Source organism: Pinus tabuliformis, chromosome 7, assembly GCF_031772625.1.
Source record: "Pinus tabuliformis cultivar Carrire ecotype Pingquan chromosome 7, CPIR1, whole genome shotgun sequence".
Classification (NCBI taxonomy): Eukaryota; Viridiplantae; Streptophyta; class Pinopsida; order Pinales; family Pinaceae; genus Pinus; species Pinus tabuliformis.
Window position 1 is genome coordinate 1,962,320,770 of NC_142293.1, and position 72,089 is coordinate 1,962,392,858.

Genomic DNA, 72,089 nt, shown 5'->3' on the forward strand with positions numbered 1-72,089 from the left:
TAGAGTCAATAAAGCCCATATTAATAATTGTAAGTGGTTAACCCGCAGTTAATGACGGGACCACAGTTAGTTGCAAATGGGCGGTAGTATTAGATAGATATTGCATGTATGAGTCATATATAAAGGATAGAGACTCCCTGCGAGGAGCATTGTGTCTTGTTTTGTAATCGAGCTCTGCTCTATTGGAGGTTGCCCCCTCGAAGAGGCCTATGAACATTTCTCTCTGGATAATAAAATCTTTGCTATTCTGTGCTCTGGGTATATTTTCTTCGCATATTTTGTGTCTCGGTATCTTTTCTTCGCTATTTCTATGTCTGGGTCTCGCTTTGCAGGTTAAGAAGCATAACACCTAGCCAAAACCTCTTACCACCTTCGATCCTTCCGAAATCCTGCTTGTTTCCTTTGCATTAAAAAAATACATCAGACACTAAAAAACCACGTAAAATGGCTTTAAACAGACTTGAAATATTATGCATATGCATTCATAAAGCCTTTTGGGTTCGGTTGCATCGCATCGGCGCTTTTCCTTCATATTTCGTTTATTTAATGCAAAACGCAAATACAAGGGAAAACCATGTTTTCCATATCTCAAATTATATCAAACATCACCTATATTTCCATCAGGTCCAGCCATCGCATCGCATATATGAAATGGCCCTACTCTTTATATTTGCCAATTGCGATATCGCGATTCAACTTGGGCCGTTGATCTGCATGCTTGATCGATGGTCCTCATTGACCCCACTGATCACTATCGCATATACCATGTGGTCTCTGTTGATAGCCTATGCTTGCCACCACCGATTGAAATTTTCTGATTGGATCTAGGCCGTTGATCAGCCAGGTCCGATGGCTCTCATGCAACATAGTTTTAAACCATCGATACTCTATTTTTCAATGCTTTCTCTATGTTTTTGCCTCCTGATAGTGTAATCCGACTTTTTAAAAGGCTCTTCCTTTGTGATAGTCTTGAATGTTTAGAAGATTTTTAAGACTTAGAGGGTTTTCTAGGATCCATTTGGATCACCCTGTCGGCTATCATATAGGCAATGTTTCCTCTTTGTTTAGTAACTAGGGCTTAGCATGGTTAAGAGCTATGAATCAAGAAGATAATCTGGCTACACACGCAACACCATTGATGACCTCTGTTTGACCATCATCAATATGGTGGTGAAATGCAGTCGACTTGGTTACCTTGGTGTCCAACAATGACCAAAGGCTTGACCAAGACGCACTTAGGAACTTGCTATCCCGATTCAATATAATGGTCTCTAGGATCAAAAAATGTACCCACACTCATTCAAAGAAGAGTTTGGCAGTGGCCTCTGTCATGATACTCTTCTTACAGATAGACAGTATGGCCATATTAGAAAATTTGTTGAAGACCACAAATCCATAGTCATTTCCATGCTTGGTAGAAGGAAGGCCAGACATATAGTCCATGGAGATGGATTCCCAGGGTTGTATAGGAGTAGGAAGAGGAGTATATAGGCCTTGCTTCTTAATAGTTGTCTTGGCGATGACATTGGTAGTGCAAGATCTGATGTATTTTCCAACATCCTATCGGATATTTGGACGATAAAATACTTCTATAGGATGGCCATAGTTTTCTCCACACCAAAGTGTCCTACGATCGAACTGTAGTGCACCTCCCAAATCAGCATGCACATTCACTTAAAGGAACACAAAGGTGGCCCAGGTAGTATAATAATGCATCCTCGAGCTGGAAATCTTGAACTTGCTTTCCATCCACTAGCAAATAGTATGTGGTGGAAAATTCTTGATCATTTTTATATAGTTGTGGTCATTGAGAGGTCTCCTAGCCATAAAAGATGAGAACGGTGGTCAATGATGTAATCGGTAGCTCACTGAGGAAATCTCAAACATAATTGGTGTTTCCCTTCTTGTATTTGATATTCAAATGGAATTTTTGCATATATTTGGACCACTTCTGATGGCAATAGTTCTAGAACTTCCCTTGGGTCTGTATAAATTGTAGGGGTCAGTGATATATGTGGATGACTATCTCATTCCCCACAATGTAATGTTTCCATTTTCAGTAAGCCTACAGGATTGAATACATCTCCTTATCATAGGTGGGGTATTTTGGAATTGTGTAGGAAAGTGTTTCACCATGATAGGCCACCGGATGTCCTTACTAGGTGAGAACTACACCAATAACATAATCAGATGTGTTTGTCTCAATATAAAATGGCTTTTTAAGGTCTAGTAATGTGAGTACTAGTGTAGAGAAGAAGGTAATGCTTTAGCTCAAAAAATTCCTTCTATTGGGACTCAGACCATAGAATATTTTATTTCCCTCCACCCTTGTGATCAAGTGATCAATTTTAAGCTAAAAAATTAAAGTGCAAAGAAATTATTGAAACTAGTGCCAAATTGAAGTGTTCGTTGTTCTAAATTCAACAACATCCATTTCACCTCAATCCAACACCTTATGATCAAGTTATCGTGTACTGACAATTTGGAAAAACGACTAAAACTTGAGAAAAGTAGTTAACTGGGAAGTTAATTGGGATCCCGTACTACTGGGTTAGCAGGGTGACTGTGCAAGGTATGACCCAATGATAGGATGACACTTGGAAGGTTCTAGTTCATTGGTTTTTGGGCGCATTTGATTGGTTTGTGTTGGACCAGTAATATGGTGGCACGCGACCTAGTCATGGGCTTCCACCTGGCACCCTGGGGTGAACTAAAATTTTTGAATGGGTTAGGTAAGGGCCCGACTAGGATTCGAACATGTGATCTCTATTGCAACAATGGAGCACTCCACCAATACACTACATGGTGGTTCTTAATATCAAATGGACAAAAAATCTATTTAAAGTTTTATTTCACCGCCTTTTTGGAGGAAGGGGTTGAGTTTCCAGCCTCAACGCCCGGTCGCATCCACTACCCACAGGCCCTTGGCTCTAGGAAGAAGGCGAAGGTGCAATGAAGTGGGGGCTAGCTCCAGGTCCTTTGGACTGCAACGTGACCACACACAAAAGTTAAGGGGCTCGGGGGGGAGGGAAAATGGTTAGCCCAACCCTTGGACCTGTGGCACCCCATATGACCATGTGCTTGAGATTTAATGGCTTAATCAATGGGGGTATGGGTTAAGGCCCAACCCTTGCCCCTATGTGGCTAATATCACTGCAATTTTTGGACTTATGTGGCCAAGATGACTGCAATTTTCAGACTTCTGGTGTCATTGGAAGATTTAATCATCCAAAAAAATGCACCCACAGAGAGGGAAATTGTCGCTCAATTAGGGAATTTCACAGTGGAATTGTAGAACTGTTAGACAGAAGGTCTGATTTGTAGGATGATTAATAGTCAAGTTCATGGGCGAGCATATGAGTTCATAGATTTTGGAGTTTTTAACCAAATTGAGCTTAAAAAGAATCCACTTACGTGTTTTTGGATGTTCTGAATCCATTGGTGACCTCTAATTTCTGATTTGAGAACATATAAGTTGTATTTTTGCAGGTTTGAGACAAAAAGTGTATGGATCAATCAGGGTTTGGAAGTAGTTCTGGAAGGTGTTGAGCTTTGAGAATGCCTTGTAGGGGTATTCTCACCTTCGGAACTCTACTGCAGTGGTTGTAACTTGTAGGGTTCAACACCAGTTCACTTTTTCTCATTATTTTATGTTGTGTAAAGTTTTTTATGTGCTTCATTTTGGAATTGAAGTGCTCACATGCTCATTTTATCTCATTACAATTGGAGTATGACATCTTTTTAGGAGATGATTTGTGTTGCTGCTACTTGTGAGAGTTCTTTGCAGGAGAACATTACCTTGTAGGGGTAATAGCCACATATTTATCATTAGCTATTTGTTTATGTACTTCAATTTTTCTAAGGAATATATGAGTGGTCTAGCTATGTTGGCAGACCCAAATATGTAGCCCATGATGGGTGAACTCTCCCAACAAATCTTTTGTTATGCTCTTCATTATGCTTGCATGGATTATGTGTTGTTATGTTCATTATGTTAAGTTACATATGAAGACTAATTCATGACTTGAAGATACATTGGAAAAACCTATTGTTTCAAGACCCATTTGTACCTTCCAAAGCATCGACATGGTCCTAATTTTATTTTTTATTTTATTTTTGAAAAGGGGAAGATATCACCTACAACAATTTTATATCAGTTTGTTATCAGAGCACCAGTTGACCAAGTTGGAAGAATGGGCAGCAAATAGAGTCTCTAAGAGCTAGAGGAGAAGAATTTGGCTCTTCGAATGGAGAACATAGAATTGAGATGGATGTTAGAGATAGTTTAAGAGGAGAAGAGGAACATGCATTTGGTATTGTAGCAAGTGCTTGATGAACAAGTTGCAAGAATTTCTACTCTTGTACAAGCAAGAGAAACCTCCAAAATGAAGCCAGTATGTCGTCATGGTTCAAATAATGGTTTGTGACCATATGTGGAAGATGATGAATGTGAATTTTGCAAACATCTTCAAGAAGCACACCAATGTCAGTGGACAAGAGTGGGTGGCTAGAGTCATCTACAAGTTGGCCATCATCATCATCGTCAAAGGTTGAAAAGATGAATGACACATTTAAGGAGGTAATTAGCATCGCAAGTACCACTCCTTTTGTTTATGTGCATAACACTTCTTTTGCAACATTTGAGCGACATACCAAAGGCATAGGTATGAAGTTGATTTCTAGGATGGGTTATGAATATGGATGCCTCGAAATAAATGCTCAAGGTATTAACAATCCAATTATGGTTGAGGAGAGACCAATGTATCAGGGATTGGGATATGGCTGAAGGGAGTTTGGAGAATGCTCCAAACGACATGAGGCACATCAACCATTTGAGGATGAGATGTCACCACCTTGTGACAATGTTCATTCATATCCCAAGTGAGATGCATGCTTGAAGGGACCTTGCATGGCATCGTCCACTCCACTCCGTTGAAGATGCAACCCTAAAGACATGTATGACTCTCAAGATTGTTTTCCAATGCATGGAAATTTTGAATACTTGCAGAATAAGTAGCATTATACATTTTGTGATGCATTTTCCAATTGTGTGGTTGTATGCGAGAAACATATGATAATGTTTAAAAGAATGAACCAAATTTTAGGCATCAAGCATAATGAATCTCCTTCATATGATAGAACTTCTATGTCGGCAAACAAGAGTAAGTTCTTCTGTACTCATTGCAAGCTGCATGGACATGACACTGAATGATGTTGGAAATTACATCCAGAGCTTCGTTCAAAGAAATGTAAAGAGTTTGTGCTACATAATGCAAGGGAAATGAAAGGTGGTAAAGAGGACTTGCAAAAATCCTAAGCAACCTTAAAGACAAAGAGGATGAAAGAACAAAACCCATAAGCCTAGGCAAGGAAAAATTTGGGTGGACTTATTGTAAACTTGTTTTGTAAATTTTGTAATTACTTGTTATCATTTCCTGTTTAGGTAATTTTGTAAAGTGAACAATAATTGTCACTATGTTAGCCCCAAGGGTTAGCTCAGTTGGTCAAAGCCGTGCCTCGCCATCGGGAGGTCACAGGGTCGAATCCACCCGAAGCCCTTGGGGTTAGGTCTTGCAGTAGGCCGAGGGGGGATTTAGCCTAACTATCGCCCAGATTTTTCCGTGGACGTAGTGATCACTCACTGACCAGGGTGCTCGTGAACCACAGCGAAAAAAAAAAAATAAAAAAAAATTGTCACTATGTTAAACAAGTATATGTTTTTCATTGATGTATGGATTGGCTCGTTATAGTACACATGTTTAAAGTACTTTTCTGAATGTGCAATATGGTCGTTCAAAGTTGTCTACAAGTTTGTAATATGTTCACTGATACAAGTATTCAATTTGAAACTTGTGTGAATAGAATGTTTATTTTCAAGAATGTATAAGATGAATATGGTTTGAAGCAAAGGCCAATCATATCATGGAAAATTTTGCAGAAGTGTACCTTTTATGTACAAGCTTAGCTTGAAGATATTAAAGCAAGCTTATTTTTCTTATGAATTTCTAGATGGAGTCAAGTTTGTCTTCGACATCTTAACTTCAATATGAAGTGTTTTTGAGTTGTGTAAAGACGAGAGTAAAGAGAATGTTTAGATTCCACTCATCAGTATTTTGTTCTTGCGACAACGATAAGAATGTTGGCTCAATTCTTTAAAGGACAACAAGTCTTCACAAAGAAGATAGGTGAAGTGCCTTGATTTGGGATTGAAGGGAACCAAATGAAAATTTTGCATTTTAGATTGATTTTTTGGGTGTTTTTGAGTTCCAACCTCTTTATATTGACTAGGAAAGTAAATGTTTGGAGTCCAAAAGTTCCCAGTGGGGAGGTGTGATCAGGTGATTAATTGTAAGCTCAAAAATGAAAGTTCCCATAAATTATTCAAACCACCACCAAATTGAAGTGCTCATCTTTTTGAATCCAATGATGTTTATTTCACCTCAATCTGACACCGTACACTCAAGTTATTGTGTGCTGACCGTTTAGAGAAATAATTAAAATTTCAGTAGAGCACATGACTGGCTAGTTGATTGGGATTCTGTACTATTGAGTCAGCAAGGTGACTATGCAAGGTACAACCCAATGACAAGCTAACACTCGGTAGGTTTCAGTTCGTTGGTTTTTGGGCACATTTGATTGGTTTTTGGTGGACAAGTAATATGGTGCCATGTGGCACCCCGGGGTTAACTAAATGCTTGCATGGGTTGGTCGGTGGCCCGACTTGGATTTAAACTTGTTCCCTCTATTCCAACAACAGAGCACTCTACCAATACACTACATGTTGGTTCTTAATATCAAATGGACCAAAATTCTATTTAAAGTTTTATTTCAGTGCCTTTTTCGAGGAACAGGTTGGGCTACCGGCCCCGACCCTTGGTCGTACCCAATACCCACAGGACCGTGGCTCCGTGCAAAAGGCAGAGATACTACAAAGTGGGGGCCATCCCCAGGTCCTTTGGATCCTAATATGATGGCACACCAAAGTTTAAGGGGCTCGACTAGAAAGGTGGGTGGTTAGCCCAACCCTTGGACCCATGGCATCCCATATGACCACGTGCCCAAGATTTAAGGGCTTAATCGATGAGGACGAGCATTCAGGCCCAACCCTTGGCCCTATGTGGTCAATATGATTGCAATTTTTGGACTTATGGGGTCATTAGAAAATTTAATCATCCAAAAGAATGCACAGGTGGAGAGAGAAATTGTCGCTCAAATAGCGAATTTTAGGGTAGAATTGTAGGACCATTAAACAAAAGGTCTAATTTGTAGGATAATTAACAGTCAAGTTCATGGGAGAGCTTAGGAGCTCATAGATTTTGGAGATTTTGGCCAAATTGAGCGAAAAAAGAGTCCAATTAGGGGTTTTTGGATGTTTTGAATCCATTAGTAACATCTAATTTCTGATTTGATGACATATAAGTAGTAATTTTGTAGGTTTGAGACAAAAGGTGTATGGATCAATCAGGGTTTGGAAGCAATTCTAAAAGATGTTGAGCTTGGAGAAGGTCTTGTAGGGGTATTATCACCCTCAAAAGTCTACTGCAACAGATGTAACTTGCAACGTTCATCTCAGGTTCACTTTTCCCATTATGTTATGTTGAGGGAGGTTTTGTTTATGTGCTTCAATGTGGAATTAAAGTGCTCACATGCTCATTTTAGTTCATTGTAGTTGGAGTATGACATATTTGTAGGATATGCTTTTTGTTGTTGTTGGTTATGAGAGTTATTTGTGGGAGAACATTACCTTGTAGGGGTAATAGCCACATACTTATGATCAGATAACTGTTTATGTGCTTCACTTTCTTTTGCAGAATATATCAGTGGTCTAGCTATGTTGGCAGGCCCAGAGATGCAGGCAAGGAGGGGTGAACTCCGTAAACAATATTTTGTTATTCTCTTCATTATGCCTGCATGGATTATGTGTTCTTATGTTGATTATGTTAAGTTACATAGGAATATTAATTCATGACTTGAAGTGGCATTGGAAAAACATGTTGTTTCAAGGCACATTTTTACCTTGCAAAGCATTGACACAGTCCTATTTTTATTTTTTATTTGACTTTGGAAAAGAGGAAGAAATAACCTACTCAAATTTTAGATCACCTTTGTAACTTGACTCAAAGGCCAAGTGATATGAGAGAATCCTAGCATGAACCTCCTATAAAAATTGGCAAGGCCAAAAATGTTGTGAAGCTCTGTTAGAGTGGTCGGGAATAGCCAATACTGAGTGACTTGGTTCTTAGTTGGATCCACATGCACTCCTTGCTCATCAATTATGTAACCTAGATATTTGATCTATCTCATGCTAAAGGTGCATTTGTCCAAGTTGGAACATAGTTTGCGTTGTCGCAGGGTTTGAAGGACCTATCAAATGTGTTGCAAGTGCTCTTCCCAACTCTTGTTGAAGATGAGGATGTCGTCCTGATATAAAACCATGAATGATTTTTTAAAGGGACGCAATATGGAATTCATCAGCATCATAAAAGTTGTAGGGTAATTTTTTAACTTGAAAGGTATGTCCGACCACTTAAAAAGGCCCTTCTCATATTTGAAGGCGGTCTTCCATACATTCCTGGGTTCTATTGGAACCTAGTGATAACTAGACTTTAAATCAATTTTGATAAAATAATTGGCCACTTTGAGTTGGTTAATAAGGTCATCAATCCATGGGATTAGATACATGTTCCTGACAATGATTTTATTTAGTGCCCTATAATCAATGTAGAGTCTCTAGGTCCCATCATTCTTTTGTACAAGTACAATGGGGCTCACACAAGCTGAGGAACATGGTTCGATGTTCCATTTTTACATCAACTCCTGGATCTGCCGCTTGATTTCTTCATTTTCCATAATAGAGTAGTGATGTATCATCCCATTGGGTAAAGGTTCTTCGGGATTCATATCGATTAGATGCTTGACCTGACAATGCAAAGGTACCCCTGTGGGCGAGAAGAAGATGTCCCCGTATTCTTCCATGACCTTATCCACCTACTTCTGTTGTGCAGTGGAACCCTTTGCGGGGGCCATGGATATGGCCACAATCTTCCCCTTACTTTGAGAACAAATAAAAAAGAAAAAAAACTCCCGGTCTGGGAGATGATCTTATTGCACTTCTTTGTAGATATCAAAGAGATGATGGTAGGAGGGGCTACCTTTAGTATTTTGTATATCTTACTTCCAAAAGTAATAATAACAGTGCAGGGCCTCAACTCATACACAACATGCTGCTTCCACATGTATGGTTGGCCTAATAATACATTAGAAAATTGAAGAGGAGAAACGTCACAAAGTACCTCATGTGCGAAGGGTTTGATGTTGTCGGGAAGACAACGCTACTGGTTGATGCGAAGATCTCATCCTTAGTGAAGCCATCTGATGTTGTTTGGATGTGAGTGTGATATGGTTAGTAGGCCCAAATATTTAATGAAATTTGCTAATATGAGGTTATTTTTGGCTCCCATTATCGATAATGAACTGCAGTGATGACCCATTTGCCCACATTTGTGAGTGGAAGAGACACTCCCCTTCCTCTGGATCTTCAGGCTCAATATTCTAGATCTTGGTGGTGTTGGGCTCTGCATCAATAATCTACTTCCCTTAGTCATTTCCCTTGTCAGGTTCTGACCCAGAGTCAAAACATGCATCTAACTCTGAAGCCTTCAGCTCGGCCACTAGTGATTGCTTGACTCGGCACTCTCTTGTGTTGTGAGTGGGGATCTTATGGAACTCACACCACTTTCATGTGTCCTTCTTTGTCTTCATGGTGTTGTTATTGGATTGTGGCTTCAGAAGGTTGTCTTGGGTCACCTCACCTTGGATTTGTCCTTTGTTCTGCTATTTTGGGGCACCTTTCCTTAGATTTGGATTTGAATATCAATTGTCTCTCTTCTTCTGTTTAAATTTTTTCTCCATCTTTACATCATATTGATAGGTGGCACCAAGCGAGGATATTTCTAGGAACATTATCTCATCCTCGATGTAATTATTTAGACATTTGTGGTACCCAAGTACTAGATTCTAGTCATAATCCTTGATACCCAACTTTGTGTGAAGGTTAAGAAAAATATTTGTGAACTTCAGTGCATCTTAGTCCCTTCCCTGCCATAGTGTGGTCCATTATATATACTTATAGTCAGAGTTCCTGATAGGGTAACATTGTTCATTGATGGTGTTTGAGAAATAATTCTAAGTGGGAGCGAATGAAAACAATGAGGGTTCCCTCTCAATCATCTCCTCACAGTAGGATTCCCACTAGTCCTTGATGTAGGGGCCAACTTTGAGGAGTGAAAAGGTAATATTTTCCCTATTGGAAAAATCATGAACGAAAAAAATATCCTTCAAACAAACTTAACCATTTATCTAATACATTTGCATGTATCTAGCCTTCAAATATGGGAATGTCAAAGTTGACTTGTACCTTAAAGGGAGTGGCGCCTCCAGGGTGGTTGCTAGATAAATATGTGTCGCCTGTGGGTAGCTGTTGAAGGATCTGGGAAAAGTTTTCCATCATTGCATTCTTTTCTCACTTGAGGGCTTCTTCAAGAAATATTTTAAAAGGAACACCTGCTCCCTCATCTTTTGCTTTTTTCACCATGGGAAGATGTGAGGGTTAGTGAGGCCGGTCTTGCAAAGGTTAAAATAGTTTGAGCCCTAAATGCTTCTACCTAAACCTCATTGAGGACATGCACAAAAACACAAAGAAAGAGAAAACCTCTCTGATAACACTGATCAAGATTTATATAGGAGTGAAATGAAATACAAATTTAAATATAAACACAGAGCTACAATGAAAACTAAACATCAATTAATTGATAACAAAATACTAAAACTCTTTACATGAAGAACGGAAATAAACTAGCTCGGGTGATGGCAGCATATCTATGAGAAGAGAAGTGGCAGATACATGCCTCTAAACTGTGTTACAATGAGGCTCACAAACCTTTTTATTATTGAGAAACAACAAAAAACCCCAAACATCCAAAAACCTAACCCTAGGAGATGAAGCACCAAAGTTTTGTGGGCCTCGTTAGGCTTAGTTGGTACACCAACTTCCCGAGGTCGTAACTTTGGTATACGATTTCCATTTGACATGTATGATACCTCGTTAGAAATATCTGTCAGAGGACTACAACATTCAACTACAAACCCATGCAACAAGAAATTGGTTTTCCTTTTCTCCAAAAAGAAAAACATCGTTTAGGGCCTCAAAATGGCTTTAGAAGTTTAAGACCCCAAAAATGAAAAATTAGTAAACTATGCTATAATTAAGGAAACTGAAAGAAACAATAATGGGGATCCAAGTGGAATAGGTGGGTGACCACCAATATCTGCCTAGATCGTTGGTATTGGTGGACAAACATAATGGAAATATATTTGGGGTTATGATCTCAAGACATATGTTAGTCACTCATCTTGTTGACAACATTTTTCTACTTGGAAAAGGAGAATGGTTCAAATGGTTAAATTACTTGAGGGTAATTGAGAAATTAAACAACACATTGGGACTAGTGGCCAACAAAGTGAAGTCACGCTTCATTGATTCGGGGGTGGTTGATGATGTAAAAATGGATATTTTGGTACTTTTAAATATTAATTTCTAGCCATTATCTAGTGGCTAGACTTACCTAGGATTTTTTGTCAAAACCCCTTATTACCATATTGGGGATTGATTATGGATTTGAAGAAATTTGAACATAAATTTTTCAATTGTGTCACGTGAGGAGGTAACTCCACAATGTGAATTATATTTTTCATTACGATTGCTCATGGATATATACATGGAGGGAGAAACTCTTGGGCTTCACCTCCCAATGTCTCTTCATATTCCTATTTTCCTTATTTATTATTTACATTATTTTATATATATTCACCGAGTCCCAATGATTAGGTGTCAACATTCCCCTGCTTAATCTGAAGGGATGTTGGTGAGTCCAAGCATCATTCTGAATCTTTTGAACTTTTCTCTTCCAAGCACTTTGGTGAAGATGTCTACAATTTTCTCATTTGTGGAACAATGGCGTAGATGGATTGTCTTGGCCTCAACATGATGTCAAATTAGATGATATTTTATATTGATGTGTCTTATTTGATCATGGAACTTTCGGTTCTTGGCAAACTTTATTGCAGAAGTGTTTTCAATCATGAGTGGAGTTGAATTCACCTATTTCACCTGCACATTTTCTAGAATTTTCCTGAGCCACACAATTTCCTTTGTTGCTTCTGTTGTTGCCACATATTTTTCCTCTGTTGTGGAATCTACTAGAACTAATTTTTTGCGTGACCTCCAAGAGAGAGCTCCTAATCCAAGACTCATAACATAACTTGAAGTAGATAACCCTGTTTCTTTATCTCCATCAAAGTCTGAATCAGAGTATTTAGTCAAGCTCAACTCACCCACTTGTGTATACTTGAGTCCAAAGTCTTAAGTTCCATTCAAGTTCTTTAGAACTCTTTTTGTAGCAGACTAATGTACCTCATAAGGCTTTTGCATAAACCTAGAGAGGATTCCAAAAAAAAATGAAATGTTTAGTCTGGTAGTAGTCAAGTAGTTGAGACTTCCTACAATATGTTTATACTTTGTTGCATCCTCAAATTCTTTTCCTTGAATGGATGTGAGCTTCAAGTTTTGTTCCATTAGAGTAGTCAAAGGATTGCACTCAGCCATAGAAAACTTGTTTAACATATATCCAATGTACTTCTTATCAGAGAGGAATATAAACTTTGGATGTTGAGTTACTTCAATACTAAGATAGTAGTAAACATAGCCCAAGTCAGTCATTTCATAACCTTTCCTCAATTCCTTCTTTATGGATGCAATGTAGCTCTCATTATTCCTTGTCATCAAAAGATCATCTACATACACCACAAGATATACAACTATTTTTCCCACTTTCTTGAAAAACAAAGTTGCCTCATCAAGATCATATTGTTTGAAGTTGAGTTTTAGAAGATTCTTAGTTAACTTTTCGTACCAGGTTTGCAGTGCTTTCTTGAGGCCATATAAGATTGAAAAATCTTGCATAATTTGTGTTCTTGTCCCTTCAAAACAAATCCTTCTAGCTGGGACATAAAAACATTCTCTTTCAAATCTCTATTCAAGAAAGAAGTTTTTACATCTATTTGATGGACTTTCCAACGATTTTGAGCTACCAACATAGACAGTAACTGGATGGTATCCCATTTTGTTTTGGGGGGAAAAGTATCCACATAATCGACCCCTTATTTCTCTGCAAAACCCTTTGCGAAAAGCTTGGATTTGTGCTTTTAAAGTGATCCATCTGCTCCATAATTGTTCTTGTAGACCCACTTGCAGCCAATTGGTTAGGTTCATAATGGAGAATCAACCAACTTCTAAGTGCCATTCTTTATCAATGCATCATATTCCTTCTTCATGGCTTCTCTCAATTCATCATGAGAAGAGGTTTCTTTAAAGGAAGTTGGTCAAATCTGTAGAAAAATCCAGTTCACAATCATAAGAAACATCCATATCAATACGTGAATCATAATCATCTACATCACCTCGATTTTGTCTAGTTGTACTTTGTGTTCCTATCTTTCCAACCTCATCAGGACGGACACTTTCAAGTGTCTTTGTCAACTATTTTGGAGGACCTTTTTGAGATGAATCAGGCTGCTTAGTTGATGAAGTTGGGGTTGAATTGAGATTGAGTCTCCGAATTTTGTCAATCACATCACTCAAATTATGATCAGTTGGTGGAGCTTCATGTGGGGGAGAGAGTGCTTTAGAAGAAGATTCCACATATTGATCCAATATAAGAATCCCCCCTTTAAAATGTGGAATTTGATTATCAAATTCTTGAAATGATTTTGCATGTCCGAATATATCCAAGTGATTGAGCTTCCACTCAATAACATTGTCAACTTTGGAAGATTCAATAAGGATTACATCTCTAGATACAAAAAACTTCTTATTAACTTCATCATAGAGATGGTATGCTTTGGATGTATTTGAATACCCCAAGAAGATATAGTAATGTCTCCTTGCACCAAGTTTGTTTCTTTGTTCCTTTAGTATCAAGGCATAACAGGTGGAACCAAATACCCTGAGATGCTTTACCAAAGGAATGCGGACATACCAAATTTTATGAGTCTTGTTTCTAATAGCATTAGATGGACATATATTATTTACATACACAACACATAGAGCTACATCAGCCCAAAACATCAATTTTACATTCTTGAAAAACATCATGGAACGTACCACATTTAAGATTGTCATGTTCATTATTTCAGCTACTCCGTTATGTTGGGTATTATAAGGCACAATTGTTTGATGCTTGATTCCATGTTGGTGAAGATAGTTTTCAAATTAATTTGAAGTGTATTAATTTCCATTATTAGTGAGAATAAAGCCAATATGAGATTATGCATCATTTTCAATCCATGCGTGAAAGCTCTTGAATGTTTGAAAAGCATCAGGTTTGTTCTTCAATAATTAAACCCAACACATTCTAGTGTAGTCATCAATAAATGTCATCCTATATTTATTTCAATTTGCAGAAGGAATATGCATTGGACCACATAAATCTGAATGAATGAGTTCAAGTTTTCTATTCTCTATGTAATGTGAATCATGAAAAGACTATCTTCTATGCTTTCCTAGAATCTAAGCATCCCATTGCTTAAGTTCGCTAGGAATTGTAGGCAAACCAGTAACACCATTTTTCTTCAACATACAAAGGCTGTCATAGTTCAAGTGCCCAAATCTAGCATGCCATAAAATACTTGATGGAAATGTGCCATCATGTTATCGGGAAAACTAGTGTCCATTCAAAGCTTCTAGTCCCACTAAGACAGGTAGCTATCTTAGAAACAAAAAAACTAAAGTTACTTATGTTTTCCTTTATGAGAGATAGATGAGAAAGAAGCAGAGAGTACCAACCTCAGTCTTTCGCTTGGCCCTTTGCTTGTTTCCTTTCCACTTTGACAGAAATCCACCACTCTTTCCTCACTTGTCCCGCTTCAAAGAACACCTGTGGAGTCAAAGCAGCATGATACCATCAAAGCATAGAGATCTATAACTATAAACAATATATGATTAGATATATATTAACCATAGAAATGCATATATCAAGACAAGATTCAGAGATACACAAACATATGGAGGAAAACTCAAATAGCTTTATTGATAGAAGTAGTAAAAGAGAGGATTACAACCCATTGGTATGACCCAGCGCCATCCTCCCAGCATGAAAGCCCTATTCACCTCATGAAAAGCTTAGATCACCCAACAATATAATGTTAGATAGAGAAACCAACAACACTTCCTTACAAAATACCAGATTCCACTCTTTTGGATCTCTAGGATGAGGTATCCATATATAGATGTTTGCATGTGGGTGAGTCAACTTCTGGAATTTTGATTAGTGTCCTCTCTCTGATAGTTCTTGGTTCCACTTGGAGATTCATGATCTCTTACTCATCCCTGGGCGAATTGAGAGAGACAAGTGTCAAATGGGCAGTTTCTAGAAGATTCTCTGGGTTTCCACCTAGCCAACTGCCTCTGCCATTTGTCTGCTCTCACTCATCACACCCTACAAAAGGGATTTTCAGTATGCATCACACTTTTTGCATGTCGCAGATGCATCGCAACCTTATCACTGAGCAGTCTGTATGGTCCAGTTTTGACCAGTTCTGAGTAGTTTTTCGGGGAGAACTTCTGGGAGATGATTTAATCAGTTGACCTTGCTCCTTTAGGGTATGAAACAACACTTTTAGGGAATTAGAAGCCCTTGGTTAATGGACATATGTGATTGGGGTTGCAATGCCCAAATATGTCTATAACAGTTTCCCCCTAAAGCATGAGGTCGTAAATCTTCAGATGTCGGGTGAAATGCTTTACCATGAGGATCCGAGGTCTTTCAAACTGGAAGGTGACCTGTAATAAGATACAATACAAGACATTATCTTCATAATATTTTCACGGTCTAGCTGAGGCGGGAATTCCCATGCTCAGCTTTATAAATTCATTCTCATGTACAGAGGACAGACAACCATCTATGTGGTAGACTGATGATTCTGGTAGAGTCATCATCCTTTGCTTGGATGATTATCTATGCAGCAATGATGTACATTTAATGTTTTTATTTTCCTGAATATATCGTAGCCTAGATGGATGAAACTAGATCCGCCGTCTTCAAAACTTGTTCAATCTTTGCCCGAAGTACAAGCCGATCCATGTGAAAAGATGTTCTGGCATCGAACATGGAAAGACATCGCCTGATTAGCAGCCAATGATGTAAGTTGTTAACAAGCACGAGAGGAATCACCGATAACGATAATGACCCTCAAGGTATTGTAGTACAATTCATGTGGTGTGAATACATGAGTCAATGTCGAACACCACAAAAAATATTTTGGTCGAAGGCCATTAATGTAAACCTGTCGCCGGAAGTGAGAAACTTGCCATTGAGGCATGCAAGCTTCAATGTACTAAAAGGGATGTTCCTACGTCGACTTCTTGGATAATGAGCTGATGTAGACAAGAAGTGACCCATCGTAGGAGGGCATTAATGAATCCCACATCTATGACACGGAATGGAGAAAATGATTTTGTGGAGGTGAAAACGATCTGATGATACAAGGTTCAGGGTGGCGGTCCTGAAAGAATGAAGCGTGAAGGCATTGCAGCAGATGAGACACAAGCTGGGTTGGTGAATTCTCTTAGCGACTTCTCTTGAACATATCGGCGACACTGAAATGGATTGGTAGCGTTAACCCCAAAAAATGGATGGTATGGTGGACCAATGGTAATATGACCAGTGAACGGAATAACCCAACCCGACTCAATCATGGTGATGGAGTGAAAGTGTCATGTTCAAGAGCGACCTGCTACCAATAAAGTTTCTTCAAGTTTTCTTCCCAAGTTTTCCCCATTCATTTCTGACCATTACCTCTTTATTTTTGTCAAGCTTGAGGAGGATAACATATGCTTGTTGTATAATTTTCCCTTCGAGGAAACCTGTCGCTATGTTTTAACGAGCCTAGCGACAGTGAAACTCGCCCTTGCCTGCACGGACAAGTTTGTCGCTATTGTTTTAATGAGTTTAACAACAAAGATAACTCGGTCCTTTTCAATTTTAGAGATTCTGAAAAGGGACAGAAAGGAAATTCCAGTATTCATTTTTCGTAATGTAATCCCTTAAGTTCGAAGAAGTGTAAAATAATATGAAAGGGATGAATTTTCGATAGTTTTAACAAGCTGAACAAGACAAGCGCTCGATATTTTTGTGTAATGATCCCTCAGGAACAAAAATATTAAAATCTAGAGGAGGGATAGCACTTCTGCTCACTTTAACGAGCTGGAGAGGCTAATTGCTTGGCAATCTTTTCATATTTTACGAGTTAGTTGAAAAGAGCTTAAAGGAGACTCGTTTTTTTAGGAACGAGTGATGTTTTTGGATAGCAGCTACTTCCAAGTAAGGTTTGGAACTTTTTCAATCATGGCAGTGTAAAGAAGGAGGCTAATAGGATCATTCGTCGCAGCTGTTCCTCAAAAGGGGTAAACAATCAAATGGAGGCGTATGATCGGCTAAAAAAGAGTGGAGGTGATGGTAAGAACACGACCAAGGCTCAAAAGCTGGTAATAATGCGATTGCAATGGTTATTTACTGGAGGTGGGTTTATTTTTTAATGAGCTTAAACTATGGTGGAACATATGCTTATTGCTAGGTTTATTTTTTAACGAGCTTGAACTTCACGTAAAACTGCTCGTGCCAGTCGTATAATAAGGATGTCTCATCGATAGGTTCATTTTTTAGGGAGCTTGCCCTATTCGAAACTTTGCTCCGGAGCCTTTTGTTATGCAAGCTAGGAACAACCAATCCTATGACTTTAATGCGTTAAGAACCTACAAACTAAGAAAATAAATGGTCGCTTTTCTCTTTCATGCAAAAAGGTTTGCATGCCCCTAGGTATAACGAAGTAGAATTTCCAGGTTACCATTCAATTTGTAGACAAAACACTTCCACGGCTCTAATGGGAAAGGCATACCTTCTCACGGAGTAATCTTATTCTAGTCTATTCCCATTTTCCTAAACGGACGGGTGTGTCAAACTAGTCATATTATTACGCGGAAACCTACCTTATGACTGGGGTTTTCCTACCAAAGCAGACCAGGGCGCATGCCCCCTGGGTTTCAATCACAATCACCGAATCACTTGCGCTCATCAAGTGGATGGACTAGAGATTGATGAGACATTCCTTGTGCAAAAAGACCAGTTAGGGATGGCATTTGACTATTAGCTATGTGTGATCGGGGGAATGAAAGTTGGTCTACGAGCTGGACCACTCTGCCTTCATGCGGAAAACACATCACTCGAAAGAGTGAGGAAACAATAGCTCCCATGCTATAAATGTAGTCACTCCCAAGGAGTACATTGTAATCTAAAGGTCCTTGGACTACCAGTATGTTTAGGTAGACAGTTTTCCTTCTCAAAGTTATAGGAAAACTTGGAAGCATCCCTAACAGTCGACTGGTTCCTTTATCGAAGCCTGTCAGATTTCACATCTTAGGCAGAAGCGATGGTGAACCAAGCACTTTCCAAGAAGTTGAGGAAAGGATACTCACAGAAGCCCCTTCATTTATGATAGTACCAACCATGATCATTCTGTAAGCTTGTACTATAATTTGGAATGGTACATTAGATGGTAGATGGGGTCTGCCTAGTAGATTCCAATCGAAGGAAATGACTAGATTGCTTGGAGGTGGGACTGAATAAATGGCCAGATAAATCTCTTATGAACTTCCTTCCTACGGTAAAGGAATGGGTAGATTTCCCCCATGTTCATCGGAGTCTGTGTTTACAAAAAGAATTTGAATGGTGTCGTTCTCATTCTCTTGGGTGACGGTATCATCTGAAGGTGGATCCTCTGAAGACAAGATTGGGTCGACTGCCGTCTCGACCTATTGACTTTGGTCCAGGGTGGACTCAGAGGGTTTACCTTCAATGATAGATGCTTCGACCGACAACAAAGGTGTGTCAGTCGGATTTTCAACTAGTGATGGACTCGGCAAGAGTTTCTTGTATCCAGGAGGAAGCAGTAGCAATGAAGCAGGACGATTATCTAAGACTCTTTTAGCTTCGTCTAGGAAGGGACAACGGTGGATGGCATGATCACCTTCGCACAGTCTACAAGGAATTTTAGATCTTCCTTTTTGTCCACTAACTTCATTTTCACTAGTTGACGATGTACATTGAACATGATCGTCAGAGGTCGAGGACACCAAATTGTGCAAGCGGGGAGACTAGTCCCTTAAGATCTGTGGGATGCAAGGACCATCTTGATGATAGTGGTCCCCTTTGCAAATGACACATGGAGATTTAGGTTTGGATGGTGCAATGTGTGGATTTTTGCTAGATGATGCTTGGTTACCCCCTTTTGCCGTTGGCTTCTTCTTCTTCTTCTCCTTCTCTTTCTTCTTCTTCTCAGTTACTTGGTTTTTAGTTTTACGAGCTTCACCAAGTGAAGAGGAAGAAGGACAGGGAGAAACAAATGAAGTGGAAGGTTTGGGGGTAATTCTAGTATCATCCAGTTGCTGATTTGATTACTCAAGAATCATAGTGCTTTGAATGACAGAGGTCGAGAAGAGCCGTACTGGCAGGCCAATTGTCAGTCCTGGAAGGGACAATGTGGCCATATGAGGTGCACCAACATCTCCCCAAGAGGAGAAAGGACTAGGATTTCCCCCAAGGGGAAATCCTTGGTTGGTGGACTCCATTTCCTCAACCTAAGATCAACGAGGGAACAGGGATGTTATTCCGATTAAAATAAATTTTATGATGCTTTGGTACAACTTACTTTTTCAATTTTTAAGAGTCGAGAAAAAGCTAAAGATGACTCTAGTCGCCTTCAATTTTTAATGAACCATGGCTTCCTAAGGATAAAGGATATAGCCTATTGTGGTCTCCCAATATATACTCGACAGTACGTGGGAGCACAAGTCCGTACTGGCACTTATCATCTCAAAGAGGAGGAATCACCAAACCTACGATGAAAGCTATAGTTACCAGGCTTTACGACGCTGGAATGCGTCTCTAGCCTAGAATTCTAAATGTTGTGTGTTAGGTTCCAAAGAGTTTTTATGTTCATTGAATTTATTTTACAGTTGATCTTTCTTAAGAAGTTTTCCTTTAAGGTTGACCACGTGATGTAGATATACAATTCCTAAATATGCAAACTAAGATGATAAACAATCGTTTACTCTTCTTTTTGCAATGAAAATCCTAGCTATTAAGGAAAGAGAAGCGAAATTCTTTCAACATAGAGCAGAGAGCAGACACTAGATGCACTGTCCTAAATCAAAATCAACAAGTAGTCTAAATGCAGATGCACATGCATGTATTTTTTTTCCGCTTTCTTAATGTGTGAGTGACAAAAGGAATGCTAAATACAAATCTGAACTATCTTTTCTCTCAAAGCGACAACACTAAAAATTTTCTCTTCAAAAGATGAAAGGAAGACGAAGATGACACTTTGCGATTTCAAATTGAAAAAACGAAAGGAAGACCAAGACAATACTTTGCGAATTTGAATTCAAAAACAAAAGGAAGACTACTTTGCGATTTTGAATTCAAAAACGGAAGGAAGGATAAGACAACACTTTGCGATTTCAAATTTAAAAAACGAAAGGAAGGCTAAGACAACACTTTCAACTTCAATTTGAAAACTGCTTTCGACACTTGAAATACTATTAATTCAAATCAAATACAAGAGTAATAGTGTAATCGACCATCAAAAAGAGTAGGATTCTTTTCTTTGACTGAAAACAACACTTGCGACACTTCCAAATCAAAAGATGACAGTTTGATTAAGCTACTTTTTGTAAAGGAGAACTGTAAATGGCGAAAAATACATAAAAAATTCACAATTCTTTGTACAATGGAGGCTGAATAATGCAAAGGAAGGGAGTTTCAATAGTGGTATATTGATCACAGACAGCAAAACTCCTGAATAAAGCTGAAGAGAATGAAGAAAAAACCAAAATCTGGAGGCAGAAACAGTCTTATCTGATCATCGCACCTGTAACATAGGGAAACAAGGATGCATCTCACCTACTACACACGGGAGGTGTGGTGCATCCAGACTGTCAAAATGAGACAGTGCGATGGTCTAGGGATGGGAATTTAACTTGGTTTTTGGTCACAGTTTGCAGCTTAGTTCAGGGATTTAGGCTGAGCTAATGATAGTCAGTAAATACAAAGCATAGGGGCTAATATAATGAGGTTACTTGAGCTACCACCAGGGCACTTAGGATGTTTGCAAGTTGTTTGTTTAGTTTATAAACAAAACCTGGAGATGGAATGAAGCAACATTGATCTACTTTGCACTTGCATAGCAAATGCAGTTCGAAGGCTAGCTGGCTTAACTTCAGGCTCCGTTTGTAGTTTATAAAGAAAACAAATGTAAACAAGCAAACAAGCTATTCGTTCCCCAGTGGATTTGCCATTTTGTTATCGGGAAAACTAGTGTCCATCAGAGCTACTAGTCCCACTAAGATGGGTAGCTATCTTAGAAACAAACAAACTAAAGTTACTTATGTTTTCCTTTATGAAAGATAGACGAGAAAGAAGTATAGAGTACCAACCTCAGTCTTTCGCTTGGCCCTTTGCTTGTTTCCTTTACCCTTTGACAGAAATCCACCACTCTTTCCTCACTTGTCCCACTTCAAAGAACACCTATGGAGTCAAAGCAGAATGATACCATCAAAGCATAGAGATCTATAACTATAAACAATATAGGATCAGATATATATTAACCATACAAATGCATATATCAAGAAAAGATTCAGAGATACACAAACATATGGAGGAAAACTGAAATAGCTTTATTGATAGAAGTAATAGAAGAGAGGATTACAACCCATTGGTTTGACCTAGCGCCATCCTCCTAGCATGAAAGCCCTCTTCACCTCATGAAAAGCTTAGATCACCCAACAATACAATGTTACACAGAGAAACCAACAACACTTCCTTACAAAATACCAGATTCCACTCTTTTGGATCTCTAGGACGAGGGATCCATATATAGATGTTTGCAGGTGGGTGAGTCAGCTTCTGGGATTTTGATTAGTTTCCTCTCTCTGATAGTTCTTGGTTCCACTTGGAGATTCATGATCTCTTACTCATCCCTGGGCGAATTCAGAGAAGCAGGTGTCAAATGGGCAGTTTCTAGAAGATTCTCTGGTTTTCCACCTAGCCAACTGCCTCTGCCATTTGTCTGCTCTTGCTCATTGCACCCTACATAAGGGATTTTCAATATGCATTGCACTTTTTGCATGTGGCAGGTGAGATGCATCGCACCCTTAGCACTGAGCAGTCTGTATGGTCCAGTTTTGACCAGTTCTGAGTAGTTTTTCAAGGAGAAGTTCTAGGAGATGATGTAATTAGATGACCTTGCCTCTTTAGGGTATGAAACAACACTTTTAGGGACTTAGAATCCCTTGGTTTATGGACATATGTGATTGGGGTTGCAGTGCCAAAATATGTCTATAACACATCATCATAATGAGAACTGTATGATAAGTTTTGTGCATGAAAAAAGGTACCTTGGAGCTTCAGAAGTCTCTCTTCTTATATCTTCGTCATGAAAAGTGAGTGAGTTGATTCATTTTTGACCTCAACCTTGCCATCAAACATATGAATGGAGTTTCCTTGCTGGCATATGTGGACCAAAGAAAACAAGTTTCTTCTAAGTAGTGGGAGATATAAAACATCACATATAAGAAAGTCTGGAAGACTAGGAAATTTTAGCCTGATGGTGCCAAGCCCTGATGGATTTAGTTTTGATTTATCTGAAAAGTATACTACTCCATCAACATTGTTATTAAATTCTTCAAAAATACTTCTTCTAAAAGTCATGTAGCAAGTTGGCCCTGAATCAAGCAGCCAATCATTTTTCCAAGAAGCAAGTGAAGCATTAAAGAAGTCTTCAGTAACTCAAATATTACAATGTGCCACAACATAGTGAGTGGATTCAGGTGCTTTACCTTCCTCTTTGTCTTTGGTTTTACCTTTGGCTTGATTTATTTCCTTCTGAACTGAGTCCCAAGGAAACTTACATGTAGATTCATAATGTCCATCTCTATTGCAACGTATACAATGAAGATCAAAATTTTCTCCTTGAGAATGCCTTTTCCCCCCTGCCTTTGAAATTCCTTCTTCCTCTTCCTCTTCAACCACCTCTTCCTCTGGAAGAATATTGAGCATGATTCTTCTCTCTATGTGCAAGACACAAAAATTCTTCAGATGATTGAGGAGTTGTCTTCTTCCCAAAATCATTGTCTCTCAAAAACTTCTTCTCAAGGGAGTCGAAGGTAATTTCCTTGAGGTTTCCACTTGCTTGCAATGAATCAAGATAATTTGAGCAAGTGGGATATAGTGCCTTGACATAAGCTATAAGAGGAATGTCTATTTGAACACCAGTGGTTTTAAAATCATCCATAATAGATATTACTTCTGATGCTAAAGAAAGAGGATCATTATTTTTCAATTCAAGATTGAAAAATTTAATCATCAATTGGACAACTTCATGTTTAGAGTGTGAGTCATAGAGTTCCTTCAACTTCTATAAGGCTTAAAAAGAATTTGAAAATGGTGAAATATGGTGACTCACCTCTTCATTTATAGATGTTGCAATCAAGGCATAGGACTTGTTTTTCTTATTTTCCCAAATGGCGATCTCCTTATCTGAGGTGGGATTTGCAGGTTCATCATCTCCTCCTACACAAACTCATTTCCACAACTCTTTCAAAAGAGAGTGTGTTTAATTTTCCTTTGACCATTATGGATAGTTGTATTTTCTAGAGAGGACTACTCCAACAATAAATATAAATTAATTCATATTAAAGATTATGTAATGTGTAAAAAATATTCTCCGTTGCCAACATATAAAATTTGCACTCCTAGTGGTAAAAAAATAAGTTATGGTGTAAAAGTTAAAAAAATACACTTTGATATCTAAAATAGAGTTAATACTTTGGGTAGAGGTTACTTGGGGAAGGTAAATGTGGGGAGGGTATTATGTGGGGTAGGGGATATATGGGGAGGGAACATATGGTGCTATTAATGTAATGGGCCAGTGGGAAATATTATGAAAATAATGACCACTTTCTTCTAAATGTGCTTCAAGTTTTCCAACACACCAAATTTGCATGCACTAAAGCCATAGAAAAGTTGGTGTTGATTGTTTCTCCATAGCGCACAATCGGGATTTGTATTGTTTGCAGAAGAAAAGGAATTAACAACCCACATGGTGGCATTAAAAATTGTGAAACCATATGATATTGGTGGCCTGAAACATCCTAAGGAGTGTTTACAATGTTTGACACCAACGTTCAACATATAATGCATAGGAGGAAGGGTGCCAATGTTTGAAGTGTATACGAGGAGCCTTTGCAACATTTGACAGAGGCGTTCAACCTATAGTGTGTAGGAGGAAGGTTGCCAGTGTTAGCATGTGTATGGAGGCAATGTTGTTGTGGGAGGAGCTGAGGTATACAGGTTAGGCTAGTTCAAGCAAACTGGGAGAGGATCTATAGTGATCAACCAATATTCAACCAACGTGGAATTTGCATATGGAGGTTGAGGGATGAATCTTTTTGGGGAGGGATGATGCTGAGTGGTAGGGCCACGTATGATAGTAGCATCATTTGGAGTTGGGAGTATGGGGGACTGTTGGAACAATGGGAGGACCAGGAGGATATGATGGGAGTGAAAACTAGGAGTAGTGAGTGCATATGTGCAGAGGGTAGTTGACTGTGGTGGAGAGGAGAATTGGAGGAGAGGCATCATTTGAAGTTGGGAGATGGGTGAATGTAGTGAGGTCGTTCCTTTGTACCAACTATAAGCCTCTAAATTGGGGAGGTATTAACGCATATGGAGGGTATGTGAAGAAAGAGTTGCATTGAACCGGAGTGCAGTGTGTAGGGTGTCGACATTGGAGGCAGCGTACGACAAGACGTGGAGCGATTATTCAAAAATAAACTGTGGTAATAACACAATACATTTAGGCTTCAATGCTACTTTGGTAGGCCGACTGAGAGATACAAGGGTAGGAAAGCTAAAAATGGAGCTGACTTTGATACCATGTGAGGCTAGGAGGTAACTCCACAATGCGAATTGTATTTTGCATTAAGATTTTTCATGGATATATACATGAAGGGAGAGACTCTTGGGCTTCACCTCCAAATATCTCTTCATATTCCTATTCTCCTTATTTATTATTTACATTATTTTGTATATGTTCACCCAATCCCAATGACTAGGTGTTAAGAAATTGGTCCTGAAAAATGGCTCTCATTTGGAGGGCGGTTGACTCTTGCAAAAGCATTTTTAAAAAAATCCTATGGTATATTGGTTAATAGTGGAAAAAGTAGCTATAGTCATTTCAAAAAAATAAAAGGCCATTGTGGAAATTGTTTTATGCTTTGGCTCGAAGGATCGCCACAAATTCCACTTGGTAAAGATTGATGACCTGACTAGGACGCTAGGAGAAGGTGGTTGGGGCCTGAGGAATATCTCATGGTTTGGCTGGGAACTACTCATAAAATATATATGGAGAGATTTGTTTAAGGAGGCTATTTGGCATGATTTAATCATGGAAAAGTAATTTACAAATGTGTGGATTTTTTATTGGTAGAAGTCTTAAAATAAAAAAAGGAAACTTTTCATTTATATATTCAATATTCATTTGTATCAAAATATGGATATCACAAGAATTCAATGGGTAGTGGGATTGGGATGACTTATATTGATTAGATAAGATTCACTCGTGGGTAATTCTAGGATTCATATTATTTCCCCTCAATTGAAAGATATAGTTAGAGGCAAAGATATTTTATACTTATATCAAGTATATAAGCATCCAACTACTATTAATTGTGTTCCATATTGGTTGTTAGCTTAGGAAATTGGAATTTCAGTTGATCAAGCTAGCGAATGTTTTGGGTTGGTGGGTCCTGACCCAGGTTCAAAGTTAAGTTTGCCAAACAAATCACTACACTACTAGCCCTTTCAGCATCAACCCGCAGAGCACGAATTGAAGTCTCACCCAAAGTAGTATGGGGGAATGCTGGAACCAAGTTTCTGCACCCAGAGATGAGCGTGATGTCATTTTATGCCCTAAACCTGCCTTTGTAAAGATCGATAAGCCCTTAGGGCTTATCGATATAACTTCCCTTAAGCATATTCTACTCCTCTGTGAACGTTCATGATTGTCTTTCATGGACCCTAAATAGGTGAATCAACCACTTACGTGCCTCTCTGATTACTCCTAACTCTGTATTTACACAAATCAGCTTAAGTGTTCAATAAATTTAACATGCAACAAGATATTCTTCGCGTAAACAATTATTATTAATTACATTCATATGATAATATAAATCGTGTAAAATCACACATCAATACAGTATTAATTCATAAACCCATCATTCATCATAACATAATAGTGCATTCATTCATAACAGAAATAAATAGATAAACATATGAATTTCTGGAATAATCTCTTTATTAATACTTCAGTTATTCTTACAGACTCAAGACTTCCCTGCGCACACAGCTGCAGGGGTCCACGCACTCAATTGTGAATTGTACTCTAGGCCCCTGCACACACAGTTGCAGAGCCTCTCTTCTACTCTAAGAATTCCTCGATCTTACTCTTAATGACCCATTACATTTTTCTTCATTGATATCTACTATGCCTTAGACTCTCTAAGACTCTCCATTTTATACTATCCTATGGTCCACGGACCATGGCTAGATCTACTAAAGTTGACGCAACTTACATAAAAGAAGGGTAAAATCCTTTATGACACTTTAATATCTATGCGCTCTGCGACCACTTCTTGTGGAGACTTTACATTCTTTACAACAAAAGTTGGGCTTTTCCCCCCAAAATTTAGCCTAAGGGACCCTGTCCCAACATGCCCCCAAAAAAATTATCGTGACTCGCCTGCGAGTCACTCTTCTGGTGCAAAGATATTACTGTGGATACCTCACAACTCTACTTGAGCCACTGCTACCTCATCCGCATCTTGCGTGGCTTCCTGTTTGATTTGTTCCACCAACTGCTCTGTTGATGGACCTGCGTTGTCTTCCTTGATCTTCTACTGCGTTCTTTGCAGGATTTCCATATTTTCCTCAATGGTGGCAGAGATAACATATGCCTCATCCATCCAAGGCCCCAATCTATCCTTGAGTATCACCTCTTTCCTTTGCACTGCCTCCACCTATTCGAGAAATTATTTTACCTCATGCAACTTGGCCAATTGCTATGATATTGTGACAGTGTGCGTCGTCGCTCTTGCTTTGTCATACTACTGCTACAATTCACAGGCTTTGATGTTCAACCTCTGCAGGTTAGGATATTCCTGGAGCATCGTGACTACCTCCATGGACTGCTCAAAGAGCGCGGTGCAATCCGCCACCTTGGCATCTATTGTTGCGACTGCATCCTTTACAACTACTTCACCCTGTTCTCTGACCTCTAGTGGAGTTGAAGGCTGTGAATTCAACTCGAGCTCTATTCTCTTCAGGTTCAATTCAAACTAGACCTTGGCCACTTCTATCTTTACGTCGCGCACACCTACGTCCAACTTCTTGCTCTTTGTGTTTACGACGCTTCCTCCAAGATATGCAGTTCAGGGAATATCCTACATGCCTCGGCCACCAAAGCTACAATTTGTTCATTTTGTGCTTGAACCTTCTTCCATGCTTCCAACGCTACTCTCTTCACCATGAACATTTGTGCATTTTTAACCTTGTAGTCGTTGATCATGCTCAATGCACATTCCTCCTAGGCATTAATCTCTACGATCACACTTGCTTGCAGTGTGTGAAGGAACTCACTGGGGAGCACGAGCAACATGAGGCCCACATTCTTCAAAGTGTTGAAAATGGTCTTGCCAGCAGCTGCCTCTGCGCTCAAAGCTCCATCAAGCAGTGTGATTTCCCGGAGATCCATTGACCAAACCATCTCCACTACTTGAGTGGTCCCCTGGTGCCAAACTAGTTGATGCAACGCTACTCTATCCTACACCTACCTTGAGTCTAGTTGTTTAGATTTACAACTCACACAAACCCATCTGTATGGCGACTAGTGCTTGCTTTTGTTGCTGCTCAAAATTCTGCAACAGTTCTATTTTTGTATCCTGCACCTTATCTCCAATATCATCCAAGTCACCCACTGTCGAGGAAATTGGATCTAGTGACGACTTGGTGGATTTAATATTTTTGCGTGGTCCTTCTTTTTCCTGCTCCCTATATTGTTTGATCCAGAAGGGAGTGCCTTCCTGTTGATCTTCGCCACCCTGCTCTGACCGATCTTCCTCCTCCATTTGGGGTGAAGGAGACATCTGACTCCTTTCGGAGCTACGCTCTTCCTACTCTTGTTGTTCTTTTGCGGTGCACTCTGCATCTACCCGGGCCTTCTCCTTGGCCTCTTTCTTCCTTTTTTCAGCCAATAGTTGAACCTTCTGTTTGGACGCTTCCTTTGTCTTTTTCTCCGCGGACTTGCTAGTCCTGGTGGCCTCATTGGATGCAACATGCCAGTCTGCTAGCCAACGCTTGATGACTTATGCAATCGCGTCATCCATGGCTAGGTAGGGTAAGACAAACCATTTCTGGTCAGGGTCCTTGCATGCCCGGATGTAAATATGGTGGAAGTCCGCTTTGAACTCCATGTACCCTGATAGTTTATCAAACACGATTGGTGAAAACTGCGGATTTAGGTTATTGTCCATGTGAATACTCGCCTCCATCAGCACCCAAAATACTTTGCTTTATATTAATCACGCAACATCTTTTGCGGCCCAAAGAGATGTGAACTTTGCTGCTTTCGATAAATCCTTCTCCACAGGAGGAAATTGGCTATCCTCTAGCAAATCCCATGCGACCAACACTATTGAGAGAAAAAACCATGAATAGTGAAAGGTCTTACTATCGTTCTACACCTGTCTACATTTCATGAGGAACTCACTACACTGTTAGCATGCCCAGTTGAACTGTATGCCCTCCGCACATTGATCCGCCAATGAAACCACCGGTGCCGACACCTCATCTACGTGACACTGTCTCATCACCTTGCCAACCAGAATTTGCATGGCAATCTTGACCGCGGGGTTAGTGATGATCGTAATTGAATACCCACATGGATTTTTGACAAGTTCAAACTTGTCCTTCATCTTCTAAGCGAGGTCGTGCTTGCTCATCTTTCCGCCAAATGGCTTGGTTGGATTTAGTCTAGAGTGCGGTAACAATGTGATCCAGTGAATCACCGTATCTGCTATAGGGATTGGCTCATTTAAATACAACAACTAGTCATGCACCAGGAACAATAGTTGCTTGATGACAATCACGTTGATATTTGACTGATGATAGTGCAAAACCCATAATAGGTTCAAAAAACCTGACATGTTGACTTCGCGAATCCATTCCACTGGCTCCAACGAGGTGACATGAGACTCCTTTTAGAAAATCCTCCACACGAAGGTGTCAGTAGCAAGGTGGGGGAACAACTCATGGTCCACAAAATTCCAGTCTTCAAATTTCAAGTGCGGGACTCCTGCCACGCGTGGACCTTCAATGGTGATATTCTCCAGCAATAGGGGTGTGCTGAGGGAGAACTGTCTAGCATCTAGGTCCTTCGAGACCTTCACCTTGCCCTTTCATGGTGGGATATATTCCGACAGCTTAGAAATAGGGTCCACCCCCTCAATATCTATGTGTTCTACACTCTCCTCCACTTCCAGATCTACCACCTTCCCTTTCTCCTTTGTGCTCAGCTTTTCTTTCCTTTGGGCCTGGGTGGTTGCATGTTTCCTCAGTGACTCACACACCGCATTGGATTCTTTTGCTTATCCTTCTTCGGCTTAGGGAACTCTGTCGTGGGCATAGGCTTCAGCCTTGGCAAACTCGGCGTCGTAGGCACTGTTACTAGAACCTACATACTCACAACCTCAGAGGCAGCAGTCCCTCCAACGCTTGCAGTTTCTGTAGGACCTGGTCTTGACATGATGTCATAGATAAGTTTTTTGTCTGACTTATAATACTAAGTGAACATGGGGTTTGCGAGCAAATCCTCAAAGGACTCACGGTCCATGCACAACAGACAACACATCTCATAAATTCTCAGAATACAAAGTGTTTCTCGCTGGGCATCCACACATATTTTATAGGTGAATTCAAATTAAAAGTCGACCATTCCCCCCAAAATCCGTCCATAGATGTGAGATTGGAAACATATTTCCAAAGATTTCACTCTTGATTTCAGCCTTAAATGCCTTAAATTCTGGCCGCCTACTCCTCCTAATTGTCTTTTAGCAGTCAAATCATGAACAATGATGGTAATGGTCACCGTCTGGCTGCACTGTGTGGTCTCCCCTCCTATAGCACATCTCCCTTCGTGCTTCTACTCTTACTGTGACACCCTCATGTTTTGCATAGACCCCTTGTCGCACATCTCTACAACTCGAGTAGTGTAGTTTATAGTCCTGCACCTCCTTGCAGCTACCTGGAGTTCTAAGATGATACTACCATCATGTATTCATCGAGCCGGATCCCCAATGTATGGCTTCAATCGGCTTCCATTTACCTTTCCCGGAAATGGATCTCCATTCAATTTCGCATACTAAACTGCTCCATCATCGATAATCTCTTTGATCACATATGGCCCAGCTAGTGCATTTGGAACTTTCCTGGAAACTTATCAAACTTACTGTCATATAATAAAACTAAATCATTTACCTTGAAGGTGCGCAGTTTGATGTGTTGATCGTGCCATGCCTTTTCGCATTCCTTCTAAACTTGATAATGGAATCCAGCCAAAAATCTATCTTCCTCGAGCTCTATCAGCTACACGAGTTGCTCTTCTAAGGCTCTGTGGTTTTCCATCCATGTGAATGCCACTATACGTAGGCTAGGCATGATATACTCCATAGGCATCACAACCTCTAGGCCATAGACCAACCTAAATGGTGTCTGACCAGTAAGCTTCTTACAAGTAGTTTTATAGGCCCATAACACAGCTAGTATGCACACGTCCCAATTATTCCTCTGCGCATTGCAAACCTTTGTTATCGTGTTCTCCAATATCTTATTAAATGCCTCAACCATCCCATTGTCCTCGGGGTGATATGGCATACTCTTCTGATGATAAACATGGAATTCTTCTGTCAGCACACTAATTGTTGCATTGAGGAAGTGCTTACTGCGATCGCTCATTAAAATATTCAGGCAACAAAACTTGGTCAACACATACTCAAACAGAAAGTTTATTGTTGTTGCCCCTATACAGTCCTTCACGGGTTGTGCCTCCACCCATCTAGTCAAATACTCGGTCGTGATGATGATATACCACGCACCCATCTTCTTTCATGGAGGTTGAATCGGTCCTACAAAATGAATTTACCATTTCTCAAATGGTTGCAATAATACCTACATATTCAAAGGTATCTCATCCCTCCGCGATGGCCTACTGGTTCTCTGACATGCATCACATGCCCTACAATATGCTTTGGAATCCTTATGCAATGTTGGCCACCACAACCTAGCATGTAAAATCTTCTTCGTTGTTGTTTTTCCTACATAATGGCCTCCCGCAGCCCCTCCATGAGCTTCAGTTAAGATACTACTTCATTCAAAATTGGGCACATAATGTCTTAGTATCTCGTCCAATCCTATCTTATACAAGTGACTTGCAATAATAGAAAAATATGCGACGCGCACCACCAATTCCTTCTTTTGTTGAATCGTGTATCCTTCTAGAGTCGTTCCTGTAGTTAGGAAGTGGATAATGTCTGCAAAATGATTGTCTACTACACGTAGTGCAAAGAGCTGCACGTCAAACAATCCTTCCTCTAAATTGGTAGATTCTTCTCCTGCTTCAATGTGTGACAGATGATATGGCCCTACATTCAATCACCCTAGCTTCACAATTAATTCGAAATCATACTCTTGAAACAACAACAACCATCTACATATTTCCCCCCCAACACAGGCTTGTTGACTAGGTACTTTAATGCAGAATGGTGTGTATACATCTTAAAGTGTCCACCTAGCACGTAATGTCAGAACTTCTGGAGCATGTACACCATAGTCAACCCTTTGCACTCTGTTGTCGAGTCATTCTTTTCATCCTCAAAACAACTTCCTGCTCGCAAATGCTATCGGGTGATCCAATTCTCCTTTACTGGCCTATGTCAACACTACTCCCAGTGTAAGGCATGATGCATCCACGTGCACATGAAACTCCTTCTTACAATCCAGGAAGACTAGGATCGGTGTGGTCACCATCTTATCCTTTAACACATCTAGACTCTGCTGACATTCTTCATCCCAACAGAATGTAGTTTCTTTCTTTAGTAGCGTTTCCATCGGTGCGGTAATCTGAGCATTACTCTTGATGAAATTTCGATAATATCTAGTATGACCCAAGGTTGCATGTAGCTATTTAACACTCCTTGGCACCTCCAAGTTAATGATAAATGTGATCTTATCAGGGTCACCATTAATCCTTGTCTACATACTACATGACCCAACAAGATTTCAAAAGGGACGCAAAACAATCACTTCTTCAAGTTTAGCATGATTTGATACCTTTGGTATGTATCCAACATCAAGCGCAAAATAGCTACATGGTGTTTGACCAGTCCAAACACTGTCCAATCATCAAAATATACCTCCAAAAACGTGTGAATGAACTCCTTGAGTGTCGCAATGACTACACGCGAGAAGATTACCTGTGCATTATTACATCCAAAAGGAATTACCATATACTGAAAGCATCCCCACTCAGTTGGGAAGGTTCTCTTACTCCTATCTTCTGGCATGATATTTGTCTGATGGTATCTAGAGAACCCATCAGTGAACGAATAGGCCTCTTTCCCACCAACATTATCTAGCACTTCATCTGTGAACGGAGTTGGGAAGGGACCATGAATGAAAACATCGTTCAACTTCTTGAGATCTACACAAATTCTTATCTCATCCTTCTTCTTCTTTTCTTGAACTACCATAAGACTTATCCAATCAGACTCCTCCACTAGTTCAATAATACCCACTGCCAACATTTTTTCCAACTCCAAGTAGACCTTTTCCTTGTACTTTGGATTAAGGTGATATGGCCACTTCTTAACAGGCTTCACGTTTGGTTTCAACGTTATTTTCATGACTCCCAAATCGAATATTATCCCCTTGAGGTATGGAAACTTTGTAGGGAACAAATCCTGATATTCACAGAGTAACTTAGTGACCTTATCCACCGTAGCATCATCCCAGTATTCCCCTATTTTCACAAACTTTGGCTCCGCCTCCATTCTAATGTTCACCTCTGTGGTTTTCAGTGGCGCAGTGATATTAGGATTCTCTATCTGCGGTCCCTCAACTTCGCGGTGACCTTCTGCCTCTAGGATATTAATGTTCCTTGGATCCTCATCTTCTTCTTCAGTAGTCACATTGTAGCACTCCAGTGCATGGCGCAACTAGGTGGTCCAATCTGGTTGAATCAAATCCAAGGGATCTTGTGGGATTCTGAATATCACTGCCTTGACCTCTTGCAATGCTTCATCAATGCATTCGAATCCATCTTCAAAGTTGAATGTCATTAAGAATCCCTGTCTCAAAATATCCCACTTTTTAGTGCCGTGGTGGAGCTTTGTTTCTAGGTATCAATTCATTGGTATTACATCCAAAGTATGACAGAACAAATGCACCCACTCTGGTTGTGGCTCTGCTCCATAAGTGTCAGTCCATTTTGCTAAGTGATCGCACGGATCACTCCTCCCATCATATTTCTCTGTCAGTCGCACTTTTGGGTGACCAAACTGAAACCTCATCATTCTTTGGTATTCACACCATCCATCAAAATTGTCTTTATGTGTACCCCACCATCTTACAGGCATAGCGCGCAGTGCTAAATCCAAGGCTTGGAAGCGATGCTTCTCTGGTACTTCCCTTTCAAATGCATCCAAAAATTTATCTACATCAGTTAGACCATCATAATAAGGAAAACTCCTTACCTCCTATGGTACACAGTGCAATGATTTAGTCATCATGTTACAGCACATCGTAGAGACTTCATGCAACCTATTCTATCAGTGTTCCAACTCCTCATCTGAATTAGATGTATAGGAAATTTTTCGGTCCCAGGAAATGTGTCCATCTACTTCCAGATTAACCCAGTCTTGGTCTCGCACTGTTATTTTGTAGATCTGGTCGAAATCATCATCACTTTCATAATCTTGCACAGGCTCAATATAATGTGGTCCTTCTGCAGGGTCCAAAGGTATGACTACGCAAAGTGATTTCCTCTCAAATGACATTGTCTGCTTCTTTAAATAGATCACCCTATTCATGTCAATAGCCCAGTCAATCCCAAGGAGTGCGGGGTATGTATTTCTATCATTGAAAATCTCTATCACTTCGAAATCAGCCAATGCGCTCGCACCTTCAATATCGACTGTCACTCCCTGCAATCTTCCCATGGCGATAATCTTCTGTTGATTTTCCATCCTCAGTCGAATAAGAGACCATCGCAGCATATGTCTCCCCATTCTCTCCCATGTTTGTTTAGGAAAAACATTCGAATCCGACCCCAAATCCAAAATAACTTGGTCCATTTCATACTCCCCTATTTGCGTAGTGAGTCTCATCTCACGGCCCGTTCTTGCCTTATGCTTACCAATTTTTCTGACCATGCACGGTCCTTCAAGAGCATTTTCTTTATCGACACATTTAATAATCAAATCCTATAACCCTTTCACGGCCTTGCTATCGTGTATCAGCTTCATACAAATATTTAAGAATGTAGTAAGCATGGATGGGTCCATTTCTTCAGACAACTTATCCTAACCTCCTGAGGTAGAAGCCTCAGCGAAGCTTTTCTTCGCTTCCATGAAGGTTTATTTCGCGCGCTCCAAATCAAACCCAACTTCCTTTTCTGGAGCCTTGCAGACCCATTCACTCTCTTCAGGCTGCTTTCCCTTATCATCGATAGTCGTCATTCCACTTCGTAACATGATATTCACATTAGGATCCTTTCGCGGGGTTCATCCCTCATCATCTGCGGGTTCTGGGTAGGCTGCTGATGCTGCGTCCCCTTTTCCCGCATCTTATCTATTAGGAAAGGGTAGTCTTCTGTCACGTGGTCAAATTAGGTACAATATCGGCATGATAGGCGCGTTGGGTTCATACACTCTCATGCGCAGTGTCTTGGCACTCCATAATTGTAGCAAATAACTTGCCCCCGACCTCTCGCAGGTCCTCCTCCTCCTCGGTCTCATCCGCGCCCTTGATATCCTTCTCGTGCTCCCCCAACACCTTGGTCTAGAGGGTGAGTTTTTGTCTGCATCTAATACATGGGCGTTCTCTCCATCATTAACTCATAGCTATAGCATTTGTGCTCATTATGACCCACCAATTTACAGAAGTTGCATAAGAGATGTTGCAATGTCTGTACAAATTTCTGTAGCAAGTGACAATTTTTTGTCACATGTTTTCTAGCTACCTGACAGATAGCACACTACAGAGTAGGCCTTGTACTTGGCTTGAATTGAGCTTCCAGCCTTAGAGGGATCGTCCCTCCTCCTACAACATAATTCACGAAGACAAGGCAATGATGTTTATCATGCCCCTGGCTCTTACATTTCAGACACCAAACTTCTTTGTACACCTTTGCCTGAGCCACTCTATCCTTATTCAAACTTTGAAACTCTAGGTAAAGATTCTGCAACTCCATGTGAATCTGCTAAAATCCCAAAGCAACATCTTGAATCGGTGTCTCATGCAATCTCATCACAATTTCCAGGGCTTTCGCCTGGGTCCCAATCTTTTGTTGTGATAAAGCAACCCTTAGGTGAGGCAAGAGCAAAGCTACAAACCATTTGCGATTCTGTCCATCCATAAGATTCATGTTAGCTTCACAGATCTTGCATTTCAATCTTTGATCCAGCTCCCAGGGTGTTTCACCAGGCCTCATCATGATTTCCTTGAATCCAATGATTGATTGCACTTCAGAGTTGGGCCTACTAAATTCCTTATTCAGAGTAGTCTGAATGTCTGTCAATGCAACCGTCAGGTTATCGGTGCAGTACTTAATGTACCATGTTAGCGCCCGATCCTGTAAAGCAGTAACCAACGTTGCTTTCTTCATCTAATCATCTGTAATATTCTAGGTTGTCTATACAGCCTTTGTAACAAACCAAAACTGGTCCGGGTCCTCACTTCCCAAGCCCTTGAAAATGGGCAACTTCACTGCATTCACCATATTGAATGACAGTGGAGGTGGAGGTGGTGTTGGCGAAGGTGTATGCTATGGAGGTGAAGATGGAGGTGGTGTGGGTGGATGGGGTATTCATGGGAACCCTTGCCTTATTAATTGGACAATGCTCTACGGTGAAGCTTGTGCTACTCCTTCATCGTCACTCAAAGGAGGCTCAATTAGCGGGCTATATTCAAGACTTGTTCTCCTTCTATCCCTAAATAACATTCCGTGTCATGTAGCTCCAAAAATCAAGGTAATTTCATAACCTGCTTTTCACACAAGAGAATTTTAATCAAAGTATTCAAAGATCTTAAATACTTACCTCGAGGTCCCTTAAAGAAGCATTGCTCTGCTTCTTTGTAGCTAACTGAGGTATCAATCACGAATTCTGTCACAAACCCTCTAATGACACGATCAAGCCAGTGATCGATAGTGCACACGATCTTATCTTTAGAGGCTTCCAATCTCTGCACTAACTCCAGGGTCCATACCATTGGTCCGTCAAGCCTCCACCTTCCCTGAACGCCTACTAATTTCGTGATCCACTTGTATAGCTCGATCGGGAAGGAACAAAAGAAAATTTCATGTATCTCTATGTACAGATACCTATCTAACCACTATTCTTTCATCAATCAAGGATTTCTGTTTTCTTTCGCCATGAATTCGTGGATCTTTCTATCCAACCACTCCTCAATTTCTTTCTTTGTTGGATTCCAATGACGCGACATCACACATCTGTTTATGTGGATCCTTATCCTGACAACAAAACAATTTGTTGGCTTGGTGGGTCCTGACCCAGGTTTAGAGTTAAGTTTTCCAAACAAATCCCTACACTATTGGCCCTTTCGGCATCAACCCGCGGGGTGCAGACTGAAGTCTCACCCGAAGTAGTATGGGGGGATGCTGGAGCCAAGTTTCTACACCTAGAGATGAGCGCAATGTTGCTTTATGCCCTAAGCCTCCCTTCACGCAAATCGATAAGCCTTTAGATTCTACTCCTCTCCGAACATTCATTACTATCTTTCGTGGACCCTAAATAGGTGAATCAACCACTTATGCGCCTCTGTGATTACTCCTAACTCTGTATTTACCCAGATTGGCTTAAGTGTTCAATAACTTTAACATTCAGCAAGATATTCTTTGCGTAAGAAGTTATTATTACTTGCATTCATATGACAATATAAATCATGTAAAATCGCACGTCAATATAGTATTAATTCACAAACCCATCATTCATCATAATATAATGGCGCATTCATTCATAACAAAAATAAAGAGATAAACACAGGAATTTCTGGAATAATCTCTTTTTTAATACTTCAGTTCTTCTTATAGACTCAAGACTTCGCTCCGCACACAGCTGTAGGGGTCTCCGCACTCAGTTGCAGACTCTACTCTAGGCCTCTGCACACACAACTGTAGAGCCTCTCTTCTACTCTAAAACTTCTTCACTATTACTCTTAATGATCCATTACATTTTTCTTCATTGATATCTACTATGCCTTAGACTCTCTATGACTCTCCTTTTTATACAATCCCATGATATGCGGACCATGGGTAGATCTACTAAAGTCGACACAACTTACATAAAATAAGGGTAAAACCCTTTATGACACTTTACTATCTACGTGCTCCGCGACCACATCTTGTGGAGAATTTACATTCTTTACAACAAAACTTGGGCTTTTTGCCCCAAAACTTGGTCTTTTAGCCCAAAATTAACCCTAGGGGACCTTGTCCCAACAGAATGGAAGCCTTTACTAGATAAAAAAATTCATTCAATAATTATTGATTTTGTATCTGCCATAAATTGTGGGGGTTGTCTTCATGAATCAATTCATCAACCACAACATCTTTGAAGCTATCTTCTAAGTGCAAGAACTCAATTATTTGTTGACCATCATTTTTTCTTTTATGTTCAGCTGGTGAGACATGTATAGGGGTATTGAACTTCTGATCACTTGGATACATAAGGGATTGCAAACATTCTTTTTATGAATTGTGCTACCACTTGTGGACCAGATGATCATCATTAAAAACACGTCGATTAGTGATATTTTCTAGAATAGATGGTTTAAAGATCAATTCAATAGAAAACGAATTTGGCTGAAAACTTTCAACAAGAATTATCCTAGATGTTATATTAGCTAATAAATCATATTCTTGGTTGAGGGATATAGGGACAAAATTAATATTAAATGCTAAAAATTTAGAAATTAAATCGCAAACCTCAATTTTATAATTCCTCAAGTGAGATGAAACACAATGACATATAACATTTCATAACTCCTTGATATTAATTTTAGAATTCTCGTAGACCATTAAGAATTGTATTCCAAGGTCAATAGCCTTTTTGAGTCCTTGAATGAGTGCCTCACATTCTGTACTATTATTGGTGAACTCAAATTCTAATCTACAAGAAATAATTTTTTTATTACGTTTTGGGTCCAAAAGAAAATAGCCAACACCTATGCCTTCTTTCGACTTAGATCTGTCAAAATATAATGACAAGGGTTCATTTTATGAATTATTTTCAATAGGATTTACATAAATTAAGTTTCTATCAGTTCTCACTAATTTATTAATGATCGAAAGTTTATGTTTATACTTGGTGTTTGTAAAAGCAGAGGTTTTAGTAGAAAACCTTGCAAAAATTTAAACAATGGTTAAAGAATCATCGAACATACTTGGTTCATTAGGACCATCAATATCAGTAACAACATGTTTCATATAATTTTATTTGTTAAATCTTATCTTTTTAGGTTCCCCTTTCCAAGGAACAATAAATGAGTCAAATATGTATCCAAGTAATCCTTTAAATGTTCAATCCAATCCTGATTGAGGAATAGATCATAGGCTTTAGGTATGTATAATCAATATGTAAATTGTTTGGTTAACTCTGTGGTTAGAAGATAATCTAATCAAGACATCCATTAGTTCTTCTACCACCCTGAAATTTGTTCTATCAAGATGTATATTTTTCATCTTATATGGTTTCATTTGGGCATTGATTTTCTTAGACATGGAAAGGGTCATGACATTGTAGGACTATCCAGAGTCGATCGTGCAATTATGGACATTTCGATTAAATATTTCAAAAACAACCAAGAAAGGAGGAGCTTTCTTCTTTTGTGGAGGAGATTTATCCAAAAGGCGCTTTAAAATATGAACATGATCAACTAAAGATTTATGAAAACTAGCGACATTCCCACTAGGAGAAGATATGTTTTCACTAGAATATTTAGCAATATGTTGCTGAATTTTGTGTTGAATTATAGGACTTTTAAATGAATCGAAAAGGGAAATATTGGCTTTCAATTTTTTTAATATATTTGATTTGATCTCATCTAAATTTATAGCATAATTTTTTTGTGTACTTTTTAGCTATTTTTTGGAGTTCTTTCCCTTATTAGAAGGAGAAAAATCTTGATTATCAACTAGACCTTTGTTGTGTGTATTACATTGGTGGTGATTTTCAAAAATCAAGTCAAAATCACCTTCAAATAGATTGTTTTAAAAATGTCCCATGGTAGGAGGTGGATGCTTTTCATCCTCTATTTCATTGTTTTCTTTAGCCCGCTTTGTCTCATTTTCATTAGAGGTTGACTCTATCCCTACAATAATTGCTTGCAAAATATTTGATAAGCTCTCAATGCTAAGGAATTCATTACAGGGAGAAGATCTATTTTGAAATTGTGTCTCAAAATATGGTTCAAAGTTCGCCCTGTTAGATGGTCCTTTTGTTGAATTTATCTTAAGATCAATGACTTCATTAGTGTTCTTATTAAGGAAATTTTGAATGCTTTCAAGATCAAAAGGTGATTGTTCCTTCCTTTTATGAAGCGATTTTGACATTGTTTTTTGTTTCTCATTGGAGGAAGAGGCTTGATCACTTTGTTTGTCGAAATTGGGTTTAATTCTAAGTATGTCCTTCTCAACAGACGAAGCTTTGTTGAAAACTAATTGTAAAGTTTCCTTTTGGGCCCTGTTTACCCACATAGCAATTTCAGTAGGTAGAGCCTTGGCATAGTAAGTGATTACCAGGTTCTCAACATACATGGAATTGCGAGGAATATTGTTTTTCAATGTAAGGAATATTACATTGAAATCCTTTATCCTCTCCTTACTTTCCACCTTAATATTAGATAGCTCCATGACCAATACCTCTAGAGTTTTGTTTTTCACAAACTTCTCTGAAAAGGAAGTTTCAAACTCTACCAGGACGTAATAAATTCAAGGGGTTGAGCAAAATTACGAATTTCTAGCGCTTCCCTAGAAAGTATACAAGAATAACCTACAAAAAAAATCTTCATGGTGGACACTCTTCTGCCTAATAGGTAACATAAAAGGCTTAATGTGATCTTCTGCTGGTCTTTTGGAGTTTGAGTCAAACTTGTTCGGGAATTTGTGAGGATTTTTTAGAAGAGGATGTCACACACCTATGAGAGGCACAACATTTTGATTGAGACTTGGGTCTACAATGTTATTTTCATGATTGCCTTCATTTCTTTCTTAATTAACTTCATTATTAGCCATTCATGGAGAACCCTCAGAATTAGATGATTCAGAGGATGAAGAATATTCTTCACTAGAGGAGTCTTAAGGAGAAAAGGATGATCTAGGTGGGAAAGGAGGTGGGATAGAACCTCCTAAAAAAATATGTTGTGTAGGCTCACTAGCGGGTGGTTCAAATGCTCATTGATTAAGGTCAGCTCTACTAGTCAAAATGTCATCTAATCTGTCAATAAAGGTAGAGGGAACCGTACAACTTCCTTCTTGAGTATCCAAGACAGTAAATTCTTCTAAATGTAAATCAATGCGTGAAACAAGATGATGAGACAACTTTCTTTCAATATACCTTGATCTTTTCAATCTCTCTCAAGTTCTGGAAATAACTTCTCGAGATAATTGGAGATACTTGTCAATCTTAGATCAGACTTGAGAATGGGTTGGAGTCATGGATTTTTTTTGTCATTTATTCAAGAATAGGCTCACGAAAGGAACTATATAAATTTAAAAAATTGGAGGGTTCAATTGACTTCTAGTGAGAATAGGATAATGAATATTTTGTCTTTATGACTAACCTTAGCCATTTAAAGTAAGATGGGCCCTCCTAGTTCCATTTTGTTGTCGTAGGATTTTGGACCTTTGGACAAAAAAGGGGTTGTGAGACAGACCACGGCTCTTTAAATAGGCAAAGTTGTTTAAAATAGCCACTCCAGAGGATTTTAAAGGCTATGTTGGCCTTTGGATCTATTCTTCTTCCGAAGAAAAGAGCATAAGGAATCCAAGATTATCTACTATTATACATACATGAAACTAAACTAATATGTTATATTAATGTACCTATCGTACAAGTTTAATAATTATTAAGATATTATATGATAACTAGTAATTAAATGTTAATATACAATAAATAATATACAAGTTATACACAAAATATAGTTAAAAAGAAACCAGAACCGTGTGTAACTAGTCGAAATAATAAAAGTTGATTTATGCTCTTTCTACTATGTATTCCTGATGAAAACAGTATAAATGATTTTAAATTATATATATAATTATAATTTAAAATTTCGATAACTCTAAAGGCAATATATAAAAGACTGAAAACCACTATAATGCAGACCTTTGATATCTTAAACAAAAAGTAGAGCAATCTAGACTTGTTTTTATGTTTCACATCAAGAATTAACATCAATGCAGATAACTTAGAATTATCTAACGTTATCTAATGACTATTCTCAACCGAGGAAAGAAAAATAATTAACCATAACAATTCCCGCGAGACAAATAATCCTGCAACACTTAATTCCAAAAAATTGTACAACTAGTGTATTAATTCAACTCATGAAAAAACATTTCTCAAGCAGTCTAAATCTCCATAATTAGTTCATAGAAACTCAAAATTGAGCGGTGTACACGTCACAATTAGCATTTAAGACATGCCTTGAAATTTTAATTAGATCAAATAAATTTATATTAAAAGAACTAACACAATAAAAGGAAAACGCAATGAGATCAGTGTTTATTCATAGATGCACGACATAGAAAAACAACGTTGTTTCTTCAAAATATTTCCAAAACAAAGTCATAGAAAATTTAGAAGATGTATATCAAAGTAATCATGGAAATTAAAATATCATGTATATGTATTATGAATTGATCAGTTGAAATAGTTCAAAATAAAAAACTTACAAATATAAGAATCTAATAAGTTCCATCCTCACCGCAAAAGTTTTGAGCATTCTTCCCCCTTCCTTACTCTCAAAACTGTGGGTTTATGTACATGATTATTAACCCCACAATATTATAAACCAAGTCTTTAAAATAAAAAACAATGTTTTCAAAAATATAATTCATTGTCGTGACCTTTCAGTGAAATCACATTTGTTTGAAAGAAATTAACATGTTTAACCAATGGGAATTCACACGAAATTTGTAACAACTACATCATTATCCAACGAACGAGAATAACATGTTTACAAATAAAGGAAGAGGTATTAATAATAAATATTTATCATTGAAATAAGGATGTTATAGAATCTTTGATTTTGTAGCATCCTTTTATAATTGATAAACTAAATCAAATATAAAACAAACCTCAAAATACGTGATCCTGAAAAATAGACAAATAACAAAATCTTTACAAAAGATTTTTTGGCGAAAATCACATGAAATATCATTTGCCGACACATTTCGAACCAACCAGTGTGGTTCATCGTCAGGACAAGTTGTCTTGACGATGAACCACACTGGTTGGTTCGAAACACGTCGGCAAATGATATTTCATGTGATTTTCGCCAAAAAATCTTTTGTAAACTTGATATGGATCACATAAGCCTAAACTCTATAACAAAATCTTTATTTAGAATAATTTGAATCATGTGTATCTAGAGTAATGAACATTTTGACATTATGTGATTATGATAATTATGTACGTGTCCATTGAATTTATTTTCTTCTCAGACCCTAAATAGTTGTGATCATTTTGATTATTCTCAAGTTAATTAAGAATTTTGAGATGATTGTTCTCCAGTACAAGCTAGTTGATCCGGTGCTCAAGATGAGGTACCATAACATGATGTTTTTGATGCTAGTACATGTCATATATATTTTTATCACAGTCAATGTTTCTTTGAGGATGTTTATCTGATTTATTATCGCCATCTTGATTGTAATTATCATTATCGATGAAGCCAAAGTTATCACTCGACTGAGGTTTATTCTTTATTGGTAGAGGCTCAACAAGAGATTCTAGATCAACATAAAATTCTTTAACAAATACATTTTTGTTTGAAACCATGACAATATTTGGGGGAGCGTGAATCAGTGTTGTAGGAATTTTTATGAATTGAAAAAATTCTTTTTCTTTGTGCCAGAATATTGGGACACTATCAAATATTTCAGCAATTAATTTTAAATAAGCATAACAAGAATCAATATTAGAAATCTCAATGGAACACACAAAGAACAAATAAAATTTCAAAATTGTTCTTCAATTTATATATAAGGAAAGGTACAACTTCTTGTTACAATTCTCTCGCTACAGCTAAGAGGAGTCTGCAACTCCGTGATTTATTACCTACAACTAAATGGAGCTACAACCCCGAATATTTTCCAACGCCCATTGGAAGGAGCACCAACTCTTGTTTTTAAAAGCTATGACTTTCTTAACACTCTTTGGCTCATCTTCCATCCATTTTCATACTAGAGGCATGAATGCCTTCTCTCCTTTCAACATAAATTAAATTCAATAATAGAGTTTAGGCTTCTGTGATCCATATCAAGTTAGAGAAAGATTTCGGCGAAAATCACATGGAATGTCATTTGTCGACGCGTTTCGAACCAACCAGTGTGGTTCATCGTCAGGACAAGTTGAAGAAACAGATCCAACTTAGCATGTTATATAGACCGAGCAGAGCCTCCAACGGCTAGTTTGACCAACCGTTAATATTGACTAATGGACCAGGATCAAAATAATAGTTTATTAATAAATATTTAAAAATTAAAGGTCAATTATTTTTAAATATTTAAAAATTAAAGGTCAATTATTTTTAAAAAGAAAATTAGTTGCAACGGACCGCTTCTATGAATAAATTAAGTGTGAATAAGAGTTAAAAGTGAATAAAAATAACTAACTGAATAAAAATAAAATAATAATAACAAATTAAATAAATAAATAAATACAAAAAACACGAAATATATAAATCCCATCTGCTGGATGTCTTTGTGGAGAATGGTTACAGTAGATACATGGGTCATAGGGCTTTCCTTAAAGCTTCCAAGAATTCTCTGGTGAAAAGAGAGCCAAAAGATCGTGTTCCTGGTGTCCTTCTTCCTTATGTTCAAGGGACCACTGATAGAATTGGTAGGATTCTCAGGAGACATAGTATCCCGGTGTCCTTCAGGCCCCTGAACACCATTCGTTCGTCTCTCAGATCGGTGAAGGATCCCATCGACCCTAAAGATATGAAGGGTGTTTATATGATCCCTTGTTCTTGTGGGACCCCCTATATTGGGGAGACTGGTCGTTCCATCAATCAAAGGATTAGTGAGCACGCTGCGGATCTGAAGCATAGGAGATTCAAGTCCTCCGCTTTGGCTGAACATGCTGAGAAAACCAATCATCATGTTTGTATCGAAGAAGCCAGTGTTATTGCTAAGGTTCCGCATTTCCATCATCGAAAATTCAGGGAAGCGCTTGAGATCGAAAAGAGACCAAGCAATCTCAATAGAGATGATGGTTGGAAAGTCAGTAGGTGTTGGGTCCCAGCCCTCTCTTCCTAGTCGTTTTTTCGTCCTCTTTGGTTTTTGGTTTCTTTTATCGTTATTTTCACTTATTTATTTATTTTATTATTGTTATTATTATTTTATTTATTTGTTTATTTATTTATTTATATTTTCTAATCGCCTCTCCTATTATTTTTATTGATTATTTTATTCAAGGGCCTCCGTGTAACTAATTTCCTTTCTGCTTATATTTCGAATCTATCATCCTTTATTTTTCTTTATTACCTTTATTATTTAACACACAATTTTTAAAATATTTTTTAACTTTATACGTTACTCTATACATCTAATTTTTCCTTTTATTTTTATTTTTATTTAGTTATTAATTTTTATTTTATTTATTTATTTATTTATTATTATTATTATTATTATTATTATTATTATTATTAATTTTTATTATTTTATTTATTGATTTAGTTATTATTATTTTATTTTATTTTTATTTATTATTTTTATTCTTATTTTTAATTTATTTATATTATGTTTTTTCTTATTTTTATTATTTTTATTTATTTTATCCATTTATTTATTTTATTGTTATTTTTGTTTTTATGTTTATTTATTTAGTTATGTTTATTCACATTTAACTCTTATTCACATTTGGTTATTTAATTTAATTTATTTATTATTTTAATTATTATTATTTTATTTCATTTTTATTTTTATTTATTTATTTAGTTTTATTTATTTGTTTATTTATTTTATTTTTATTATTTTTATTTCGTGTTTTTTGTATTTATTTAATTTGTTATTATTATTTTATTTTTATTCAGTTAGTTATTTTTATTCACTTTTAACTCTTATTCACACTTAATTTATTCTTAGAAGCGGTCCGTTGCAACTAATTTTCTTTTAAAAATAATTGACCTTTAATTTTTAAATATTTATTAATAAACTATTATTTTGATCCTGGTCCTTTAGTCAATATTAACGGTTGGTCAAACTAGCCGTTGGAGGCTCTGCTCGGTCTATATAACATGCTAAGCTGGATCTGTTTCTTCAACTTGTCCTGACGATGAACCACACTGGTTGGTTCGAAACGCGTCGACAAATAAATTAAATTCCTCAACCACCAACATCTTCAGTAATATTTAATCAGTGAGAAACACCAACAGTAATCCAACTCGATCACACATAACTCATATCACATCTATGAAAAGCTTCTTTTTTTATACTTATTCAAGCCTACTTATATAAAAATTTTGCTTGATAGTTTTGGCTCCCTTTTTTTTCTTTTATTGATGGATGCATCCTTATTTTTTCCTTAAAATGTCCAACTAACTCCTCTGGATGTTATATATAAGTTGTCTGAACTTAATCATTCTTCTCTACAAGTTGAACTGAGTTAATTTGCTAATTTAGCAATATGACCTTTTACAGGTTTTAGTAGTGCTTCTTCTATTTTTATCAGCAGGTAACTTTGGCTTTATTGCTAAATTAAGTGCCAAAACTGACAATTCCACCTTTTTGAGATTACGCCCCTTTTTCTTTAGTTCTTTACCTTTCTTCCATAGGACCAGGTCTCCACGACCACCCGCTAGGCCTTTGGGTGTTAAGCCCTTTTTAACTATCGTGGGCCTAAATTTATTTGTATTAAGATTTCATGCCCTTGGCCTATTTCTACACATAATCACCAAGGGTTAGGGCTTAAGTCATATCCTTTGTATTCTGGTGCATTACCTTACACCCTATTTATAAATTGTCAGGACTTATATATTGGGTTTGCGAGTCCCATGGGGACTACCCTAACGCCTTTCGATTGGATTCCACCACATTATTGTCAGTCTGATGTGCCAGGATTCATTTCTCTCTATGTGCTTCCACTTTGTTCACTTTAACAATCCTCCGGGCTAGGCCTTGTGAGCTTAGTTGTCTTGTGGGGTCCTCTTGACCTTCATTTAATTGGCTACTACCTCCCAACATTTTAATGTTGACATGTCTCGACTCCCGCTTTCCCAACACTTTACGACCTGTTGGGCTCCAACCAGTGGGATGATCTCACTATGACATCACCAAGGAAACCTGACACCTACAGAGTGGTGGCATGTGTCACGCAAATATGTGCCATTTGGGTGCCGAATAAATCTGAATCTAGCTGCCACATGTCCACCTCCTATTGGGTAGTTTTTGATGTCACTTGTGATCAAATAGACACTTCCACATATCCTATTAAAGGAGAGATAAAGGGTCCCTGAGACTTGTTTTGTGAGAAATTTCCTTTGTTAATAAAAAATCACTGGATTTAAGAACTCTTCCTTCGACACCACTCCTTTGTGGTTGTGGTTTGTGTAGGTGAGGTTCTGGGAAGTTTCTCCATCATTGATCTACTTGATCGGTGGTATGGGAAACCACCTCCCGTGCCCTCCAAGCTTGACAAGACTATCATCTCATTCTCTCTCAATAATCTCTCATTCTTATTCTTTCTTATTTGTCCTGATGATGGACCCCCTTTGGGGTTTGAAACGTTGGCAAAAAGAACTAAAGACTGTGGTTAATCCGGATCAGGAATCAAAAAACTCCCACAGAAGCCTAAAATCTAACAAGACTATCATCTGTAGGTATGTTGGAATTTCGTTACATGGTTTGACGCCTATCTCTCGATGCTTAACCCTATGCTCTCCAAATAAAATTCTAATATTTCATTTCCAAGCTCACCATCAATGAGTTGAGTTGTTGAAGTGGGGACCTCCCGCTTGACTCCTCATTGGTAAGATTTTTGCTGCCATGTCTCGGTGTCCACTGCTCAATCCATTGCTTTTATGCACCAAAGGGTTTGCACCAAGGTGAATACCACTGGTCTATGCCTCTGTCAAGATGGTTTCAATGGCTAGTGTCATCCCTCTACTTTCCTCTTGGTGATAAGACTTAACTCCTAACCACACCGCTGGGGTACTACCGTTGGGGTAACTCTGCTAGCTGGGTCCCACTAATGCCTAATATAAATTTTATCTGTTGCTTTTCTGGCACTCCATGTTAGCCTGAAGCTCCATTTGGCCACTTCCCTGTGCTTTTCCATTTGGTTTGGAACTTGTTCCAACTTTGGATATGGGCCAAAGGGTTCCCAAACTCCTTATAACTCTGTTAACGTTTTCTTGGGGAATTGCAACTTTGACTGTCTCTAACTTTCAAACCATGAATCCATTAACAAGATTCAACATATCACTGGAAATAATTTCCAGAGCTATTTCCATCTATACGGTTTTCACCTACATCTATGATGACAAAATACTCTAGAATAGGCCCCAAAGCGCAACGCCATTACTATTACCATGCTTCTCCTTAAGCATCCTTGACACCTACGCCAGCTAATGACATCAATGGACAACTTTTTTTCATCACCCTGTTGCCATCAACGAAAACATATTTTCAACATTCTCCCCCTTTGGCACTAATGGAAACAACAAGATCAACCAAAACATCCTCTTTTGAGTGTTGCTCCCCCTAAGTGAGGCTTCTCTTATTCTTTGTTTCTTTTGCTTCTATTGTTCATGCTACTTCTCTTTCTCTAGCTTTGATCATTAACACCTCTCATTTTACTCTTTATTTGATCACTATTATCTCTCCCCTTTATTTGTGTTGTTTTATTAATATTCTCCCCCTTTGACATCAATGGAAAAGACACTAACATGCTCCCCTTGTCACCATGCTCTTTTTATTAACAATCATTCTCTATCATGTTGATCCTGTGGACCTAGTAGCTTCATCTTGATATGCTAAGGATATGTCAACTACCTTTCTTCCTCTCGAAGGAAGAGTTTTTGAAGAGAGTCAAGAGAATAATTCCCAATATTTTCCTCAAATACTCAATTTTTTCTCTAGGAAGTGGTTTGGTGAAAATACTAGCAACTTGTTCTTTTGTAGGCGCATACTCTAGCTTCACAATCTGAGTTGCAACTTGCTCTTGCAAGAAATTATACTTGATTGGAATATGCTTTGTCTTGGAGTGAAAATTGGATTCTTGAACATGTTGATTGCACTTGTGTTGTCACACAATGGAAATAGGTTGATCATAAAACACTTGTACATCTTGCAAGGCTTTCTTCACCCACAATAGTTGAGTGCAACAAGAAGCTACTGCAATATATTCTGCTTCAACTGTAGATAACGAAATGGAGGCTTGCTTCTTACTCAACCATGAGACTAAGAATTATCCAAGAAAGAAAGCACCACCACTTGTGCTACTTCAATTATCTACATCACCTTCCAAATCAGTACCAATATAAACAACTAATGTAAACTCTTTACCTCCAGGGTACCATAGTCCATACTCCTCTGTTGCTTTGAGATATTTAAGAATCCCCTTGGTTTCTAGTATATGGATTTGTTAGGGAGCTGCTTAAAATATTCCTACTATGGAAATGGCCTGCATGATGTCTGGTCTTGATGTTGTCAAATATAATAGGCTACCAATGATGGATCTATATGAAGTCTAGTCCACTATTGGAGATTCATCAATCTTGCTAAGTTTGTAACCTATCACCATTGGAGTGCTTACTAAGGAGCATTCTTCCATACCATATTTCTTCAACAGTTATTTGAGATACTTTATTTGAGAGATAAAAATTACTTTGGGAGTGTGCATAATATGTATTTCAAGGAAGTATGAAATCTCTCCAAGCATTGAAATCTCAAACTCAGCCTTGATATCAGCTGCAAATTCATTGGTCAACAAATTTAGATCGCTAGAAAAGATGATATCATCAACATATACAACCACAACAATCATTTTTCTATCTTTTTCTTTGACATATAAGTTTCTATAAGTTACAACCCTTTTGAATCCACACTTGAGTAGGTAGCTTTATAGCTTGAAATACTAGTCCCTGGGAGCTTTCTTAAGACCATGCAAGGCCTTCTTGAGTGTGCAAACATAATATGGTTTCTTTGTTAGCTGAAAACCTTGTGGCTGATCTATGTACACATCCACTTGTAGTCCTCCATTAAGAAAAGCATATTTGACATCCATTTGATAGATTTTGAATTTCTTAAAGCAATCAAATGCCAAAAACATTCTTATTGCCTCTAATCTAATAACAGGAGAAAATGTTTCATCAAAATCCAATCCTTCTATTTGAGCATAGCCTTTGCATACCAATCTAGCCTCGTTTCTTACCACTTCTCCATGGTCATTTAATTTATTCCTTAAAACCCAGTTTGTGCCAATGTAATTCTTATTAGAAGGTCTGGGAATATGTTCCTAAGTCTGATTTTTCTCTATTTGGTCTATTTCTTCATTCAAGTATTTTAATCGATGTTGGTCAGTTTAGTGTCTTGTACAACATCCTTTGGTTCTTCCATGGACAACAGGGAAACATGTGCTTGTGTAGGCGGATTTAGTAGCTTCCTTCTGGTCTATGGACTAATATTTAATTCACCAATGACCTGATCAGTTGGGTGGTGGTTTTGTACATACCTTGGGGGATCTTTAGCTTAAGTATCGAAGGGTTCTTCATTCTTTTCTTCTAGAGATGACTCATCATACTCGTAACAAATGTTTATTTGTTCATCAACACTGGTTTTTGTTGGTTATTTCTCTTCTTGTTGAATGCATTCATCCACCTTGACATCAATATAATCAATGATTCTCTTGGTATTTTTATACAACATTTGTATCCTTTGTTGTTATGTGAATATCCTAGAAAAATACGTTCATCTGCCATTACATCGAACTTGCTAAGTTTCTTATCATTTCTCTGGATATAGCATCTTCTACCAAACTCTATGAAGGGTTTAACTATTGCAGGTCTTCATGCCACAATTCATAGGGATTTTTGTCAATGTTTTTTGGGCATGGAATCCCCCACAACATGTTTTGGAGCTCAAAGCCCTAGTGTTGGTTAAAGGTTTTTTAAGACTTCACGAATTGCAGGCGCGAAGCATGAAGTAGAGGTTAAGTCATAGGGTGCTATCCGCCTTAAAGTCATGTAATGTAATGTAATGTAAAGTCATGTCGGCCTACCCATGGTCCGCGGACCATGGGATTGTATAAATAGAGTGAGGCACTAAGTTGTAAAGATAGTTGATGGTAGAGAAAATATCGAAGGAATTGTTCGAGCTTAGAGTAGGATTCTAAGTGTATTGGGTTGTAGTAGTAGGAAGAGGCTTTGCAGCTGAGTGCACAGAGGCCTAGTAGAGTCCACAGCTAAGTGCGCAGACCCTTGCAGCTGAGTGCACAGGGCAGTGTCGAGTGTGTAATCGGGATTGAGATTAATATAGATAAGTTGATTCTTATTTCTGTGTATTTGTTATAGATTGACTTCTTTATGTTTATATTTGTTTATGTATCGCGTGCACTGATATGATTGCTGAATACGCTGTAATAACCATTAATATTACACACACAAGTTAAGTAATCAGCTAATTAGCGCGGAACTTGGGTATTATATAGGTCACGCCCCGAGTAGGGCTACGCAGAAACAACAACACAGGTTGCAAAGGAATAACAACTGCACGTAGTGACGTACGTGCAGGGTCAAACTGCGGACCTCCAGAAGCCCATCATACATCCCTAGGGTGCGGGAACCTAGTTCTAGCACCCTCCCATACTACTTCGGGTGAGACCTCAGTCCGCGCTCTGCGAACTGTTGCCGAAAGGGCCAGTAGTATCGAGATTTGCTTGATTAAATCACCTCTGAACCTAGGTCAGGCCCATACAAGCCAACAAATGGTTCTGTTGCCTAGACCGGGATCTGCATAAAGGATGTCTGATGTCGTGCCACTAGAACCCAACGAAGAAAGAAATTGAAGAGTGGTTGGACAAGAAGATTCATTAATTCATGACGAAGGAGAATAGAAATCGTGAGTATCTAAGGAAAAGTGGTTGGAGCGCTACTTGTATATGGAAATCCACAAAATTTTCTTTGCATCCTTTCCATATGAGCTGTATGAGTGGTGTTAGTGCCTAAATCTACCTCATCATTCGTGCACATATCTTCCCATTCTCTAAAACCTCGAATAGAGGGCACCTCTATTTTGAATTCTTCCTCTTTCTCCATCCATGTTTCAAGAAATATATGCCAAAAATCTGTAAAGGACTTAATAGATCTGATAGGAAAGCCTTCAATCCATTTTTTACAGTTGCCTTGAAATGAATCAAAGAACAATCTGATGAAGACATCTTCCTTTTTAACTCTAAGAATGTCCACAAATTTTTTAAAATTTTCTATATGTTCTAGAGTCAAAGTTAGATCTTCCCCATTGAATTTAGGGCCATTACTCAAAATGTATGCATCCTTTAGTAATTGATTAGGAAAACCAGGAAGATTAGAAAAATCGATACATTAATACCTTGAACAAATTGAAGCAACATCTGAGTCCTTCATTTAGCCAGTGGAGCCACCATCAATACTTTGAAACTCGGGACTTTGAACAGTGGAGTCGCCAGGTAGATGATTTCAGCCTTCATATGTGTCTGACTGCTCTCCACCATCAGCAATCAAATCTGAACTTGATTAAGAAATTGTACTGGAGAAATTTGCAAGTTAGATATTCCATTTATAAGGCTAGACCAGAGATTGACTGAAGTAGCTTTTATCTACTTGCGCTAATGTAAAGCAAAAGTGTTTCGAAGGCTACCTGGCTAATCTTCAGACTCCGTCTGTAGTTTATAAAATGAAGAACACTAACAAACAAACAATCTCTTCCCCAGTATGGTCGCCACTATGTTAGTGCCTAGATTTACCTTAGGCTGAGGAAGGTAGGATCCAGGGCCAACATCAAACCATGCTTAACCTGGTAGCTAGCCCTACCAGGTCGGGAGAGGGCTCTCTCCAGGTCAATCTCAGCAAATTATGATCGATGAGGGCTTGAGATGACTGATAGAAATACTAATATTAGGCTAGGTATATGTGCAAGAGAGTTTGATTGAATAAAATGATGTTTTTGTTGGCTCAGATGGAAAGGTAGATTTTGGGTGCGGGGATTGAGGCTCAGTCTTGCAGAGATCTCAATGGGGAAAGGTAGGAAATTGTTTTTGGCACTTCAAATTGAATGAGATGGAAGGATTAGACAGGTGAGGAGATAAAGAGGGCAAGGAAAGTCATGGATCCTCTCCAAACAACTGGAAACATCAAGAAACTAAAGCAAACCTCAAGTAGAGCACTGTAATTTCAATGGATTCTACTTACACTCTTGTTTGTTTAGTTAAGAAGAAACAAGATAGAAAATGGCATACAAAACACATAATAAAATTCAAAACTACAAAAGAAAGCACTGTACCAAGACAAATTGCCACATGAATCCCAAAGAGTGATGCAAATCCTGGTCTCAATTCCTTAGCCAAAATGCTGATATGAGTGTACAATGAAGCTCAAGGATTTCTTAAAAGTCCAACCATCTAGCAAAATCCAACCTCTACACTATAAAATTCATGAAATATATACATTTTCTCATCCTTGTACTAAGGGATTGAGCTCAACCATTTTCTTCAAAATAGAATCAGTTACATTAAACTTGGGCTGAATTTCTGAAAATAGGTGTTGAAGATGAACTCATATCTCCTAAACCATAGTACCTGTTACAACACAGAAAGAGGTTTTTGTAGATAAGGTCATTTTGGAGGAAACCCTCTCTCAAATTTGGGAAATTCGTTTCCAGTTGCTCGCAATATGTTCCAAAAAATCATATCTAAAACAAAAAATCATTAAAAATTTAAATCTGTGCAAATGAGCTGTAAAGATCTAGTCACATATCCCACTTCGTGACACATGTGAATAAACTAAAAGAGATTTTTGTTATATGTCTTGTGCTTAACAAAAACCTCCTTGGGTTTTGCAAAATTACTTTCCATCTATTGTAAAAAGACCCCGCACTAAAATGACTAAAACAGTAAAAAATATGAAAAATTTGCTTTGTTTTAATGTAGGCTCCAAATATCACTGTATATCTCCTACATAGTAGCACCTGTGCATAAATGGAACGAGGTTTTTGTTACTTGATATGTGATGAACAAAAAATTCTTTCACGTTTGAAAAATTCCTTACCATTCATTCAGAAACTGATGTTTTACTAAACTTTTTATTCTGTGCAGCAACTGACCTCAAAACATGCATAACCAAGAATCACTCATTCATTTCGATCATATCTTCTAATCCAGGAACCGGTTACGGGAGTGTGATATACTGTTGGAAATATTTTTCCGAGCTTCTTTGGATGGGCACACTTGTGACATGTTTTGTGCTGAACATCATGTGCAAAACATTTAACAAAACCAGACATAGTAAGAGCTCATGTTGATCCCTGGTGACTGGCTGCGAACACTGGAACTAACAAGTGGATCGCGAAGTTAGCAGAAGTTCAGGGAAGCTGTAGGCTCAAAATACCAATAGTTTGGACTCTAGAATTAGTGTGCAAACTAGAAGCATCAGAAGATAAGATAGCGCAAGTTGTGAACCGTTGGCTCGATTGAATAATAGGAGGATTTATCACTGAGTTCGCGGTAGACACGACCGTCAGCTACAGTGAGGTAGAGTGACATTTTCTCAAGGGACTGTGAGGTAAGTATATTAAATCTTTGAACACTTGGATTAAGATGTTATTGTGTGAAAAGAGGGTTATGTGAATAAATTAATTTTTTTAACTACGCGAAGAGGGAAGATCTACAGAAGAGGAAGTAGTGAAGAGTTGGAAAACAATCCCTTAATTTCACCCTCACGGGAAAGCGAGGAGGAGCTCGCGAAAGTTTCTCTGAGAAGTGCGGTTAGTTTGATAAGATAGAGAATTCCACGTTTACCACCTCCACCCACACTGCCACCCGTTTCACCCCCCTCACCTCCATCTCCACCCACTCCACCTCCGCCACCACCATAGTTCAGTATGGCGAGTGCGATCAAACTACTGGTGTTCAGAGGAGTAGGAAATGAAGATCCGGACCAATTATGGTTCATGGTAAGAGTAATATGGGAAGCATAGGGCGTCGTGGATGATAATATTAAAAAGGCTACGCTGGTGAGTGCACTGCAGGATCGCGCATTAACGTGGTATATCAAGCATTCTAATGACCACCAAAATGCAAGAATTGCAGAGATCCAGGCCACGCTGAACAGGGAATTTAGCAAGCCAAAGTCAGAAACACAGTCAATCATCGAGTTTAAGGATATCGTGATTCTCCTAGGCGAGATCCCCTGGGATTTGGACCAAAGGCTGAAGAGCATGATCCGCGAAGCCAATATGACGTTAACCGATGCACATCATCGTGCATGGTTTTTGGCCTCACTAATGCCACACTTAAGTACGGTGCTGTCACAGCAAAAACTTTCCACCCAGGCCGAAGCATTGGAGATAGTAATGAGATTGCATGAGACCCCTATACAAGTCGCTGGGTTGGGAGTCCAACAAATCCATGCACAACTACAGAATCTGTGTCTGGAAATGCAAAGTTTGAAATAGGATAGGACACCTAGGCTAGAGGTGCACAAGGAGGTATGGTGCATAAAATGCAAAGGCCAAGGGCACGACTGAAAGTTATCTATTCAAAGAAACATGCATTCATACAGCCATTATGATATTATAAGCAAATTCTATGATAGGGGTACGTACCTTCGGTCCTACGTTCGAGAAGGCCCTTAGGGTCCAAACCCTTCTTGGAGTTCCCTTCTTCTCTTTTGTCCTGCAAAACAACCAATTCAAAGAACACAGTAGTACATGGACAAAAACTTATAAAGAAACCATCTTCATGTTATAAAGAAAGGTAGTTAGTTATGAAATCCAAACAACTATTCACATATGAATTCTAAACATGAATATCATTAACATAAAGAAGATTCATTTTAGGAACCAAGACATGTGTATCTTTTATTATAGACAAATAAAGTACATAAAAAGGAATATTTTCACCTGAGTCACCTTCAGCATGCTCCAATCAAAGCTTCCTTCCGGATCCGTTCCAGCCTCAAGCCTTTAACAAACTCCTTCCATGACTCTCTCCATGATGTCATAAATGGTGGATGAACATCAACACACAAGGAAACAAAGGTTTCCTGTACAAAATGGGGGAAGTGTAGAAGGCACAAGGGACTTCAGACCTGGTCAAGGAAAAATCTCAGCATAATAACCTTTCTCTCTCTTCTCTCCTCCCTTAGGCCTTCCCTTTGAGGTCTTTTTATACCACTCCCAAAGTAGTTTTTTAGTTAGGAGTTGGTTGGGCACAGTTGGGCCACGGGCGCTAACAGGTGATCAGCAGGTAAAACCCGCGATCTCCGCCCAAAAATAAGGAGTTTTATATTTTTTTAAGTGTTTTAATACATACACGCGGGTTGGCTATACACATACCCGCGTATACACGCATTTAACTCAGGGCAATGTCACGTATAAGTGATAAAACACTGTTTTTTAAATTTTAGGACCAGGTCTAGAAGGAGGGGTTGCCCTAGGCCATGAGTACAGCATCACAAACCATAAGAGTGAGATTTGGAGCTATAACAGATGCCCCATAATATATGAGGTCAAAAGGCTTACATGATGGCTGAAATATATTATTCGAGTACATGGAAAGGAAGTCTGTCAAAAACCGAGGAGGACTTCACTAGAATTCAGCCTGCCAAGCCACCAAAGGAGATCAGAAAGAAACACTGTCTGAGGTGGGCATACCCATGCTCAGAAAAGTAAAGCATGTGTGCATATCAAGTACAAGCAGATCCACTAAGTATACAAGTATAAATGACTGAAAGATACATAATGGATCATCTGATCATAATGAACAAGTACACGTCTGAATATCACATATAAGACTGTCAATGATGCTGAAAGATGCAACGGATCACTGATATCAAAGACTGATCCCAAAAGGTACCAACTGAAGATGATGAAATAGGATGGTACTACACGGCAAACTCAGGTGCCAGCATATAGAATGTCACCATGACTGACTGCAACATATAAAGTGGAGTGGTATCAAAACAGGAGCAACTGTCAAGTGAACCAATGAATGCTGATACAACCTGAGGTCTTCACTGACCGCCATGGTACATTTCTACACCATGGGAATAAATGATCTGAAGTCGACCATGTGAGAAATCGTTTGATTACTAGTCATTGATGTATAACGTTAACAAACGCGAGACTACTCACCGATAATGATAATGAGCGTCAAGGTACCCAGTACAATCTAACAAGTGTGAATAGATGAGCTGGAGTCAAACACCTGTAAGAATCTATCAATCAGGAGACAATGATGGTTTCCCACTGTCGATAGCGAAGGATCTGCCACTAATGACTACAAACCCCAAGGTACTGCCAAATGGACTCTAGATCTTTGCCCCAGAGCAATGAGTCGGAGTCGATAGGGAAAGATCCGCTAGAAGGAAGGCATTAAGGCATCCTTCATCAATCTAGCGCGAGTGTAACCCGTAGGCCAATAATGTGGAAGGAATCGGACGAAAAAGATGTAGTAACCCAACCGAAGTATGTTTCTGGCGTACACAAGATGTGGCTAGCGCACGGCAGAAACCCTCTGAACCAACCAATAATGAAAGCTGACACAAAGGCGAGGTATCCACCAATAGGGTCAAATGGAAACCAAGGTACTGCACGAATCCCAATGTGTGATAATGTAAGTTGATGTCGAACACAAGGGAAACCACTCAGTCAAAGACCCATGATATTGATCGATGCTGAGCACAAGGTAACCTATCAATAATGAAAATAGGGCCAAGGTGCAGCTCTAGGCCTGTCCTCAGAGCAAGATGTCATCGTCGATAAGGACAAGACCCGCCAGCAAGAAGTCAATGGGGACCTTCTCAAACCGGCACGAGTAAAGGACCAATATAACTGATGTGATGATAGACATGACACTGACAACCAGGGATGGCCGACTGAAAAATGAGTCAAGAGACATCGCAGAGAGTCCGACTCAGGCTAACTTCCCTTGAACAAAAGCACGACTCAATGTGACTATGTGGCAGCATATGATGACTCTGTATAAGTTCGCCATGCAGGAGGCATGAACGAACCCTCCATATGATTGGAAGAGATAACCAAACGGGGGAGAACTAACTCAATAACAAGGTTATGGCGTACCTAAGTCAAACTAAATCCCACCCATACGGAGGAGACTTTGTTTTGAGTGCTTTGTTCAAAGGCGACACGACTGACTCTAGCTGCCAACAATAAATGGAAACACTGTCCCGTTCCCGCTCTTTTTTTGGGAATATTTTTTTTTTTTTTTGTCTTTTTCTGTTAAGCTGGAAAAAGAATAAAAGAATGCTATGGTACAGTGGAAAGAACGAGTGTCGGTGAAACATATGATCTAGTTCCTGGGAAAGGAACGTTCCTATGCTCAATGCAGGGAGGTGAAAACTGGTCAGTGACACTCAAAGGTATGTTCCTTCCACGGGTCAAGGTGTGTCAAGCTGTAGAAGTCAAAGGTATGCAAGGTTGATTTTGCAGACGTCATGGTCAAAAGTTGGCTTAAACATGAGTCCAAGTGAAGCCGGCTCTAAGCCAAAAGGTGCAAGTGGTCAACATGCAATGCAGTAGTACAACTCAACACAAAGGAGCCTCTAGGGTATAAGGCCACAACGAAGCGAAGAAGCTAAGAAGAATGAGTCTTCAATACATAAGTCATGGCGGGACTACAAAGGACTCCCGAGCCTACTCAAATCAGAGCAGCATGGGAAAAAAATGTCAGTGAGGTGCTAACTAGGATGCCCATGTAAAGGATGGCTCAACCACACAAGTCATGATACTTCTAAGCAATGAGAAGGTTCCGCATCATAACTTGGTGGGGTCGATCCTAGGGCCAAATGGGAAAGGAAACTGATAAGTGCACAATGCAGGCGAAAAAACCTAACCTCTATGCCAGTTTCGAGAACCAAGACCTGTCAGAATGGACCAACCATAAACTTCCAAAGGAGAAATCTTCCAAGTTCTGTAAACATAAATAGGAACACTAGACGAGAAGTTAATGCATCCCACATATAAACTTCATATAAGATCTTGTGTTATAGAATACAAAACTTGAAAATGCGTACCTCATATGTACAATATGGTACAGGGGACCACGCAGCCTTGCGGCTTACGCATAATAGTTCTTCTGGACAAACCCTTTGCAGGGATCTGACCAAGGACTCCTTTGGTAGTCATTACTCATGGCTTCAAAGAGTTCCTCCTGTGAAGGCAAAGCAAGATCTGAGAAATCATGAAAACTACAAGGATTAAAAGAGGGAATTAAAGGGTCCCATGTCCCTATAGGAAGAATCTCTCGGTCAACTGCCGGGACCAAGTCCCAAGAAGGAGAATAATAGGTCAAAGGATCCTTCTTAGAAGTGATTGAACATTGAGGATTCAATGCCACATAATTGACCCGTGGCGCGGTAGAGTCTACTTGAACACTTGGAACAAACCAAGGGGCATTCTGCAGTAAAGTCGAATTAGGGTGGTGATTATCAGATGCAAGCTGATCAATAGTGACAATATTCCCGTTATGAGGAAAGCACATTACTCGAAAGAGTGAAGACACCACAACATTCATAGCATAGACATAATCACGCCCAAGTAGCATATTAAAGTCTAAAGGGCTATCAACCACCATCATATCGATTAAGACAGTCTTCCCACCTAAAGTGATAGGCAATTGAGGAAGAACACCCATAGATTCACCAGGTCTTCTATCATAGGCTATCAACTGACTCTGAGCTGTCAACAACTTTGGGGAACCCAAAGCTTTCCAAGTCAAAGAGGATATAATACTTATAGAGGATCCTTCATCCACCATACATCGATAGACATTTGTGGAATTAACCCTGACCTTTATTTGGAAAGGTGTAGCGGAAGGAAGACGAGGCTCAACAAGACTATCCCAATTAAAGGAAACACTCTTAGAACTTGGAGGGGGAACATTTGAAGAAATCGGAATGCCCCCTATACTAGAAGACTCTGTACTAGAGATCAAACAGATTCTTTTGTTAGGCACTTCACCCCCCAAAAGAGGAGTGTAATCGTCTAGTGATTGCACTGTTTCTACCATATTATCAACCAACGGTTGATGGGATTGATGAGAAACCATATCAGATCTAGGAGTAGAAGTACTTTCAGACTCGGACCATATCCTTTGAACCTCTAGAATACCAGGGCATAAATGAGTAAGATGGTCTCCCTTGCATATCTTACAAGGGAACTTGGGTTTAAAACTTCTACATCCAGGTTTCTTACCAACCTCCATTCCGCCAACATGACTAGCAGTGGTTTGTGGAGAGTCCTGAACATGACTTACAGAGGTCGGTGACTCTTTGCTAGTATGACTCGTAGTGACTAGACCTGTGCCCCAAGCATGATTTGCAGCGGCTGAAGACTCATCTTCAACATGACTCGCAAAGGTTGATGATGAAGTGCTAGTGTGACTCGCAGTGAATAGACTTGTGCCCCCAGCATGACTTGCAGTGGCTGAAGACTCATCTTCAACATGACTCATAGAGGTTGATGATGAAGTGCTAGTGTGACTCGCAGTGACTAGACTTGTGCCCCCAGCATGACTTGCAGCGGCTGAAGAATCATCTTCAACATGACTCGCAAAGGTTGATGATGAAGTGCTAGTGTGACTCGCAGTGACTAGACTTGTGCCCCCAGCATGACTTGCAGCAGCTGAAGACTCATCTTCAACATGACTTGCAGAGGTTGATGATGAAGTGCTAGTGTGACTCGCGGTGACTAGACTTGTGCCCCCAGCATGACTAGCAGTGGCTGAAGGCTCATCTCCAACATGACTTGCAGAGGTTGAAGATGAAAGGATAGAATTATTCTTCTTCTTTGACTTCCTCTTTCTCCTCTTTTTAGATTTCTTGTGACAAGAAGGAGGAGAAGAAGGAACCCCAGATTTCTCTTTGAGAGAAGATGAACAATGAGAACCCATGTGATGCCCTTGAAATAAAGCATTCAACTAAGAAGCTTCAAGAGCATTTGGAATATTCAGAGTGGACCACAGCCAAACGGGTAGACCAACATTCAACCCAGGAATATTCAAAGTGGCCATCAAGGGAGTACCAACATTTCCAAAGAAAGGAAAAGCACAAGGATCCCCTTTTGGGAGGGCACCTTGGTTGGTTTCCATAGGAATATTGGCCATATCTAATTGTTCGAAAGACCATTCCCCTACGGGAATATAGAAATAAATTTTCAAGGAATATGGATAAGCAATCAAAACCTTTGCCCTTAAGGAGGCAACTCCACAACTTTTGAAAGAACGACTGAAAGCCTTTCAAGATCGGTAGAGTGGTAAGCCGGTCACTCATAACACAAAGTCCAAACGTGACTAGACAAAAATACCTAAAGCCAACTATATACAAGGAACAAAGAGCACACACTATAAAGTCCCTAAAGATATCATCCAATCAAACAACTTCCAAGTATTTCCACTTCGGGTGATGAGGACCGGACACCAAAATACAAGAAAGTGGAGTAAGGGGCCTTCCGAAGATAGTCTGGGATACTGACGGCCCAGTCCTATCAGTGAAGGTAACAGAGGAAGTTATGCTGACCTCCTAACAACAGCCTACGCTGGTGCAAGCCCCCAAGCTTCGCGAGGGTGCCCTCCAGTAGTACTATCGAGAGTGATGCAATGTCAACCTCATGTGCCATGGGATTCCCCTCCGCAGCCACCTGTGTAGTTCCCTAGGAGTAGAAACTATGGATACCAACTCGTCGCAGATGCCAGGCAGAACAGTCATGAGGTAAGTTCAGACAAGTAGGAGAGGGGGTATCTCTCTTCCCTGTCTTCACAGAACCTCGTGCTTAACTCCCAGATCCGGAGCTTTCCTGGTCTTCCTAACGCTATTGGATTTTCTCTCATTATTCAGACTCCTACGTTTGACGTTTATATGGCCTTGGGGAGTTAACTCTCCACTCGCCTAATCCAAGGCCCTAAAATCCTAAACTTGTTGGTGTAACTGACTAAAACAAAAAGTTCTAGTGAATTTTAGTTAGCGCTTGATTTTAAATTAGGCTGTTCTTTAAGTCACAAGGTAACGGAAGTGAAACTAGTGGTGTTTTTTGACGCAAAAGAAATTAATAAAAACTTAACTACATGCACATGCACTTTTTTGTTTTTCGATGAAGAGCAATTTTTATAGGGTTCAGAGGTACTTCTAATAAAACAAAATTTTCTTTTCTTTTCGTTAATTTACGCTTCACACTCACAAAAGCTAACAAAGCTATGTATGCCTAAAACGATATGCAAATCTATCCTAATGCAACAAATATATGCGAATGCAAGATTTAAAGCTACTCTAAAAACAAAAAAAATTGAAATTTGCTTGCTTATCAATCTTTATCTTGCCACTTAAAATGTCTAGATAGAATATGAGATGCTACAATTCATTTCGTCTAAACACTAAAAACAAGTTCTAAGACACACATAAAGCACTTTCACTCAATAAAAGGAAACCAAATGAAAAGCAAGTTCAAGAAAGAAAAACTAAGATTTTCAAAAGATTTTCTTCAAAGCAACAAACAAAAGAGTCTTTAAAAAAAAAACGCTCTCAACAACATTGAAAACTTGTGATTGAAGAATAGGCAATTAAACACTTTTGCGAATTGACACCACTCAACGGATGAAAACTCAACAAAAATAAATGTGTTTGAAACTGCTCTTAACAATCAAAAGCAGCAATGAAATCTTTGGCAATGAAAACCAAAAAGATCGAAAAGACAAATTCCAAGAAAGTGTGAATCAACAACTTTCATGAAACAAAGAAGTGGATGGTCACAAAAAGCGATTTTGTCAAGCAAACAAAAAGTCACCAAAAGCAAGATTAACACAAAGATTGTGATCAATCTCCCTACTCTGATGAATCAGAGCAGCTAAGATTCCTAGCAAGAAATCTTGCGTGCTTTAGCAAAAAACGATGATGCTTGCAATCAACAAAAAACAAGACCAATACTCCTTATAATCAGAGAGAATTCAAAACAAGATGCTCGCTGTAAAACAAATAACTGATACTGGACAGTGACTGTTTCAGACCGAACCAAACCACCAGACAAACCTCCAGAGACAAACAGATTTATAAATCTTGAAAATTGCAATATATACACGATTGTACTGATGTACAGATCGCGTGTATACGCGACTGTATCTGAGGAAACCTACGTATACGCGGGTTTACTCACAGAAACAAGCGTATATACGCTTCTGTAACTAAGAAAAACAGCGTATATGAAAAGCTTCAAGAAAAAAAAAATAAAAAAATGAAGAAACTAGCAAAGCATAAAGTACAAGAACAGACCAGACAGTAACAGCAAGTGGACAAGGTAGCTGAGCCCTGATTGGCTTGAGAAACACCCAAACTAGGAATAACAAGAGTGTTGTCCCCAGTGGAGTCGCCAATTCTGGTAGAGTGAAAAGTTCCCCTAGGGCTTTTTGGGTTGAAACCTTAACAGACTAAAAGTTATCTATTCAAAGAAACATGCATTCATACAGCCATTATGCTATTATAAGCAAATTCTATGATAGGGGTACGTACCTTCGGTCCTACGTTTGAGAAGGCCCTTAGGTTCCAAACCCTTCTTGGAGTTCCCTTCTTCTCTTTTGTCCTGCAAAACAACCAATTCAAAGAACACAGTAGTACATGGACAAAAACTTATAAAGAAACCATCTTCATGTTATAAAGAAAGGTAGTTAGTTATGAAATCCAAACAACTATTCACATATGAATTCTAAACATGAATATCATTAACATAAAGAAGATTCATTTCAGGAACCAAGACATGTGTTTCTTTTATTATAGACAAATAAAGTACATAAAAAGGAATATTTTCACCTGAGTCACCTTCAGCAGGCTCCAAGAAAAGCTTCCTTCCAGATCTGTTCCAGCCTCAAGCCTTTAACAAACTCTTTCCATGACTCTCTCCATCATGTCATAAATGGTGGATGAACATCAACAGATAAGGAAACAAAGTTTTCCTGTACAAAATGGGGGAAGTGCAGAAGGCACAAGGGACTTCAGACCTGGTCAAGGGAAAAATCTCAGCATAATAACCTTTCTCTCTCTTCTCTCCTCCCTTAGGCCTTCCCTTTGAGGTCTTTTTATACCACTCCCAAAGTAGTTTTTTAGTTAGGAGTTGGTTGGGAACAGTTGGGCCACGGGCGCTAACAGGTGATTAGTAGGTAAAACCCGCGATCTCCACCCGAAAATAAGGAGTTTTATATTTTTTTAAGTGTTTTAATACATACACGCGGGTTGGCTATACACATACCCGCGTATACACGCGTTTAACTCAGGGCAATGTCGCGTATAAGGGATAAAACACTGTTTTTTAAATTTTAGGACCAGGTCTAGAAGGAGGGGTTGCCCTAGGCCATGAGTACATCATCACAAACCATAAGAGTGAGATTTGGAGCTATAACAAGGACCATTGTCCATTTTTCGCGGACTATTTGGCAGGAGGAGGGTCGATGCTGATAAGACGTAAGGCACAGGCATGGTCGAGTGCGGCATCTGCGTTATGGTGTGAGAGTTTCCAGATAGGAGGAAAACACACCACGAATAATTGTCATCTGTTGCAGAAGTATATGTAGATGTCCCAACAATTTTTTTGTAATTTCTGCAGGTCAGTAGGCCATGACGAATGCACCTACCGAAGCTATGAACTAATGATGGACTAGACTCCTGCCTACAGAGTGCAGACTAAAACATGAGCCCTCGACCCAAATGAAGGGATGGCACGAGCTAGGTTTCAGGGGCGCGGTCGATGTCGAGGCGGAATGGGAGTAGGAAGGGGTCGTGGAAAAATAATTTGTTACAATTGTGGAGGGCCAGGGCACTATGCCCGTGATTGCGCAAACCTGACAAGAATATCATGTTAGTATTGTAATCAGTTTGATCATGAGGCAGAAGACTGCCCCTCACTTGATAGTGAGGATGCGCGAAAAGGGAGTACTCTAGCCCCCTCCAACCTAGAATTTACAAATGATGAGGTCTAAGTTGTGCGAAGAAGACCCAAATGTAAACATGATGCTCAAGAGTGGTATGACCACGAGAAATGATAAAGGGAAGCAGCCAGAAGAAAGCATGTGGGTTCACAAGGCACCTACAAAGGAACTCGAGTTTGATTTAGAATGCGCGAAGGAGACATTCATGGAGGCTAAGAAGAGCTTCACGGAGGCCTTCACTTCAGGTAGCAAGGATCAACTAGAACCAGGGATGGATCGTTCAATGCTCACTACCTTTTGGGAGACATGCATGAAACTATTGCGCGACAGTAAGGCAGTCAAAGGGCTACAGAAACTTATCACTAGGTGCGTGGGGTTAGGAGAACCATGCGTGGTTCGGAAACTTGGGAAGCATGCATTGAGCACAAGAAGGGAAATGAGGTTGACTGCGCAAATAAGTGAGTACAAAATGGATCAGGTAATCCTGGATTTGGGTTCGGGCACGAATGTACTACCAAAGCAAACATGGGAATGCATGGGCAGACCCACGCAAAAATTGTCCCCTATTCAGTTACAAATGGCGAACCAACAGAATATTTTTTCCATGGGAAGATTACAAGGGGTAACAATCGATATTGAAGGTGCGAACACGAAGGCGGATTTTGAAGTGATAGAGATTGTCGATGACAACAATCCTATCCTGCGAATATACTGGGTCACTGAGATGAACGGAGTCATAAATTTGAAGAAGTGAAAAATGATCTTTGAGAAAAATTCACTACGCAAGGTAGTACCGCTAGATCCAGTCGAAGGGGCGCGATACACTGAACCGGTGTGTGACGATGATAGTGATGACGATCTCGATTGTATTTACAAGATAATTGGGGAAGAAGAAGATTGGTGAATCCATCTGCAGATGGAAGGATTTCATGGGAGCGCGAAAGCTCCCACACTTCGGATTTAGACATTGAGATAGAATGATGGCAGAATCAGCTGCACAAAGTAACAATGCTTAATTGCAACATGATGATCAGATCATTGCGTTGCGTGACAACAGATGCAAGGGAGCTACCGACATATGATGGATTTTCAGTGGTAGATGAATTTCTGAGCAAATTTGAAAGCGAAGTTCCAGAACAGCAACGATTCGATGCGTTAAAGTTAGCACTATGTGCCACACCCGCATGATGGTGGGGTACACATGAAAGAAATTTTGAGGATTGGCATGGATGCAGAAGGATGATGCGCCTGCATTTTGGAAAACCATAATTACGACGAGTAGACAAATATGATGGACGAGATGATCCATGCATGCACCTCACGAAATGGACCAAGGTCTATGGGGAAGAGCCATAGCCTAAATGAATACACTTATTCTACCATACCCTAGACATCATACCCATGAATTGGTATACTGAGACGGAGCTACGCCATGGTACGGGCGAATGGGATGTCTTGCATGAAGGATTTTTGTTAATGTTCACATTTGAAGCTCGTTGGTCGAATACTGTTAACGATGCGCTACAAGAAGTAAAAGCCGCTATCTTTAAAATACCACAGGAGCCAATGGGAGTACTTCAGCTAGAATGGGAAACATAGTTAAGTAGCACACTGGAGTGTTATAACATGAATGTTGAGGAGGATGATGAGGACGCATGGAACATTAACATTTCGGAGATGGAAGGCTCTCACGAGATTTGCGGACCATCACTTGAAGACCCCAACATCACCATGCTACTAAAGATAAAGCAAGTCAACATTGGAACAGAGGTAGAGCTGAAGTATGCAACACTTGGGGACTATTGGGACTATGCCACGGTCGATAAGGTCGGTGAGTTACTCCGCAAATACCAAGACTTGTTCCTGACCAAAATTACAGACTTAAAAGGGATCGTGGGCAATTTAGGGATGACGAAGATCACCCTAAAACACGATGTGAAGCCCGTTAAGCAATAGCCTTACTGCTTGAATTGAAAGTATAATGAAAAGGTCCGCGACAAATTAGACAAAATTCTCGCAGCAGGAATTATCGAACGAATGGAAGAATCAGACTGGTTGAGTCCTATGGTAGTAGAGGAGAAAAAAGAAGAAGGGTGAAATAAGAATATGCGTAGACCTCAGGAAGCTTAACAACGCCTGTGTACATGATCCATTCCCAACACCATTCACAAATGAAGTACTGGAGAATGTTGGTGGTCAAGAAGCATACTCGTTCACGTATGGGTTCTCAGGGTACCACCAGATCAAGATCGCACTAGAAGATAGGAGCAAGATGACCTTTGCAACAGAATGGGGCTACTTTCAATACATGTGATGTCGTTTGGACTGAATAATGCATTAGCTATGTTTTCGCGCATTGTGGTGGCCGCGTTCAAAGAATACATCCACACATTTTTGGAGGTCTATCTAGATGATTGGATTATCTTTGGATTAGTTAAGCATCACGTAGCAACCTTACGCTTGATTCTGGATACTTGCCGCCGACACCAATTGCGCTAAACCTTAAGAAGTGCACGTTCCTTGTTCCATTTGGAAACCTACTGGGACATGTGGTCTACAAACAAGGACTGATGGTGGACCCTACGAAGATTGCCGTTATCCTAAATTTGGAAGCATCGCGAAGTGTTAAACAACTACGCACTACCTTGGGACACATTGGATATTGGTAGGAAGTTCATCAAAAGTTATGCCCAAATAACTGTGCCGATGGAAAAGCTATTGAAAAAAGATGTTACATATTGCTGGAATGATGACTGCATGAAGAGTTTGGATGGCTTGAATGGGAAACTGGTCTCTGCTCCAATCCTGGTCTTCCCAAATGGGACGTGGAATTTCATGTACATGTTGATGCATCATGTATCGCATTGGGAGCCATACTCACACAGGAAGGCGCAGAGGGTGTAGATCACCCGATCGCATTTGTGAGTCGATGATTGTCCAAAGCAAAAAAAAACTACTCTACCACTGAGCATGAGGGGTTGTCAATGGTGTACGCACTCCAAAAATACCAACACTATTTACTTGGAGGACATTTCAAGATGTATACCGACCATTCTGCGTTGAAATACCTGGTGAACAAGCATGTGTTGGGGGGGAAAATATGTAGATGGCTTTTACTGTTCCAAGAATATGATTTGAGGTCATAGTCAAGCCAGGATGCTTAAACGCAGGACCAGACCATTTGTCATGAATTGAGATGGGCGAGGAACCAACAAATTTGGAGTAGGGACTACCTGATGCACATCTCTTCGCAGTGTGCATCACAGATGGACACTTCGAAGATATAATCCATTTTCTAACAATAGGGACTATGCCGAAGGAGTACTCAATCCAACAAAAGAAGAAATTGGTGGTGCGCGCGGCGGACTTTTCTGTCATCGCAGGGCACCTCTACAAGATGGGCAATGATGAGATATTGCGAAGATATGTACCTGAATTTGAATGAGGATAGATCCCCACAGAAGAACATGGGGGCGCTATAAGAGGACACTATGTAAGATGCCTGACCGCACAGAAGATTCTTCATGCAGAGTTATGGTGGCCGACCCTGCACTAAGTGTTAGGTAAACTTGACTCAAGATAGAGTCAAAGTTGACCAGGTTAAACAGTGATGGTTTTGGGGAACATGGTATTGTGCACCCATAGTATTCTGCCTATGGTATTATATATAATGGAGCTTATAAAAGGCTAGAAGGACTTCATTGTAATGCAAGACCTAGAGGTGAGCGGTGAAGTCTCACTTGGTCAGATTGGCCAGGGTTTTTGCCAATGCTAATAAGATCTTATTAGGTTGGGTTTTTCCCCGGATTTGGGGTTTTCCCGGATAAACATTTGTGTTTATGTGTTTATGGTTGTTGCTAGCTATTTTTATATTTATTCTTCTCAGTAATTATTTATGTTATGCAGTAAATTTCTTAACAACTGGTATCAGAGCCAGATATTGGCTTCAAAGGGATTCTTTGATGCCAGGGGTTTATAATGCATGATGAGATCAATACAGCCTTTTTACAGATCTGGGTCTGGAAATAATGGTGGAACAATCGTACGCGGAAGAACCTTGAGGAGAATTTGCGATATTTATTGGGAATCGATAAGGGATATTCCCTGTGTGTTCTATGCCGTGTTGAAAGATGGAGTAGGCGTGGGCTGCATGTAGGTCAGCAGAACAAAATTGTTCATGCAGCTTCGAAAATTGTTCGTTTTCTGCTACATGAGGCCACTGATGCTGGAATCTATGAGGTTCTCGTCGGGGTCGTAGTTGGAGTGGTTTGATAGAAGCTTTTGAGAAAATCAAATTGAGAGAGGATGGATCAGAATCACAGCAACAATAAACAAAAAAAAAATAATGAAGTCAAAGTTATTGCATGTAAATGGGCATACTATTGTAAGATTTGGTAAGGCATGTGTACCCCTCGGTGATCACCAATAAAGTCTGGGTTAGACCTAGGTGATAGTGGGGGGTGTCGGGTTAACAATACCCCGGGTAAAAACTCTGAGGGGGGTAAGAGCTAGAGTGAGCGGGATTGTCTCACTTAGAAAGTTTGGCTGGAGTTAGTCAAGGAACCCCAAGTCAAGTTTAAGGGGGGAATTGTTAGGTAAACTTGACTCAGGATAGAGTCAAAGTTGACCAGGTTAAACAATGATGGTTTTTGGGCACATGGTATTGTGCACCCATAGTATTTTGCCCGTGGTATTATATGTAATGGAGCTTATAAAAGGTTGGAAGGACTTCATTGTAATGCAAGACTTGGAGGTGAGCGGTGAAGGCTCACTTGGTCGGATTGGCCAGGGTTTTGGTCAATGCTAATAAGATCTTATTAGGTTGGGTTTTTTCCTAGATTTGGGGTTTTCCCGGATAAACATTTGTGTTTGTGTTTATGGTTGTTGCTGCCTATTTTTATATTTATTCCTCTCAAGTTTATTTATGTTATGCAGTAAATTTATTAACACCAAGATTAGAAAGCGCACTATAAGGCCTACGATATATGTTAAAGGACAGGAAAACCATCACGAAGGGACGAGATGCCACTAAATCACCAAATGACACTGCAGCCATTTGAGAAATGAGCGATCGACTTTGTGGGCCTATTCAAACCTCAGGGAAAGATGGGTGCACACTACATCATCACCGCGACAGAGTACCTGACATGATGGGTGGAAGCATAGCCGGTCATGGACTGCACGACTGCCACGACTGCAAAGTTTTTGTTCAAAACATGTTGACACAATTTGGCTATCCGAAAATCTTAATGAGTGATCGCGGAACACATTTCCTGAATGAAACCATCAACGCACTCACAAAAGAGTTCCAGATGTATCATCAGAAAAGTACATCGTACCACCCACAAGCCAATGGGACAGTAGAGGCATTCAATAAAATACTAGAGACTGCGCTGACCAAAGTATGTAACATGCAGTGGAACGACTGGGACCTGTCTGTACCTGCTGTGTTATGGGCGTACAAGACAACGTGCAAGAAATTGATGGGATAGACACCCTTCTGGTTGGTCTATGGCATGGAAGCTGTTATGCCGATGGAGTACATCGTACCTAGTCTGTGAATAACAGCACTCACAGGTATGGCGGACTGTGAAGCTCTAGAAAAAAGGCTTGTGCAATTAGAAGAACTCGAGGACGAACGGTTTTTGGCTGGATTTCACTAGTAGGTACAAAAGTAACATGAAAATGCCTGACACGACTGCCATATCAAGTTGCCCACCTTCAAGGTAAACAACTTAGTGTTATTGTATGACTATAAGTTTGAAAAATTTCTGGGAAAATTCAGAATGCACTCGCTGGGACCATATGTGGTAAAGGAGGTCATAGATAGAGGCACGGTCCAAGTAGTCAAACTCAATGGAGAACCCTTCCATGGTAAAGTAAACGACAACCACTTGAAACCCTACACAGGTGATGAGCCCCAAAAATGGATAATTATTTGGGCTCATTCAACCTCCTAATTCGACTCAATCCACCATTCTCATTAGTTTATTGCATGTTTTTGATTATATTTATGCTAATAGAGTGAATTGGGTTAGTCATTATGCCAACAAGTCTAATGTGTGCTTTGTGTAGCCTTTTTGGTCAATTTGGAGACAAAGTCAATGGTTGAAATGAGCACTTGGCAGCCAAATTCGTGGAGAGTATTTTTAGGAAGGTGTTCCCTTCATTTATGGGCCATTACCTCGAATTCTCCACCATCAGCTCGGAGTTCAAGGGCCACCAAATCAATCAACACAAGGGCAGCCAAGCAAGTCAAGTAGGACTGCTGTTAACTACAAGTCTTGGGCAGCCGAGTCCCTAAAGTTTAGGAGGACTGTTGGGGTCCTCAATTTGTATAAATAAGAAGGCTTAGGGCCTCATTTTGGTTAGCTAGTTGGTAGTCATTTTGTAGCTAGTAGTTGGCCAATGGTTAGTCATTTTGTAGGAAGAAGTTAGCTAGTTTGTATTTCGATTTTTAGGCAATAGATTAGCTTTGCTTTCAGCTCATTTTCAAGTTCTCCTTGTGGAAAGTTTCGATGTAACTCTTCTTTTCTTGCTCAATAAAGATGAATCCAGCTTTGCACCAGCTCTAAATCTCTCTTAGGAGGCTGTAGCTCTTGGGGTTGGTCCCATCTCAAGCGCCCAGTACCTCCTTTGTTTACTTTCATGTGTCTTTGCTGCATTCTTAGAGTAAAATCTGCTATTTAGATTTAAAACTTGTTGTGTTATTTAGGTTGATTTTGATGATTAAAGTAGATTTTCATGTTCAGATTGATTTGGATAGATTAATAACATAAAGGATCCTTTGAAAAAGGGGCTCAAGCACCTCTGATCTTACCTCTCCCTCAGTGGGATCGTGAGTTGGGACAAAGGTGACCTTGCTGCCCACAAAAACGCTGTTTTGCTTCACCATGCAAGTATTAATGTTGGATTTCTAGTTGTCAAACTTGATATCAGTTTTGACTGCATGCTTAGGGTTATGATTGCTTAGTTGCATAGTTAGTTCATCTAATTTTGTGCAAATAAACTTCTGTTCCATTTCTTTTGCTATTATCTAGGTCAGATTAGGTCAAGGTAATTAGGTTCTTGATTTTCCCAGTCTTCATTTGTTAAATTCGAAAAATAACTTGCAGAGCACCTGTTATCCTTCTCTATCTACCCATAATCCATCAGATAATCT